Source organism: Chiloscyllium punctatum, chromosome 16 (assembly GCF_047496795.1).
Source record: "Chiloscyllium punctatum isolate Juve2018m chromosome 16, sChiPun1.3, whole genome shotgun sequence".
Lineage (NCBI taxonomy): Eukaryota > Metazoa > Chordata > Chondrichthyes > Orectolobiformes > Hemiscylliidae > Chiloscyllium > Chiloscyllium punctatum.
The window spans coordinates 95,613,282-95,685,370 of record NC_092754.1 but is presented as its reverse complement, the minus strand read 5'-3'; the positions used below and the strand labels follow the sequence as shown (position 1 = coordinate 95,685,370).

The 72,089-nt window shown below is 45.3% G+C and overlaps 2 long non-coding RNA genes across 2 annotated transcripts; one reads left to right on the top strand and one right to left on the bottom strand.

Moving 5' to 3' along the window:
• Positions 1–12,791: 12,791 nt before the first annotated feature.
• LOC140487234 (uncharacterized) lies at positions 12,792–45,271 on the bottom strand. Its single transcript, XR_011962818.1, has 6 exons — positions 45,107–45,271; positions 44,037–44,152; positions 37,817–38,030; positions 23,085–23,219; positions 19,090–19,243; positions 12,792–16,176 (listed from the first exon to the last, which is right to left on the bottom strand). It is a non-coding gene; the product is annotated as an uncharacterized lncRNA (long non-coding RNA).
• A 532-nt stretch (positions 45,272–45,803) lies between these two features.
• Positions 45,804–60,725, top strand: LOC140487233 (uncharacterized). The gene is made up of 3 exons (XR_011962817.1): positions 45,804–45,917; positions 56,568–56,661; positions 60,139–60,725. It is a non-coding gene; the product is annotated as an uncharacterized lncRNA (long non-coding RNA).
• The last annotated feature ends 11,364 nt before the right edge of the window (positions 60,726–72,089 follow it).

Sequence of the window (72,089 nt, the reverse complement as noted above, 5' to 3'; positions counted from 1 at the left end):
AGAAGGTTAGTAGAGACAACCCTGGTCATGACAGATCAGTGAGCCTTACTTCAGTTGTTTGTAAAGTGTTGTAAAAGATTATAATAGATAGGATTTATAATCATCTGGAAAAGAATAATTTGATTATGGATAGTCAGCACGGTTTTGTGAAGGTTAGGTCATGCCTCAGAAACCGTATTGAGTTCTTTGAGAAGGTGACCAAACAGGTAGATGAGGGTAAACTGGTTGATGTGCTGTATATGGATTTCAGTAAGGCGTTCGATAAGCTTCCCCACTGAAGGCTACTCGATAAAATGTGGAGGAATCGGATTGTGGGAGATATAGCAGTTTGGATCAGTAATTGGCTTGCTGAAAGAAGACAGAGGGTGGTGTTTGATGGGAAATGTTCATCCTGGGGTCCAGTTACTACTGGTGTGCTGCAAGGGTCGGTGTTGGGTCCGCTGCTGTTCATCATTTTTATAAACGACCTGGATGATGGAGTAGAGGGTGGGTTAGTAAATTTTCTGAGGATACTGAGGTCGATGGAGTTGCGGATAGTGACGAAGGATGTTGTAGGTTACAGAGAGACATAGATAAGCTGCAGAGCTGGGCTGAGTGGTGGAAAATGGAGTTTAATGCCGACAAGTGTGAGGTGATTCACTTTGGTCAGAGTAACTGGAATGCAAATTACTGGGTTAACGGAAAGACTCTTTGTAGTGTAGATGAGCAGAGAGATCTCGGTGTCCACGTACACAGATCCTTGAAAGTTGCCACCAAGGTTGACTGTGTTGTTAAAAAGGCATACAGTGTTTTAGCTTTTATTAATAGAGGGATCGAGATCCGGAACCATGAGGTCATGCTACAGCTGTACAAAACTCTAGTCCAGCTGCACTTGGAATATTGTGTACATTTCTGGTCACTGCATTATAAGAAGGATGTGGAAGCTTTGGAAAGGGTGCAGAGGAGATTTACTAGGATGTTGCCTGTTGTGGAGGGAATGTCTTACGAGGAAAGGCTGAGGGGTTTGAGGCTGTTTTCGTTGGAGAGAAGAAGGCTGAGAGGTGACTTAATAGAGATATATAAGATAATCAGAGGGTTAGATAGGGTGGACAGGGAGAGCATTTTTCCAAGAATGGTGACGGCGAGCATGAGGGGGCATAGCTTTAACTTGAGGGGTGATGGATATAGGACATATGTCAGAGGTAGTTTCTTTACTCAGAGAGTTGTAAGGGTATGGAATGCATTGCCTGCGATGGTAGTAGATTTGTCAACTTGAAGGTAATTTAAGTCGTCATAGGACAAGCATATGGACATACATGGAATAGTGTAGGTTAGATGGGCATCAGATTGGTATGACAGGTCAGCGCAACATTGAGGGCCGAAGGGCCTGCACTGCGCTATAATGTTTTATATTCTATGAACACCCTGCCTACTGGCGCAAAAACGCAAATGCATACACAACCCTCCACCACCACACTGTCTACTGCCAGTAAGCACATAGACACAGAAACACAGACACTATACCCTCCACCACCACCCTGTCTCCTGCCATTAAGCAGATATATACACAAACACACACACAGCCCTCGACCAACACCCTGTTTCCTGCCGTTAATCAGATATACACAGAAACACACACACATGCAGAACGCTCCACCGTCACCCTGTTTCCTGCAATTAATCATATATACACAGAAACAGACACACATACAACCCTCCATCAACACCAGCCTGCCTCCTGGCAATTGAGCAGATAAATACAGAAAAACATACAATCCCTTTACCATCACCCTAACACCAGCATTAAACAGACAGACTCAGAAAAAAAAACACATAGACAACCCTTCACCAACACTCTTTCTCCTGCCATTTAACAGATATACACAGAAACACAAACACACAAAATCCTCCACCACCACCCTGTCTCCTAGAAGTAATCACTTAGACACAGAAACACAGACATCTACCCTCTATCACCATCCTGTCTCCTGCCATTAATTAGATATACGCAGAAACACACACACACGTTCACAATATTCCATGAACAACGTTCCTCCTGCCATTAAGCAGATATATGCAGGAACACACAGACAACCGTCCATGACCACCCTGTCTCCTGCCATTGAACAGATATACACAGAAACACACACACAACCCTCCACCACCACCCTGTTCTCCTGCCATTGAGCAGATATACACAGAAATATGCACGCATAACCCTCTACCACCACCCTGTCTCCAGTCCTTAAATAGATATACACATAACCACACACACACCCCTCCACGATAACCCTATCTCCTGCCATTAAACAGAGATATACAGAAACACACACACACAACACTCCACCACCACCCTATTCTCCTTCAATTGAGCAGATATGCACAGAAATACACACACAACCTTCGGCCACAACCAGTCTGTCTCCTGTCATTAAACAGATATGTACAGAAAACACACACAACCCTGCACCACCACCCGATCACCGACTATTAATCAGACATACACAGACAACTCTCCATCAACACTGTTTCCAGGCATTAAACAGGTATATACAGAATTGGCTAGCTGACAGAAAGCAGAGAGTGGCTGTGGATGGAGAGTATTCTGCCAGGACGACAGTATTAATTGGGGTCTCGCAGGGTTATGTACTCTGCTCTTTCTATTTTTTACATATGACTTGGATGAGGAGGTTGAGGTGTGGGTTAGTAAATTTGCAGATGACACAAAGTTTGGAGGTGTCGTTGATGGTATAGAGGGCTATGCAGGCTGCAGCGCGACATAGAATGCAGAGCTGTGCTGAGAAATGGCAGATTGAGTTCAACCTGGATAAATGCGAAGTGATGCATTTTGGAAGGTGGAACTCGAATGCTGAATATAGGATTAAAGACAGGATTCTTGGCAGTGTGAAGGAACAAAGGGATCTTGGTGTGCAAGTACATATATTCCTCAAAGTTGCCACACAAGTGGATAGGGTTGTGAAGAAAGCATATGGTGTTTTGGCTTTCATTAACAGGGGGATAGAGTTTAAGAGCCGTGAGGTTTTGCTGCAGTTCTACAAGTCCCTGGTGAGGCAATACTTGGAATATTATGTCCAGTTCTGGTCGCCCTACTATAGGACGGATACAGAGGCTTGGGAGAGGGTGCAAAGAAGGTTACCAGGATGCTGCTTGGACTGGAGGGCTTGCTTTATGAAGAATGGTTGAATAGGCTCGGACGTTTCTCTCTGGAGAGAAGGAGGAAGAGAGGAGACCAGACAGAGGTGTACAAAATAATGAGAGGAACAGATAGAGTCAATGTTTTGAGGATTTTCTTCAGGGCAGGAATGATTGGTACTAGAACTCATAGCTTGAAAATATTAGGAAGAAGGTATAAAGGAGAGGTCAGAGGTAGTTTTTTTTTTACACAGAGAGTTGTGAACGCATGGAATGCGTTATCACTGGTCATGGTGGGAGCAGAGTCATTGGGGGCATTCAAGCGACTGCAGGACATGCACATGCATAGCAGTGAGTTGAGGGGTGCGTAGGTTGCCACTATATTTTACATTAGGATTAAATCTCGGCACAACATTGTGTGTGAAAGGGCCTGTTCTGTGCTGTACTTTCTATGTTCTGTGTTCTCTGGCAAGTGTGAGTCGACCTCTGACAAAACAATGCCAACTTCAAAAGATGTTTAAAGACATCATTGAGTGCAAAATTGTCAGCACTATAAGTATGTTTTGGTCATTGTTGATTTTTTTTCCTTGATGGGTAGAAGCTTACCCCACTTCCAAAGCTCCTGCTAAAATTGTTGTAAATATTTTACTCAAGGTGATTATTACCTGCTTTGGCATTTGCTTTTGTCTACGTTCTGACAATGCCCCCCATTATATTGGCAATATTAATGAGGAATTATGTTCTCATTTTGGGATCCACCACCAACTTCATTGTGCTTATTGCCCACAGGTTGCAGGGCTCGTGGAGCATGGTGCCCAGAGTCTGAAAACTAAACTTATCAAATGGACTTATGAGACAGGTCTTTCCTGGGTTAGGGTGGAGCCTCTGGTATTGTTCCAGAGGAACTCCTGTGGGGAAAACTCGCTTGTCCGCAGCTGAAATCATCCGAGGTCGAGCTGTCCTCTCGCCTTGGGATGATGCTTTCTCCCCTATTCCATTCAAACACATGACTGAGGATATGTCCTCCTGTGTTCTTTCTTTGACCAAAGCTTTGGGACATCTTCACTCTAAGGTCTGTGCTGCTCCCCTCCCTCAACAATACCCCAACTGTTGAATATCCCAACTCTTTTATTCTCATCATGATTTGGACAGGCTGCAGCCTCCAATCTCAGTGGCAAGGGCCCTTCCAGGTTCTCCTCACCAGCCTGATTGCTGTAAAGGTCGCCAGGCATTCCACGTGGGTTCACCGTCATCATTCCAAGGCCATTAGATGAGCCCCTTCTGGGGAGGGGTGGGGGGGGGGGGGTGGTAGGGTGGATTGTGGAAGTGGTGATGATGGAGATGAGGACAATGGGGAATTGGAAGATGAAACGGAATCAGTTGGTAACAAAGCAAACTACTATGGTATAGCTGCATGCTTCGAATCGTAATTCTTCTTCTGTTTTATGTACCCTAATCTTTAATGCAGAACGGCCATTATGATGAAGATTGAACTTAGCCTGTTATGTGGACTCGTTGTCGCCGGCATTAGTGCTGAAGAAGGGGCTTTTTACCTGTGTGATCCTGAGCAACCAGAAATTGTGTACTGTTTAAGTTGAAAATATGTCCTTATGTGCCTGAGAAACTGATTCCTTCGATGCATGGAATGTTACCAAGAATGACTGGCGTAATGGTCAACTGCACCAAGAAGATTGGACAGTTCATTTACAGAACAAGTCTCAATGGTCTTTATCCTGTCAAGTGTTTTGTGCCAGTTTGATTTCAGTTGTCCTTTCGGTGTTCCTCGAAAGTGTTGCCTTTACTCAAGGAGGCCTAAATCAGCACGTCGCAAAAGAGAAAGGGGGAGATGTCGCCTTTCACTAACAATTTGCTTTTGCAAAGTCATCATAAAATATTCAGCCAGCATGAAGTGGTGCGTTACATCCTCACATCAGCAAAGGACTTTTTTCCCCCTCCAGAATCCCAACTACGGAGTATGGAATACCTGTTAGGCACTTATTGGATATAATCTTTCCTTTGATTATTACTTATCCCCACCTGCTAGCCTGTGGAATTCCTATAATAAGTCCGGGGAAGACTATCCAATTTGTTACAACTGTACAGGATGGGGATGCACTTAAATGAATGTGACTGTTTATTCCATGGGCCTTGGTCCAATGTTCCAACTGCTATTGCTTCTGTGTGGAGCCTCGCATCTCATGCATATGCCTACTGGAGGAGTGTGTCTCTGTTATTGTGGATATTCAGGCTCTTTGTGGTGTTTAATGACACACACCTTACTATGAGACCCCTGATGGCACCTCCATATTCTCAGTTTTGGGATGGAAGGAACCAGTCTGGGACAATAATCACATATCTTACTGAAAAACCCACCACTTTTTATTGAACAGCTTTCACCCTAAGTCCCCAGTGCGACCACATTTTGTAGCTACCCATATTTTCAGGGTAGTCACAAAGAGGAGCCTGATTCATATTGGGAATCTCCCTCCATTATCTAAACTAAACCCGGATATTATTTTTGTCAGCCAAGACAAAGTTACTGTCTTCATTGCTCTTAATGAAATAGGTAATCCCTGTGCTGTAGCTGTAGGGACAGTTTTCATAACTACTGTCCCTTGCCCAACTACCTGGGAATAGGTCTGGGGTTTCCCTACTAAACGTTCACTTTGACCTGTATTCTGCGCGCATTGGAGGGGTGGTATGGCTTTGGGTAACGGTAAAGCCCAGTTTCTGGCTTACACATTTCTCAGTACCTTTTCCCGAGGAGGATCTGCAGGAATTATTAGCCATCAAAATTGAAACTATCTTATTTGTGGTCTAACTCGCTTGGGCAAGGAGACAGTTTGGACTTAGCAGGAGGTAAGGACATGCTCTTAGAATTACATCTATCTCCTCAGCAAAACCGGTGTGCCCTCGATTAACTAAACGGCAGAGAGGGTCGGGCTTGTTCCATAGTAAAGGGCAAGCGTATGATGAGGATTACTGACCTCATAGAGATCATTACCAAGCAGGTAGATAGCATCTGCACCTTCGACAATCAAATGATAGAAACCACTGCATGGCGAGATGATATGGGCTTCTTTATCCACGAGTGTCCCCTGAGAGCAATATGGTGTGGGATGGTATAGCCCAGAGTGTTCCCTTGACAGTGACATGGTGTGGGCTGGTGTAAGCCGGAGTGTCACTGTGTCACTGACTTAAATGGAGTGTCATTGAGTCATAGAGTGATCGAGCATGGGAACTGGCCCTTTGACCCAAACTGGTCTGTGCTGACCATGCTGCCCACTCAACTAATTCCAATTGCCCACACTTGAACCATATCGCTCTCAACCCTTCCCATCTATGTTTCAATTCATTTTTATATGTTGCTATTGTACCTGCCTCAACCACTTTTTCTGACAGCTCATTCCATTTCAAAAACACCTCCGAGTTATCTGTATTTAATTGCAGTTGCCAATCCTCAGCTCACTTCCCCATCAGATTAAAATCCCTCTATTATTTCTTATAACATTCATTGCTATCAATGATACCTCCTAATTTTGTATCATCCATAAATGTAGTAGCCTTCTTGGGAGTACTTGGAGTAAGTTTGTGCAGTTTTGGGCCCCATATCACAGACCAGATGCACTGGCCTTGGAACTTGTTCAGAGGGGTTTCACGAGGATCGTCCCAGGAATGAAAAGCTTGACATATGAGGAAACTTTGAGGACTCTGGATCTTTACTCAATGGATTTTAGAAGGATGAGGGGAGATCTAATTGAAATATACCGAATACTGAATAGTCTGGACAGAATAGATGTTGTGAAGATGTTTCCATTGGTAGAATAGACTAGGACCCGAGGGCACAGCCTTAGTGTAAAAGGAACAGCTTTTAGAACGGAGATAAAGAGAAACTTCTTCAGCCAGAGAGTGGGGAATCCATGGAATTCAATGCCACAGAAGACTGTGGAAGCTAGCTTACTGAGTATATATAAGACTGAGATGGACAGGCTCTTCATTGTCAAGGGGATCAAGGATTATGGCGAGAAAGCAGAAGAATGGGGTTAAGAAACTTACCAGCCATGACTGAATAGTGGAGCAGACTCGATGGGCTGAATATTTCAATTTCTGCTCCTATGTCTATGGCCCCCATCATGCCTTGAATATTCACATCCAGGTAATTTATGTAAATAACAAATAATAAAGGTCTCAGCACCGACACCTGTTGCACACCATTAGTTATAGCCCTCCAGTCTGAGAAACAATCTTCAACCATCACCCTCTGCTTCCTACCATCGAGCCAATTGTGACTCCAATTAGATAGCTCTCTCTGGATCCCATGTCACCTAAACTCACTGACTAACCTGCCCTATGGGACCTTGTCAATCGTCTTACTAAAGTCTGTATATAGATAAGCCATTGTCCTACCCTGATCTATTATCGTGGTTATCTCTTTGAAACAATTTAAATGATTTGTCAGACATGATTTCCCGCACACAAATCCATGCTGACTATTTCTAATCAGACCTTGAATTTCCAAATGTTGATTCATCCTGTCTCTTATTATCATCTCCAACAACTTGCCTATCACTGAGGTTACGCTCACTGATGAAGAGTTCTTTGGCTTGTCTTTGCTACCTTCCTTAAACAATGGAACCACTCGAGTGGCAAACGGTGAAGCAAAAATCTGTGCAAGAGCCCCTGCAATTTCTTCCCTAGCCTCCCATAACATCCGAGGACGGACATGTTCTTGCCCAGGGGATTTATTCACCTGATTGTGCTTTAAGGTAGCAAATACATCCACTCTGGTCATACATGTGCATGCCAAAACATTCCCACTTGTTTTCCTTATTTCCTTAGTATGCATCATTTGCTCCTGAGTAAACATGGAGGAGAAATATTCATTAACCAATTCCCCCCACCTCCTGGTGATTCCACACAAGGACAGCCATGCTCATCAGTCAGGGGACCTATTCCATCCTGAGTCACGCTTCTACTCTTAATATGGCTGGAGAACCTCTTGGGATAATCTTTCACCTTTTCTGAGAGATCAATGTCATGTCCTTTTTTGGGGGCTTCTAATTTCCCTCTTAAGGGTGCTTCTACACTTTGTGTAGTCATCTAAGGATTGACTTAAGCCCGATATCTTAAACCCAATGTATGCCTTCTTTATTGTCCTTACCAGATCCTCAATATCCCTCGCCATTCAAGGATCAGGTTCCCCCTCAACCACCATCTATCTAATCAAAATAATCCTAATTTGTTCAATCTCTCTTCATGGCTGGCACCCTACATACTAGGCAACATCCTGGTGAACCTCCTCTACACCCTCTTGAAAGCATCCACATCCTTTTGCTAGTGTGGCGACCAGATTGTATGCAGTATTCCAAATGTGGCTGAACTAAAGTCTTATAAAACTGTAACACGACCTGAAAACTCTTATATTCAATACCCGGTCCAATGAAGGAAACCATGCCGTACACCTTCTTCACCACTCTACTGATCTGCCTTGCCACCTTCAGGGAACAATGGACCTGAACACCTAGATGTCTCTGTACCTCAATTTTCCCCAATACTTTTCTATTTATTGTATAGTTCGCTTTTGGATTGGATCGTACAAATGCATCGCCTCATATTTGTCCAGATTGAACTCCACCTATCATTTCTCTGCCCATCTCCCCAATTTATCGATATTCTGCTGTATTCTCGGACAGTCCCCTTCACTGTCTGCTACTCCACCAATTTTAGTGTCACCTGAAAACTTGGTAATGAAACAAGCTACATCTTCCTCCAAATCATTATGTATACCACAAAAAACAATGTCCCAGCAAGGGCCCCTGTGGGACACCACTGGTCATAGATCTCCATTTTGATCAGCTCCCTTCCATTATTACTCTCTGTCTCCTGTTGCCTAACCAGTTCTCTATCCATCTAGCTACAACACCCATGCAACTTCACCTTATTCATCAGCTTACCATGGGGAAATTTATCGAATGCCTTACTAAAGTCCATCTGTATGACATCTATATCCCTTCCCTCATCAATCAACTTTGTCACCTCTTCAAACAGTTCTATTAAGTTTGTAAGCCATTACCTTCCCTGCAGAAAACCATGCTACCTAGCACTGAGAAGTCATTTTATTCCAAATAGTTATATATCCTATCCCTCAGTATCTTCTCTAGTAGCTTCCCTACCACTGGCGTCAGGCTCACACGTCTGTAATTTCCTGGATTATTCTTTAAACAAGTAGACACCATTAACAATTCTCCATTCCCCAGGGACCTCCCCCCGTGTTCAAGGAAGCTGCAACAACATCTGTTAAAGCCTCAGCTATTTCCTCTCTCACTTCCCTCAGTAACCTTAGGAAGATCCCATCCAGATCTGGGGACTTGTCCTTCTTGATGTCATTTGGAAATCACAACACTTCCTCCCTCCTTACGCAGACTTGACCAAGAGTAATCAAAGATCTATCACTAACCTCAACATCCACCAAGCCCCTCTCCTTGGTGAATACCAATGCAAAGTACTCATTAAGAATCTCTCCCGATTTCTCTGCCTCCAAGCATATCTTTCCTGCTTTGTCCTTGAGTGGGCCCTTTCTCTAGCTACCCTCTTGCTCGTTATATATGACCAAAAAGCTTTAAGGTTTTCCTTAATCTTGCTCACTAAGGATATCTCATGACCCCTTTTCGCCCTCTTAATTCCTCACTTCAGATTGGTCCTACATTCACAATTTTCTTCCAAGGCTTCCTATGTCTTCATTCACCTAGATATTATGCGCACATTCTATTTCCATTTAGCTAGTCTCACAATATCACTTGTCATCTATGGTTTCCTAACCTTGCCATTTCTATCCATAATTTTCACAGGAACATATATCTCCTGAACACTAATTAACCTCTATTCAAAAGCCTTCCACATATCAAATGCGGATTTCCCTTCAAACAGCTTTTCCCAATACTCGTTCCCCAGCACTTGCCGAATTTTGCTATAGATGGCCTTCCCCCAGTTCAGCACTCTTCCTTTAGGACCACTCTCGTCTTTCTCCATGACTATTGTAAAACTAAAGGAATTGTGATCATTATTCCCAAAGTAATCCACCACTGTAACTTCCAACACCCTGCGCGGGCTCAGTTCCCAACACCAGGTCTGGCATGGCCGCTTCCCGAGTTGAATTATTTCTACACTGCTCTAGAAAATGCTCCTGGACGGTCCATACAAATTCTGCTCTATCTAGACCTCTAACGCTAAGTGAATCCCAGTCAATGTTGGGAAAATTAAAACCTCCTATCACCACCATCCTGTTGCTCCCACATCTTTCTGTGATCTATATACATATTTGTACCTCGATCAGTGTTGGGAAGCGTGAAGTACAATCCCAGCATTTTTACTGCACCCTTTCTATTCCTGAGCTCTGCCCATATTGTCTCACTGCTCGAATCTTCCATGGTGCACTCCTTCAGCTCAGCTGTGATATCTTCTTTGACCAGTGATGTTTGTCATCCACCCCTTTTACCTTGCTCTCTCCAATGCCTGAAACATTAATGTCCTGGGATATTTAGTTGCCAATCACGCCATTCCTTAAACAAAGTCTCAGTAACATCTTTAACATTATATTCCCAGGTACTATTCCAAGCCCTAAGTTCATCTGCCTTACCTATTATACTTCTTGCATTAAAATTACAAGTCCCTCTGTGTTCATCCTCTGCTTCCTGCCTCCTCTTCCCCTCAGTCATGCTGATTTCATTATCTAGTTACTTAAGCTTTAGTTACTACCTCCTTACTGTTCACCAAACAGATTGTTTCCTGATCCCCTGCCACATTAGTTTAAACCCTTCCCAACAGCGTTAGCAATGCATTCCATCGAACATTGGCTCCACATTGTAGATGTAGATCATCTACCAGATGTAGACTATCCAATTTGTAATAGTCCCACCTCCCCCAGAACTGGTCCCAATATCCCAAAAATTGGAACCCCTCCCTCCTGCACCATCTCTTAAGCAACACATTCTTCCTGATTATTCGATCATTCCTATGCTGGCTAGTACTTAACACTGGTAGCAATCCTGAGATTACTACCTCCGAGGTCCTACTTTGTTAAGTTGGTTCCTAACTTCGTAAATCTTTCTTGTAGGACCTCAAGCCGACAGCACATTAATGTGGGGAGAGATCATTCAGGCACATAAAGTATGCTATGTTAGACTGATGAGTGGACTCTGTAACTCCAAATAATGATGATCTTGTTCATGTTGATCATGTTTTTATGAATGTCCTGCGCATTGTAACCTGCACGCTTTACTCTGTCCAAGTTTATTTTTCACCCTATGATCTGTGCGTCCTTGCTTACTGTCATCTGCCTGTACTGCTCACAAATAAAGCTTTCACTGGACTTAGGCACATGTGACAATAAATCTAATAAATTAATTAATTCTCACGCTAACAGTGTCTCTTTTAGAAATATGTGATAGTCACTAACCCTCACGTTTTAGCGCAATCATCCTTCTTTGTCTCCTAGCACAACAGATTAAATATTCAGTTCCATCACTGTCTCCTCATGGAGTCATCATCTCATCTATTAGACTGCTAATACTTGCTTGAATTGTGCCTGTAGTAATGAGATCGTGCCTTACAAAGGAGATCATACCTATTCACAGTACCCCAAATACTCTCATCAAGGCCCTACAAATACTAGAAGATGGCTTTAGTTATGCACTTGAATCATTTTACAATGAAGGGCAGCATACAATATAAGATGCTCAATACTTACGGCCTTGGATGTGCGATTTTTGGTGACTCATGATCAAGGACATTCAGGTCCTTTTGAAAAACAACACTTCTCAACCTTGAACTATTTAATCAATACAAAATAAGATGCATGCTGTTTATTTCTCACATCCAAATCATTTCTATGCCTTGCGAATTGTTGTGGTTCAAACACCGAAACTTGCGATATCCCATGAGTAACTGCCTTCAGTCCATAAAAGTGCAAGCATTGCTTCCACTGACCAATTCTCAGTCCATGTGGTATATCCTGATCACCCCGTCTGTCACTCACCAATGTGCTCTAACTTCCTTTGCTCACTTGTTAGCAACAATGTAAAAACATATTCTGCAAATTCAAATACACCAATCCCACTGGTTCTCTCTTGTGGATGTATCAACCAACACAAACTCCACAGGTTTCTAAACGACGATTTTCGGTTTCTAAGTCTAGGCTGACTGTACCAAGTCACATCACGATTTCCCAAGTGTCGAGTTATAAAATTTCTCAAAAAAGGTTCTAATATTTTCCTCAGACCTAACATCAAGGTACCTTTTTTTTTGTTTTACCTCCCACGCCGGTTTTAAATATTTAGGATTACAATAACTACTTTCCAGTCTACAGGAACGAGAAATTCCAGAGTCTGAAGAAATTTGTAGGGTAATCAATACTTCTTTCTTGTCGTTACAACATTTAAAAGACATTTGGATAAGTACATGAATAGGAAAGGTTTGGACGGATTTGGGCCAACCGCGGGCAGGTGGGACTATGTTAGTTTGGAATTGGAATAGTCAGCATGGACTGGTTGGACCGAAGTGTCTGTTTCTGTCCTGTGTGACTCTCTAACTCATTCACTAGCTGTAATGCCACTTCCCTGAAAACCCGGATGGAACTCATTTGGTGCAGTAACTTGCCAACCTTCAATTCAATTAGTGTTTGAGTAAGTTCACTTTATTAATTCTAATCATGTTCTTATTTTCACCAGTCAATCTGTCCCATATTACATGTAGAAGATTTTCAGTACCTTCCATTATGGAGACAGGACGAAGTTATACCCTCAGCAGCAGGCAGAGATGGATTCCGTCACTGTGTGAATACATCGGAACACTGCAATTGGGAGATGATGGACGTGAAACCCACTCCTGCTCAGAAAGTTCCCGAATCAAGACAGTTCAATGAAACTGTCACTTCCTGGTCACTGACAGCACAGTCCTCTCCCTCGTGTGAGGTTATAGGTTATACTGAAACTCATTTTAGTATCAAACTGACTTCACACTTTGCACCTGGCATACGTACAGGTCGAGGTAAGAAAAAGGTTTGTGATCAAAATATGTGTAACGAGAAGAGTTGCCAGAAGAGAATTGTAATTGGAAAGGTGTGGATGATAGTTTATTCAGAAACAGTGTTGAGGCAGAAGTGAAGTCTTGGGATATTGTGAAAGTGTGAGTGGACAGGTGTTGTGGTAGATGGAATATTGAGATATAAATCAGCTCAGGATAAAATGGGGTAATTGTGGTTATGAACACTTTCGTTTCTCCTCAGATGCTTGTAAGCGAGGGATATGAAATTCATGGTATAGAAATGGAGATTGTGATTGAAAGCGAAGACAATGGTTTGGATATTTGCCAAAACAATGACATTCACAACGGGTTAGAGAATTAGTAAATGGGCAGAGATCGACTCACCAGGAACACCAACAATAGCGAGGATGGGATAGTAACCTGCCTGAATAGTCATCATTACACAGCATCAATCGAGATGTTGTTACTACACTGAAGTCTCCTCCACCACAACAACTTCCAATATAAAAACTGCTTCTGGGCACAACTGCCCCGAACATACACAAGAAATACGGATTTCCCTGGATTTTACTCTCACAGCTCTTGCCAGTTCATTCTTTATCGTTTACACAAGGCAATTCTATAATCTGTTTGTAAAGATGCAAACATCTTATTGCACAATTTGTATGCTTTTTCATTTTGAGATTTTTTGTAGCCTTAGCACAAAAGTAAGTGTTCTGTTTAAAATTGTCCTGTTTATTGGGATTCAAGGGTCAGACACAGTACGTATTTTTCATGGGTTAAGAAACAGAAAGAAATAGAATACACTGGCTGTGGAGATTGACGAGGAGTAAAGTGACATCCCCACCAGTCGCCAATGTCTTCTTGACAGACAGAATAAAATAAAATGCAGTGAAAGAAACAGAATATTTTCAGAAGAAGGAATGGCAAGTGACAATGTAAACAAAACAGAATCATTCAAATGGAAAGGCTGAACAGTGATTGGTGTGTGTGTGTCTGTGTCTGTGTTTGTGCGTGTGTGTGTGTGTCTGTGTCTGTGTCTGTGTGTGTGCGTGCGTCTGTGTGCGTGCGTGCGTCTGTGTGTGTGCGTGCGTCTGTGTGTCTGTGAAAGTCTGTGTGTGTGTCTGTGTGTGTATGTCTGTGTGTGTGTCTGTGTGTGTATGTCTGTGTGTGTGTCTGCGTCTGCGTGTGTGCGCGTCTGTGCGTGCGTGCGTCTGCGTGTGGTGTGTGTCTGCGAGTGTGTCTGCGTGTGTGTCTGCGTGTGTGTCTGCGTGTGTGTCTGCGTGTGTGTCTGCGTGTGTGTCTGCGTGTGTGTGTGTCTGTGTGCCTGTCTGTGTGCCTGTCTGTGTGCCTGTCTGTATCTGCGTGTGTGCGTGCGTGCAGATAGATAACATTGTTCATATGTGTGCAACATATTCAGAATGAACAAGAGAGACATACTTAACAAACACGATGCATGTGATGTACAAAATTTATAAAATATTAATATGTTATTTAATCTTCAGCCTAGATGTTATGTTCCCCTTCTCTCAACGTACCGTCTGCCTCCTGCCCCTTTCTGGCATTCCCTGATCTAATCTTTCATTCTTATCGAATGGATGTTATAAATTCCTGCTTCTGGTGTTCCAACTTGTTTCAGTTAATCGATTTTCTACCAGGAAACATACACTGGGTTCTTTCAACAGTTGGTGCCTGTCATATTGATGGAGATAAACGTTCTGGCATCAAATCCAGGATTTCAACAGATTAATCTGTTGCACAGATACTGTACAAAGGACCACAGCACACAGGAAATATCCAACCAAATACGGAAGCACATCTAATTCTATCAATCATGTAGACTTCCCTATTTTTACATCTCCATGTCAATATTCTCTCTCTCTGTCTCTATCTTTCCAACTAGTTAATAAATCCTCCAATCGTTCTTCGTGTCCCATGTCTCAAACCTCCCTCCTTCAGTATACATCTATTGCTCACTTTTGGATCAGATGGCTTATAATTGAGTAATGTAACTAAAAAGACATGAGGGTGGCGTTGGCCAGAGTTAGTTGGAAGAGGAACTGAGCACGGGAATATGGTGAAGCAGCAATGACAGGAGTTTCTGGAGATAATTCAGCAGCACGTCAGAAATCCATCCCAAGGAAGAAGATAGATATTCAGCGGAAGACAAGGGAGCAGTGCGTGATAACAAACTCTGGCACAGCATAAAAGTAAATGAAAATGCGCACAATGTGGTGAAAATTATTGGGAATCTAGATGATTACAAAGCCTGTAAATTCCATCACGAATAACTAAGAAGAGCAAATGGGAGGAGAGGGTGAAATGTGATATTACGCTTGTTAATCATGGAAAATAACATTCAAAGAGATTTTTAGATATATAACAAGGAAGAAAGGGAGTAAAGAACAAACAGAGGAATTTTGGAAAATCAAGCTTGAATAGTTATGGGAAGCAATGAAATGGCAGAGGAATTGAATACATTGCAACAATCTTCACGGTGGAAGACACCAGCAAAATGTCAGAACTTAAAGACAGTCAGATGGTAGAGGTGAGTATAGTGACCACCAGTAAGGAGAAGGAGCTGGGGAAGGTGAAGTTGGATCAATCAGCGAGACCAGTTGGAGAACACCCCGTAGTTCTAATGAGATGCCGAAGGTAATTGTGGAGGCATTGCTGGTGAGCTTTCAGGAAATTGTGGAGTGAGAGAGGACTGTTAAATGTAAGGAGAGAGGGACACAGAAGACAGGAAATTACAAATGGCTAGGCAAGTTGAAACTTTTGTACAGAAGGACTGAATGAATCTTTAGGTTTATGAATAGATGCGTGGAGTATACGAACAAGGAAGTTGTGAAGTATATTGGACGTGGTGTGATTAAGCTACAGCATAACAAGAGTTAAATTGACAATGCTATTGCGAACAGCAGACTTGAAAGTACAGTTAAAACAAAGGAAACCATTTCGAAGCAGACAGGAGCATTCGTGACAGAGACTGTTTCCTTGACCCTGTAGTGAGAATGTTGAGATAAGCTTGTCAGTAAACAGACTAAAATAAAATGTATAAAACGCACAATAAAATCGGTTGCTGCGGATATAGCAATACATATGAAGCTGAAAGAGCACAGCAGGTCAGACACCATCCTAGGAACAGGAAAGTCAACATTTCAGGCTGAAAGACTTCATCAAGATTGGGCCGGGGAAAGGGGAGCCGGGAAGTAAAAAGAGGGAGGGGCGTGGGGCTGAGGGAAGCGTAGATGGGATGACGATAGGGGATGCAAGTAGGGGGATAATGTGATTGGTCAGTGGGAAGAGGAAGATGGACAGCTTAGATCAGGTCAGGGAAGGGGAACATGGAATGAGGTTGTGGGTGGAGAGATTTTGAAGCCAGTGAAGTCAATATTGAGACCAGTGAACTGTAAGCTCTCAAGCTGAAAGATCAGGTTGTATTCCCTAGTGTCTATTTGTCCTCACTCTGACAGTGGAGGAGGTCAAGGATAGACCTGTCGCTGGATGAGCACAGTGGGGGTGGGGCGATGTGAGTGAGTAATTGAAATGAATGGCAACTGGAATGTAGGGTTGTTTAAAGCGTGCAGAGAGCAGAAGCTCCATGAATATGTCCCTGAATCTCCCTTTGGACTCCCTGATAGAGAGGAGACCACATCGGGAGTTGGAGACATGCTTGGTGGGGCAGGGTCGGGCTCCGTATGGAGCACCAGTGCTCTGAAGACAACAACCAACCCGACTTTCCAGTTACCTTCCATTTTGATTCTCCCTCCAACTCGTCCGGGGACACGCCCATCCTTAGCCTGTCCACTGTTAGAGGAACACCACCTAAGAGTTTACTTTTGGAGTTGATAGCCCAATGGCCTCAATATTGACAGGAGCAACATCAAAATCCCTCCACACGCAGCCTTATCCCATGTCCCTTCTCCCTGACCAGACCCATCTGTCCATGTTCTCACTCACATATCTGCTCCACCCTTCTCACTGACCAATCACAGTAACCTCATACCTGCATGTATACACCACCATCATGCCTACCCTTCGCCCTTCCATATCCCATCGCTCCATTTCTGGGCTCCCCTCCCGTTCGCCAGTCCTGACGAAAGGTCCAAGATCAAAATATTGCCTTTTTGCTCCTCTGATTCGGTCTGATCTGCTGTATCAATCCAGCTCCAAGTTTATTAACACTGGCCTCCCGCACCTTTACGACTTACTCTCTTCAAGTTGTGGAACTAGGTAGTCTACATATAAGAAGAAATACATTTGGACGTTTGAAAAGATCACTAACACTTGCCTCATTTCTTAACAACCCAACACATACCTTCCAGAAGAAGCAGCATTTCATTTGTACTCTTTCAATCCAGTCTCCTGTCATTGCTTCTCACAATGCAATCTCCTTTATATTGGGGAGACCAAACAGAGACTGCATTGAGGAACACTCCCACTCTGTCTGTAGGAATAACCCTGACCCTCTCATTGTTTCCCATTTCAATAACCTACCTTGCTCTCATGCTAACATTTCAGTCCTGGGCAGCTGCAATGTTCCAATGAAGCACAACCCAGGCTCGAGTAACACCTCACATTTCACTTTGGAACGTTACAACCTGTAGGAGTTAGTATTCAATTCCATAACTTCACAGCATGACGCCATTATGGCTGTTCTCAAATCTTCATACATTCCTTCTCTTGGTCTCCCAATGAAGTTGCCCTGTTTGTGAATCGTTTATCTTGCACTCAATTAAGGAACCCAACTCCCCCCCCTCTTTACATTCTAATGTATACTCATTTCCATAACTATCTTAAAACAAAGACAGTTGTGGTCACTGGAATCAAAGTGCTCTTCGACTGATACTTCAGTCACTTGGCCGACCACTTTTTCTGAGGGGAGGTCTCGTGTTGCATCAGCCTGAGTCGCATAGAGCCCTCTCCATCTTGATTTAGGAACCTTTCTTAGAAATATTTGACAAATTCCACACCGTATGGTCCTTTCACACTCTGGGTGACTGAGTCAATCCATGGGAAGTTAAAATATCCATCCAATACTATTCTATTATTTTTATAGGTACCTGCAATCTCACTATGCATTTTCTCCTCTCGTACCCGCTAGCTGTTAGGGGGTCTAGAACACCATCCCAGCAGACTGACCATCCTCTTTTTGTTTCTAACTTTTAAAAATATGGCCTCATTTGAGGACCGCTTAACAATATTGTCTCTTGGCACTGTTTTTACATTCTCCCTAATCAAAAGGACAACCCCCCCCCCCCCTCCCCTCACTTACTTGCCCTTCTGTCACGCCTGTAGCTTCTGTATCATGGAACACTGCACTGCCAGTCCTGCCCTTCTCTCAGCCATGTGTCTGTTATGGCTATAATATCCCAGTCCCCAGAGCTAATCCATGGTCTGAACCTGTCTGCCTTACCAGTCAGGCCTCGTGTGTTGAAATTAGTGCCCTTTAAACCAGAAGTCATTTCCAAAACTGTGCCCTGGATGGGAAACTTGCTCTCGATGGCTGATGTATTTTCCCCTGACTAGGTGATGGCCCCTCTCTTATTCAGCGTCTCAACTCCCTGCCAAACTAGTTTAAATCCTGCCGAGTAACACTAGCAAATCTCCTTCCAGGGATACTGGTGCCCCTCTGCTTCCAGTGCAAACCATCCCCCTGGTACAGGTCAACTTTACCCCAGAAGAGTTCCCAATGACCTAAGAACTGGAAACCCTGCCCCCTACACCAGCTCCTCGGACGATCTTTCTATTTCTAACCTCACTGGCGCGTGGACTGGGAGTAATCTGGAGATCATTATCCATTTTTAAACTTCTTACCTAACTCCCTGCACTCATTTCACAGGGGCCTATCCCTTTGTCTACCTCTATCATGTGGGACATTGTGTACAATGACCTCTGGCTGTTCACCCTCACCTTCAGAATGTTCAGTAACTGCTCAGAGTCATCTTTGACCCTGGTACGCGGGAGGCAGCACACCATCCTGGGGTCACTTCTGCAGCCACACAGTCTCCTGTCTGTCCCCCTCACAACTGAGTCTCCCATCAGGATTGCGATCATTAGAGAGGATCTGGCAAACAGAGACAAGGAGGAATTCCCTGCAATTGGGTGCATATTAGGAAAATGGAGTATTTTCAAGTGATATAGTGAGAATGCAGGGCCAGTGTGCTCCTTGAAGAGAGAATAGTAAAGGCAGCAAGTCCAGGGAATACTGATCAAGTGATATCGTGAATTCGATAAAGAAAGTACAGTGCAATAAAATCAGGTGAAGCCCTTCACAAGTATAGAGAGTGCAAGGGGGTTGTAGAAAATCAGAGAAAAACAATGGTCATGAAATATATTTGGCAGATACGATTGTGGAAAAGCTACAGGTACTTTATCAGCATCGTGAGAGTAAGAGGATTCCCAGCAAAAGAGGGAGGCCTGTGAGAAACCAAACGGACAATCTGTGCATGGAGCCAGAGGAAGTAGGCGAGGTCTTCAATGAATACTTCTCATCTGTATTCACACGGGAGAAACATATTGAAGCCGGGGATTTCAGTTGGGATATTGAGGTTCGAGAGTATGTTAAGATCAATAAGGATAACGTATTAAATAGTGTCACAGGCATAAAGTTTGTGAAATCCCCAGTACTCAATGAAATGTATCCCAGGATGCTAAGGTAAGGGAGGAGATTTCTGGGGCCCGGTCGATATATTTAATACTTCGCTGGCCACAGTTGAAGTGCCGAATGACTGGAGGATAGCTAATGTGGTTCCTTTATTCAAGAAGGGTAGCAGGGATAGGCCAGGTAATTACAGAGCAGATAGTCTGACACCAGTGGGAAAGAAATTGGTAACAATCCTGAGGGACAGGTTGAATCAATAACTGGAAAGGCAGGGACCGATTAGTGATAGTCAGCATGGATTTGGAAGATTAAGATAATGTCTGATGAAATCAGCTGAAATTTCTTTGAAATTACGATTGAAGATATTGATGAGGGCAGTGCAGATGTTGTGGTTTACATGGAATTCATTAAGGCCTTTGACAAGGATCCATGTTGAAGGCTGATCCAAAAAGGAAGAGCCCATGGGATCCAAGGCAAGTTGGCAAATTGAATCCAAAATTGTTGGAGGGTTGGTTTTCTGCTTGAAAGCCTTAGCCCAACGGGTGTACCACAGGGATCTGTGCAGGAACCATTGCTGTTCCTTAGGACATTAATCACTCGGATGTGAAAGCAGAAGGTATCATTAGTAGGGTTGCAGATGGCATGAAAGGTGGAGGTGCTGTCCACAGTTCGAGGGCTGGTCTCAGGCTGCAGTCTAAAGGTTGAGGCTGGGACAGAATTTCAAGAGAGTCAATTCAATTGACAAGCCAGGCATGAGCACAGCAGGCAATGAGGGAAAACGCATCAATTAATCTGCGTTTACTTTAATGTAAAAGGCCTGACAGTTTATATAGATGAACGCATGGCATGGATGGGAGCATGGGACAGGGATATCACAGGAATGACAGAAACAAAGCTGAGGGAAGGACAGGACAGGCAGCTCAATGTTCCCGGGACAGATGCTACAGGAAGGACAGAAGGGGAGGCAAGGGAATAGGGGGATTGGCGTTTTAGGTCAATGAAAACATCACTGCAGCACTTAGAGAAGATATTCCCGGGGATCGCCCAGTGAAGCTGTATTAGTGGAACTGAGAAGTATGGCTGGATGATCAGAAGCCAGAGACATAAACACCAATTAGCTTGATGTCAGTGGTGCGAATGTTGTTGGAAGCGATTCCGTGGGATAGGAGTTACATGCATTTGGAAAGGCTATGATTGATTAGAGACAGTCAGCATAGCTTTGTGCTTACAAAAGGGTGTCTCTCAAACTGGATAGAGTTTGCTGAAGAGGTGACCAAGGAGATGGATGAAGACAGAGCAGTTCATGTCGTCTATTCTGACTTCAGCAAGGCCTTAGACAGGGTTTAGCTTGGTGCACTGGTTAGTAAGGTTAGATCACATGGGATCAGTGAGAGCAAGCCAAACAAACACAAAATGGGCTGGACAGTAGGTGACACAGGGTAGCGGGAGAGGGTTGTTTTGCAGACTGGGGGCCTCGGACCACCGGAGTGCCATGAGGATCGGTGCAGGATCCACACATGTGTATTATTGACATAAATGAGAATATATGAATTTGTGTTAGTAAGTTTGTGGATAGTAAAATACGTGTTATAGTGAGCAATGAATATCGTTATCAAAGGTGATCTTAACCAACTGAGCCAGTGGGTCAAGAAATGAAAGATGAGAGTTGAATTCAGGTGTTGGATTTTGTTAAGATAAACTAGGGAGGACTAATACAATTAATGGCAGAGCTCTGGACAGTGTTGTCTAACAGAGAGACCAAGGGGTGCAGTTACGCTGTTCCTTGGAAGTGGCATCGCAGGTGGATAGGGCGGGGAAAGTGGATTAGGCACACTTGCCCTCATGGGTCAGAGCATTGAGTACCTCAGTTGGTACATCATGATATGCCTGCACAAGACATTGTTGGGTCTCCAGATGGAGTACTGTGTAGAATTCTGATCCTCCTGCTTCAGGAAGCATTTTCTGAAACTGCAAATGGAGCAAAGATTGACGAAGATGTTACTGATACTGGAGGGTTTGACAGAAACAGAGAGGCTGAAGAAGTTGAAAAGCAAAACAGGGCGATGAGATAACTTTGGCAGACAAGATTCTACAGCATACAAGTACAGAAAGGCAACTAGAGAGACAATAGGGGCCCTCAATGATCAAGTAGGCCATCCATGCTTGGAACCACAGGAGATGGGCATGACCCGAAATGAATATTCCATGTCAGAATGTACTGTGGACAAAGACTAGGAAACAAAGTGAGTGAAACAATGATGTCTTGAAAAGAGTCCCCATTATAGAAGAGGTGGTTCTGGAGGTCTTAGAACACAAAGGTTGAGAAAGCCCGAGGTCCTGAACAAGTGTATCCCACAACATTGTGGCAAAGTCGCAGCGGGGACCGTGGCAGAGATATTTGTATCATTATCCTTCGTATTTCCCTTGTGTGGACATGGCTGAGGGATGACCTTATAAAGGTTTGTAAAACCATGAGGGGTATACGTAATGTGAATAGTCAAGTTTCCACTTCAGGGTAGGGGAATCCATAACTAGAGGGCAGAAGTATGAGATGAGAGAGGAAATACTTAAAAGCGACCAGAGGAGAACATTTCCACACAGAGAATGGTGCATGTATGGAATGAGAGTCTGGGGAAGGGGTAGAGAAAAGTAAAATTACAACATGGAAAAGACATTTGGGCAGATACATGGAGAAGTGAAAATTTGAAGGGATATGGACCAAACACATGCAAATGCGACTTGTTCATGAATAGTGATCAGCATGGACTAGTTGGATGGAAGGATCCATTTCCATGCTGCATGCCTCTGTCTCTACTTATTGGAGGAGGAGACTATGGAGATAAGGCATGGTGTAGACACTGAAGAAAGTTGCAGAGATAGGGATAATAGTTTGGAATGCATTACATTTCAAATATGGGGAGGAACTATAGGGAAGGGAGGAGGTTACAGGGGCAGGAACTGTTATAGGAGTTACAAATTATTGAAGACACTGGTCCATGAGAATTGATATATGTACAATGTTGGAGGGGGAACAACGAACAGAACGATCCCAGGCAGCATTCCCACCGACTCATGAGAAGCCTTGCTTTCCCCTCTGTTGTCCTGGTGCTCTCTAAGACATCACAGGCCTGGATTGATAACTGTGACCTCCCGATACTGTCAGAGAACAACAAACTTACAGTATACGTGATGATTGAGCCTGGGGTCTGTCTGTACACTGCTCCCCCTCTAGCAATGTTAGCTGATGTTTGGAGCCCTGTCGCTGCTCTCTGCTCTCTGCTTTGTGCACGGTGAGTGATCTTACCTCAGGGCAGGATTTATTGAAGGCTCCAGATCTCCCTGCCCTTTCTCTCTCTGGCTGACCAACTATCTTCAATGTGGTGATGGATAGGACACCCAGCAGCTGGGAAATCTATTGAGTCAGGAACTTCCTGAGTACCTACAGGAGACAGAGAAATAGACAAAATGGGAAATTAGACTGATGCAGTGAGGGTTACACATGGAGAATAGTACTGCGTCCCATGGAGATCTGGAAAATCCCAATCTCCATCCCTGGCCTGTGCTACTGCGTCTCTCTGGAGTGCAGAATTCTGCTGGCTCAGGATCTGGAATAGCTACAAGAGCGAGAGACGCTGACAGAGACTGTAATTAGACCCACACAGTGAGGGGTACCACATGGAGAGAGACTGAGTAATATCACCAGTGTGGAGGAAGGTATCAGGATCAAACAATCATGAAGGAAAAACAGGTTTAGCTTCATGACACACTGGTATCAGTATTTAAGGATAAATAGCCAGTGAGCAGACAAAGTAATGGTCTAGTGATATTATTGCTAGAGCATGTATCCCAAATCTCAGCTAATGTGCAGGAGAGGCAGATTTGAACCACATCATCTGAAATGGTGGAATTTGAAATAAATTATTTAAAAAATAGTAATTGTCAATCTATAAATACCATTACTGATGTACAATAAATTCAAACACTTGTCGTTCAGATAAGGACATCTGCCCATCCTCACGTGGTCTGCACGACATACCCACAGCAAAATGTTTGCCTCTCAATGACGCTCTGAAATGGCTGAGCAAGTTACTCAGCTCGAGGGCAGCTAAGGCTGGGTAAGAAAGAATGGTCAGCCAGAGACACCCACATCCCATACCTGATTTAATAAATAATCCATTAGGATGGTCCCACTGGAACCGTGCTGGGAGCAGTGTCCTGGCCAATCATGTCAGTAGGTTTACGGACAGGGATTTAAACTGACAGAGAGGATGCTGGGACAGGGTTCAGGTGAAAAGAGCTTTCCAAATCCAAAGAGAAAAGGTGATGCATGTGAACACCATGGGGATGTGGCTGAAGAGAAGCAGAAAGGAACAGGAGGGGACAAAGTTTAACTAAAAATGTGCATCAGAGAATCAATTTGTGACAGGAAATTGTGGGAAAGAGTAATTTTTTTTTGGAATGGACAAAGTCTCTGCAACAAGGTCGACTGATTTGTGACACAGAGACAAAAGGGATTTAGACACCAGAGAGATGTGGTTACAGGGCGAACGAAAGCTGGAACATAAATATTCAATGGTTCACAACCTTACGGAAACTCAGGCAAAATGGGTAACACTAACAATAATGGATACCAAAGGCATTACAGAAGAAAGCATTTGACCTCAGATCATGAAGTAGAGTCAGTCTGAATGTAAATTCTGGCTACTACTTGCCAAGCACAGAAGCAGCAAAACAGTTTTAGGCCACTGAACAGCATTTCATTGCTCATCACTGCATTAAAGAGGAACTCATTGGAATTTTTAATAAAGGCACTGTGATAATTTAGTGAAACTTCAATATTCATATTATCTTGACAATCATACTGACAAGAGTGATATTCGAAGAAGAGATTGTGGAACTTTTTTCCAGTGTCTCTTTGAATAACACATTGTGCAACCGGCTAGGGACGTCACTATCTCAGAGCGACCGTTGTGTCATGAAACTTAATGAGTAATATCACCTGGGGAGATCCTCTGGGAAATTGTGTAAAGTGCAGTTTAAAGAAATACAGAGTTTTAAAATGAATCACAGAAAGGACAATCTACATCTGGAAAAAAAAACAGCCAATGATATGAGTTTGAGAGGCGAACTGAACAAGGTAAACTGGCTAAACAGACTGAAATATGTGTCTGCAAATGAACAGTGGAAAACATTTGAAGAAATAGTGTAAATCAATCAACAAAATGACATTCCACTGAAATAGAAAATCCTCAGCAAGAAATTCTCACCCATCCTCATTCAGGACAAAATGGATCATATCAGATTATGAGGCTTAGACGATTACCACAAAGTACTCAAAATCCTAAAATGAGAGAAAGTTTAAGCAGTAAGTGTTATAAGGATTGCAAAGGGTCTGCTACCGGGGGAGGGCAATGTGAAGAGGAATCTTTTTCAGGGTTTAATGACACGAGAGGAACGGGGAGAGGTGAAGGTGCTGGAGGTGGTGAGAGTGTTACAGGGAGTGGTCAGGGCCTGAACGGTGTTACAAAGCCAGTACGGATTGCTGCAGATGGAGGGGTTTGCAGAGGTAGGGAGGGATAGATGTATTTTTATTTATTCATTGATGGGATGAGGGTGATTGGACCAGCATTCTTTGCTCCATTGCTAATTACCCAGAGGGTAGCTCAGAGTCAGCCATATTGCTGTGGGTCTGGAGTCACATGTAGGCCAGACCAGGTTAGAATGTCAGATGCCCTTCCCTAAAGGAACTAAGTGAACCTGAGGAGATGTTGCCAAGTTGGAGGATTTGAGCTATAGGGAGAGACTGAAAAGACAGGGGCTGGTTTCCCTGGAGTGTCGGAGGCTGAGCGGTGACCTTATAGAGTTTTACAAAATTATGAGGGACAAAGACTTTTCCCTATGATTGGGGAGTCCAGAACTAGAGGGTATGGGTTTAGGGCGAGAGGGGAAAGATATAAAAGAGACTAAGGGGCAACCTTTTCACACAGAGGGTGGAACGTGTATGGAATGAAGTGGGAGAGGAAGTGGTGGAGGCTGGTACAATTGCAACATTTAAGAGGCATTTGGATGGATATATGAATAGGAAGGGCTTGGATGGATATGGGTTGGGTGCTGGCAGGTGGGATTAGATTGGGTTGGGATATCTAGTCGGCATAGATGGGTTGGACAGAATGGTCTTTTTGCATGCTGTACATCTCTATGATTCTATGACCTGATAAGGTCCTGGGGATTTATCCACCTTGATGCATTTCAAGACATCCAGCACCACCTCCTCTGTAATATAGACATTTTTCAAGTTGACACCATCTATTTCCCAACATTCTATATCTTCCATGTCCACCCCACTGTAAACACTGATGTAAAATACTTGTTTAGTATCTCCCCATCGTCTTCGGCTCCACGTGCAGGCTGCCTTGCTGATCTTCAAGGGGCCCTATTCACTCCCTAGTTACCATTTGTCCTTTATGTTTTTATAAAAACCCTTTGGATTCTCCTTAAAAATATTTGTCCAAGCTATTTCGTGCCCCCTTTTCGCCCTCCTGAATTCCTGCTTTAGTACACTTATATTGCCTTTATACTCTTCTCAGGATTCACACTCTCTCCAGAGATATGTTTACTCCTTTTTCTTCACTGAAACCTCAATTTCTCTCCTCATCCAAAATTTCGTACACCTATCAGCTTTTCCTTTCACCCTAACAGGAATACTGTACACCGTCTCTGGACTGCTGTTTTAATTTTTAAAGGTTTCCCAATTTCCAGTGATGAACGTTTCATTCTCTCAAAATGGAAACTCCCCAATTCCTGCATTTCATGAAACCGCCGATTGAAAATAATGAGAAAATAAAGAACTTTCAAAAGGAAGGCTTTGATGAGGCGAGCTCTGCTCAGTCACATAGATCTGGAGGTTACCACATGCACGGAGAGTGCTTTCTACCAGAGCAGCACCAGGTCAGTGTCAGGCACAAAGTCAGAATGGGCAAATAGATTCACATCTGAACTCACATCTCCCAGCCTGGGAACCTGAAGCTGTGTTCAGCCATTCTGGAGAGTTATGCAGATATCAGAAGTATTGCTGTGGCAAATAGAGGTTTCAGTAATTTTGAGATAAGATACTAATAAAGGAGGTTACAGAGGTAAGGAGAATTGTCTGGACTTGAAGAAGTTTCCCAGTTTACGAGTGTTGGAGAGATTGGAACAAGTTATCAAGATAGGGAGGGTTTAAGATTGAAGGATTCCGCTGAAAACATTTACAGGGAGAAAAGCAGGAATCTTGACAGTGTGGAGGAACAGAAGAATCTTGGGGTCCACGTCCATTGATCCCTCAATGATGGTACTCAACCTGATAGCCTTGCTCAGAAGGCATGTGGTGTGTTGACTTTTATTAGCAGGGGGATTGAATTCATGAGCTACGAGGTTATGCTGCAGATTTATCGATCCCTGGTTAGACAACACTTAGTATATTGAATTCAATTCTGGTTGCCTCATTATCAGAAAGATGTGGAAGCTTTAGAGAGGGTGCAGAGGAGATTTATCAGGATACTGCTTGGACTGGAGGGGAGATCTTATGAAGAAAGTCTGAGGGAGTTAGGGCTTTTCTCATTGGAATGAAAAAGGATGAGTGGTAACTTGATAGAGATGAACGGGATGATGAGAGGCTTAGATAGAGAGGATAACCAGATACTTTTCCCATTGCAATATTGGAAATGACGAGGTGGCATAAATTGAAGGTGATTGGAGGAAGATTTATAGGAGATGTCAGAGGTGGGTTCTTTACACATCGTGTAGCAGGTGCGTGGAATGCACTGCCAACAGTGGTAGCAGAGTCTGATACATTAGGGACATTTAAGCAATTCTTAGTTAGGCAAATGGATGATAGTAAAATGTAGGGTCTGTAGAATAAAAGTTCAGAACAACATTAAGGCTGAAGGGCAGGTGCTGTGCTGCACTGTTCTCTGTTCTAAATAGGGAGAGTTACAATGGCACAAAGAGGTTTCAGAAAGCTGGAGAGATGGGATCTGAATGAAGAGACACAAATAGGAAGGGTTGCTAGGGTTGTCGAAGGTAACAGAGACAGCAAAGGTTTGATCTGGAGCAGACGACCTAAACTGGGAAGGCTGTGGGGACTGGAGGTAGTTTCACAGGGATGGAGGACCATAGAGCCACAGGAGGTTACAGAGCTATAGGGCCTGCAGGAATTCATGGAGATGGGGAGGTTGGGAGGGATGAAGCAGTTTACAGGCACAAGATGTTGGTAGGATGGGGTGTTTCACACAGACAGGAGTGTTTTAGGTGAATCGAGCAGATTGTGGGAATCAAGATGGTTTTATAGCTTAGAAGAACACACAGAAATATGGAGGTCAGTCGTGACTGAGGATGTTTATAGTTATAGAAAGTCTTAGGTTCTGCAGGTTATTTAGACATGGAAGGTGTTGACATTTTACAAGGAGATAAGGACAGCCAGTTTGGTTGGAGACAGTTTCACAGATAGGGAAGCATTAGTAACCTCCTGCAGTTTAGTCAAAGTGAGAAAGTTTGTAGGGGAGGGTGGCATTTACATAGTTTGAGGTGTAAAAGCTGGAGAAGATTATGGAGATGAGTAGATGGATGGAGAGACTGGAGGAGCTTGCATTGACAGAGTGGGAGATAGCCACGGGAGGATGTTACACAGATAGTGGGTCTTATCGGAACTGGATCAGGAGAGTAACAGCCATTGGAGTGAGTTCTACAGATCATGACTGCAGCAAGGATCTGAGAGGATTGCAGGGTCCCCATAGATTGATCGTGTCTTTCGGGATGGAAGAAGATATGGATAGATTAAACCCAATGTATTTTGTTTTCTTTTTCCTGAACAGAGCCTCAATAACCCTCAGCAGACAGGAATCCCTAAACCTGCCAGCTTGTCCCTTCACCCTAACAGGGATATATTGGCCCTGGATTCTTAAGATCACACTTTTAAAATCCTCCCGTTGGCCAGTCATTCCTTTTCCTTCAAACAGACTCACCCAATCGATGGTAATAATAATGTGGAGGAGCCGGTGTTGGACTGGGGTGGACAATGTTAAAAATCACACAACACCAGGTTTATTCGGAGGCACGAGGTTTCAGAGCACTGCGTTTTCATCAGGTCGTTGTGGAGCACAATCATAAGGCTCAGAATTTATAACAACAGGATAGCAGTGTCATGGAATGTAATATCAAACACATTTAGTTTCAATGTGTTTGATATTACATTTTTCAGGTGTTTCAGGTTTAGGATGATCACCTACACCTGGTGCTTTGAACTAAAACTGTTGGACTGTAACCTGGTGTTCGCTGATTTTTAATTCACAAGATCCTGCTAATGGCCCCAAACCTGGCCCTGCTTCACTTTAAGGCCTTAATCTGTGGACTTGTCTGATCTTTTTCCAAAACTATGTTAAAACGAAGACAGTAGCGGTCACTGGACCCAAAGTGCTCTCCGACTGACTATTCAGTCACTTGCCTGACCTCGATTTCTGAGAGAGGTCCAGTGTTGCACCCGCCTGAGTAGAGTTAGGCCTTGTTGGAGCTACATCTTGATTTATGAAACTTTCTTAGACACGTTTGACAAATTGAACTCCGTATGGGCGTTTTACTCTGTGGGTGGCCCAGTCCATCCAGGGGAAGTTAAACTCGCCAACCAATACTACATAATTATTTCTATCGGTATCTGCAATCTCTCTACACCTCTGCTCCTCTAGTATTGTCTGTAAGCACTGTTGTCATCACCTCCCTTATCAAAAGGGCAACTCCCCCTCCTCACTCACTTGTCCTTCTATCAATCGCTTCTGCATCCTGGAACACTGAGCTGCCAGTCCTGCCCTTCTCTCAGCCATGTTTCTGTTATGACTATAATATCCCAGTCCCCAGAGCTAATCCATGCTCTGAGCTCGTCTGCCTTACCAGTCAGGCCTCGTGCATTGAAATAAATGCATGTTAAACCAGAAGACTTTTCCCTCCCTTGGCTGTGCGCCAGGATATCCAGAATAGGAAACTTGTTCTCGGTGGCTGATGCATTTTCCCCCGACTGGCCAATGGTACCTCTCTTACTCAGAGTCCCTGCCAACCTAGTTTAAACCCTCCCCGAGTAACAGTAACAAATCTCCCTCGCAGTGACCCTGGTGTTCCTCTGCATTAAGTAAAACCTCTTCCCACCTTGTACAGGTCACCTCTACCCCAGAAGAGATCACAATGATCCAAATATTACCCCTCCACCAGCTCCTCACCCACACATCTATCTAGCCTATCTTTCTATTTCAATCCTAATCGGGGCATGTGGCACTGGGAATAATCTGTAGATCACTTCCCATGAGGTCCTACTTTTTAACGTCTTACCTAACTCCTGCTACTCATTTCACAGGACCCCATCCCATTGCCTAAGTCTGTCATGTGGACTGATGAGCACAATAACCTCTGGCTATTCACCCTCCCCTTCAGAATGTTCAGTAACCGTACAGGGACATCACTGACTCTCGCACCCGGGAAGGCAGCATACCATCCTGGGGTCACTTCTGCAGCCACATAGTCTCCTGTCTGTCCCTCTCACAACTGAGTGTCCTATCAGTATCACTACCAATAGAGAGGATCTGGCAAACATATACTGGGAGGACTACCTGCAATTGGGTCTAAATTTGGAAAGTGGGAGTATGTTAAAGTGATGCAGTGAGAATTCAGGGCCAGTGTGTTCATGATGAGGGAATAGTAAAGGCAGAAAGTCCACCAATTACTGATCAAGCGATATCATGAGACTGATAAAGAAAATACAGTGCAAGAAAACCAGGTGAAGCCATCCAAAAGTATAGGGACTGGAAGGGGGTCCTTAAAACTGAGGGGAAAATAATGACCATAAAATCTCCTTGTCAGATACTATTCAAGAAAAATCACAAGGTATTTTATCAGTATAGTTAGAATAAGAGAATAAGGGGAAAGAGTGAGGCCTACGAGAAACCAAAGGGACAATCCGTGCATGTAGCCAGAGGAAGTAGGTGAGGTCTTCAATGAATACTTCCCATCTGTATTCACACAGGAGAAAGACTTCGTAGCTGGGGATTTCAGTTGTGATGGTAAGGCTCTAGAACATATTAAGATCGATAAAGGGGAGGTATTAAATGTTTTCACAGGCATAAAGGTGGAGAAATCCCCAGTGCCCAATAAAATGTATCCTAGACTGCTATGGGAGGTAAGGGAGGAGATTGCTGGGGCCCTGGTGGATATATTTAATACTTTGCTGGCCACAGGTGAAGTGTCAAATGACTGGAGGATATCTAATGTGGGTCCTTTGTTCAAGAATGGCAGCAGGGGTGGGGAGAGAGGAAGGACGGGTGGTGGTGGGTTTTGATTGCATGAAACATCACAGCAATACTTAGAGAGGACATTCCTGTGGGATCACCCACTGTGTTGGAGGAACTGTGAAATAAGAATGGGTCATCACTTTGATACGAGTGTACTGACCCTGAATAATCCATGGCAGACCGAGGAACAAGTATGACGGGAGATCTCAAATATCAATCATAATAAAAAGAATGTCATGGTCGGGGTTTTTAAACTTTCCAAATCTAGATTGGCATTGCCACTATTCAACGTTAGGAACGGAGAAAGTTCACAATTGCATTCCAGAAAACTCCCAAACAGTATGTAAATGGCCCAACTGGAGAAAGATGCAAAACCTGACCTCCCCTTGGGAAACAAGGTAGGGAAAGGCACTGAGGTATTAGTGGGGGAGCATTTAGCCAAAGTGAATCCAGTTCTATTAGTTTGAAAACAGCGATGGAAAAGGACAGGCCTGGTCAACAAGTTCAAGTTATGAAATGGGGTCAGCCCAATCTTTATCATATCAGCCAGGAACTTTCAAAAAGGGACTGGGGAGTCTATTTGCAGGGAAAGGGAAGTCTGGCAAGTGAGAGTATTTTTAAAGTGAGATAAATTGAGCAATCAGCACCGGCATGTTCCTTTTTGTGTGCTGGTCAATGCTGACAGCATTCAGAAACACTGGCTGTCTATTGAGGTCTGGTCAAGGAAAAGGGGCCACATGTCATCTATAGCCAGCTGGATCAAGGGAATCCCTGAGGAGAATAGGGGCTGCAGGAATATACTTTGGGTGGAAATCAGGAATGGAGTGAGTGTGACGGGGTCGGAGTGATGGTGATGGAGTTAGTGTCAGGGGGTCAAGGTGACAGCGATGGAACAAGTGACGGGTCTAAGGATGACGGAGGTGGAGTGAATGTGACGGAGTCATGGTGATATTGAAAGAGTGAGAGTGAGTGGGTCAGGGTGACAGTGATAGAGTAAGTGCGAGGGGTCAGGACGATGGGGATAGAGCGAGTGTGAGGGGTTCAGTGTGACGGTGATTGAGTGAGTGTGGTAGGGTCAGGGTGATGGTGATGTAGTGAGTATGAGGTTGCCAGGGCGACGGTGATGGTATGAGTGTGAGGGGGTCAGTGCGACGGAGATGGAGTGATTGTGCGGGGGGTCAGTGTGACAGAGATGGAGTGAGTCTGAGGGGGTCAGGTTGATAGTAATGGAGTGAGTGTGATGGGGTCAGGGTGACGGTAATGGAGTGATTGTGAGGGGATCAGGTTGACAGTGGTGGAGCGAGTATGAGGGGGTTAGGATGACGGAGATGGAATGAGTGTGAGAGTGTCAGGGTGATGGTGATGGAGTGTGTGTGAGTGGGTCAGGGCGACGGTGATGTAGTGGGTGTGAGGGGGACAGTGCGACGGTGATGGAGTGAGTGTGAGGGGGTCAGTGCGACGGTGATGGAGTGAGTGTGAGGGGGTCAGGGTGTCAGTGATGTAGTGGGTGTGAGGGGGACAGTGCGACGGTGATGGAGTGAGTGTGAGGGGGTCAGTGCGACGGTGATGGAGTGAGTGTGAGGGGGTCAGGGTGTCAGTGATGTAGTGGGTGTGAGGGGGTCAGTGCGACGGTGATGGAGTGAATGTGAGGGGGTCAGGGTGTCAGTGATGTAGTGGGTGTGAGGGGGACAGTGCGACGGTGATGGAGTGAGTGTGAGGGGGTCAGTGCGACGGTGATGGAGTGAGTGTGAGAGCTTCAGGGTTATGTTGATGGAATGAGTTTGAGGGGGTCAGGGTGATGGTGATGGATCGAGTCTCATGGGGTCAGGATGACGGAAATGGAGTGAGTGTGAGGGGGTCAGGGTGATGGTGATGGAGTGAGTGTGAGGGGGTCAGGGTGATGGTGATGGAGTGAGTGTGAGGGGGTCAGGGTGATGGTGATGGAGTGAGTGTGAGGGGGTCAGGGTGATGGTGATGGAGTGAGTGTGAGGGGGTCAGGGTGATGGTGATGGAGTGAGTGTGACGGGGTCAGGGTGATGGTGATGGAGTGAGTGTGAGGGGGTCAGGGTGATGGTGATGGAGTGAGTGTGAGGGGGTCAGGGTGATGGTGATGGAGTGAGTGTGAGGGGGTCAGGGTGATGGTGATGGAGTGAGTGTGAGGGGGTCAGGGTGATGGTGATGGAGTGAGTGTGACGGGGTCAGGGTGATGGTGATGGAGTGAGTGTGACGGGGTCAGGGTGATGGTGATGGAGTGAGTGTGAGGAAGTCTGGGTTACGGTGATGGAGTAAATGCGAGGAGGTCAGGGTGACGGTGATGGAGTGGGTGTGATGGGGTCAGGGATTTGGCGATGAAGTGAGTGTTTGGGGGTCAGGTTGACGGTGATGGAGTGAGTGTGAGGGTGTCATGCTGATGGTGATGGAGTGAGTGTGAGGAGGTCAGGTTGATAGTGATGGAGTGAGTGTGAGAGAGTGTAAGGGTGACGGTGATTGCGTGAGTGTGATGGGGTGAGAGCGACGGTAATGGATTAAGAATAAGTGTGAGGCGGTCAAGGTGGTGGTGATGGAGTGAGTGTGAGAGAGTGTAAGGGTGACGGTGATTGCGTGAGTGTGATGGGGTGAGAGCGACGGTAATGGATTAAGAATAAGTGTGAGGCGGTCAAGGTGGTGGTGATGGAGTGAGTGTGAGAGAGTGTAAGGGTGACGGTGATTGCGTGAGTGTGATGGGGTGAGAGCGACGGTAATGGATTAAGAATAAGTGTGAGGCGGTCAAGGTGGTGGTGATGGAGTGAGTGTGAGACAGTCAGGGTGACTGTGATGGAGTGAGTGTGAGAGAATGTAAGGGTGACGGTGATTGAGTGAGTGTGATGGAGTAAGGGCGACGCTAATGGATTAAGAATGAGAGGGTCAGTGTGTCGGTGATGGCAGGAGTGTGAGTGGGTCAATGTGACAGTGATGGAGTGAGTGTGAGGGGGTCAGGGTGATGGTGATGGAGTGAATGTGAGGGTGTCAGTGTCACGGTGATGGAGAGAGTGTGAGTGTGTCAGGGGAACCGTGATGGAGTGAGCATGACTGTGTCGGGGATGGTGATGGAGTGAGTGTGAGGGGGTCAGGGGGATGGTGACGGAGTGAGTGTGAGATGGTCAGGGTGATGACGATGGAGTGAGTGTGAGGGGGTTCAGTGTGATGGTGATGGAGTGAGTGTGAGGGTGTCAGGGTGACAGTGATGGAATGAATGTGAGGGGGTCAGGGTGACGGTGATGGGGTGAATGTGAGAAGGTCAATGTGACTGTGATGGAGCGAGTGTGAGGGGGTCATGGTGATGGACTGAGTGATGGAGAGAGTGTGAGGGGTCTGGGAGACTGTGATACAGTGAGTATGAGGGGTTCAATGTGAAGGTAATGGAGTGTGTGGGGTCAGGGTGACGGAGATGGAGTGAGTGAGAGGTGGTCTGCATGAGGGTGATGGAGTGAGTGTGAGGGGTCTGGGAGACTGTGATGGAGTGAGTGTGAGGGTGTCAGGATGACAGTAACGGATTGCGTGTGAGAGGGTGAGGGTGACGGTGATGGCGAGAGTGTGAGAATGTCAGGGTGAGGGTGATGGAGTGAGTGTGAGGGGGTCATGGTGACAGTAATGGAGTGAGTGTGAGGGGCATCAGGGTAACAGTCGTCGAGTGAGTGTGAGGGGGTCATGGTGATGGTGATGGAGTGAGTGTGATGGAATTACTGTGACGGTGATGGCGTGAGTGCGAGGGGTCAGTGTGACAGTGATGCAGTGAGTGTGAGGGGGTCAGTGTGACAGGGATGGAGCGAATGTGAGGGGGTCAAGTTGACAGAGATGGAGTGTGTGTGAGATGGTCAGGGTGACGGAGATGAATTGAGTGTGACGGGGTCAGGGTGACAGTGATGGAGTGAGTGTGAGCCCGTTTGGGGTGACAGTAATGGAGTGAGAGGGTCAGGGTGACAGTATTGGAGTGCGTGTGGGGCTTCAGGGTAACAGTGTTGGAGTGAGTGTGAGGGTGTCAGGGTGACGGTGATGGAGTACGTGTGAGGTGGGGAGGGTGATGGTGATGGAGTGAGTGTGAGAGGGTCCGGGTGATGGTGTTGGAGTGAGTGCGGGTTGATCAGGGAGACGGTGTTTCTGTGAGTGTGAGGGGGTCAGGGTGACCGTGATGGAGTGAGTGTGAGGGGGTCAGGGTGACAATGATTGTTTGAGTGTGATGGGGTCAGGGTGACGGTGATGGAGTGAGTGTGAGAGGATCAGTGTGATTGTGATGAAGTGAGTGTGAGGGGGTCAGGGTGACGTTGATGGAGGAGAGAGAGAGAAAGAGAGAGACAGAGAGAGAAGGTGCTGCATGCAGCAGTGAGAGTGGTGGAGCATGAGCCTGGTTCAGGGTTGGTGCTATAACAGATATACAGTGAGTGTGAGGGAGCAGAGAGAATACGGTGACCCTTATCCTGACAGGGCGGGGAAGGTTATTGATGTTTGTCCTGTGTTGCTGGACATCTCTTCAGGCAGCAGATACTGCACAGAGCTGGGTGTGGAGCTCAGAACATGCTCGGTGGCTCTGGTGGTGTGGCCCCCTCTGGGAAGAGAATGGTCCCCCTCTGTACTAGCCCATTCACCAGGACCTCCGTGCCCCTGTTGACAAACCGTGGTGTAATTGCCCCTTATCTGCCATGCTCAGGATAAACTGTGCAGGGCAGCTCCAAACTGAGAAAGCTCAACTCTGTGCCCTTTGGCGTTTTAAAGATGACAACAGTGCCAGGATCACGGAATATCCAGGGGTATCTGGACAATGGTGAATAGTTCCAGTCATGATGGGTGGGAGGATCGGGCTGGTATTGAATGAGAGTGACACCATGGGGTGGGGGGGGTGGGGGGGTTGTGAATGTGGTGAGTGCGTTAAGAAAGCACCAGGAAATAGCTCAGCCTCGTGCAGACTATCCCTCTGTCACACTCGGGAAAATCAAACAAAGATAAATTATTGTTAGAATCTGTCAATTAGTCACAGATTCTGCTGAAACCAATTCCAGTTGCAACTCACACTTACTCCATCACCATCACCCTGACACCCTCACACTCACTCCATCACCGTCACACTAACCCAATCACACTCACTCCATCACTGTCACACTAACCCAATCACACTCACTCCATCACCATCACCCTGACACCCTCACACTCACTCCATCACTGTCACACTAACCCAATCACACTCACTCCATCACCATCACCCTGACACCCTCACACTCACTCCATCACCGTCACACTAACCCAATCACACTCACTCCATCACCATCACCCTGACACCCTCACACTCACTCCATCACCGTCACACTAACCCAATCACACTCACTCCATCACCATCACCCTGACACCCTCACACTCACTCCATCACTGTCACACTAACCCAATCACACTCACTCCATCAGCATCACCCTGACCCCCTCACACTCACTCCATCACTGTCACCAAGACCCATAACACTCACTCCATCACAGTCACCCTGACCCCCTCCACATTCACTCCATCACTGTCACTCTGACCCCTCACACTCACTTCATTTCCATCATTCTGACACTCTCACACTCACCCCGTCACCATCACCATGACCCCGTCACACTCACTCCATCACCCTCACCCACACCCCCTCGCACTCAGTCCATCACCATCACGCTGACACTCACACTCATACATTCACCGTCACACTGATCCCCTCACACTCCCTCCATCATCGTCACACAGATCCACTCACACTCACTCCATCCCCGTCACCCTGACACACTCATACTCATTTCCTCACCGTCACCCTGACCCCCCTCTCACTCACTCCATCACCCTCACAGTAATTCCCTCACAGTCGCTCCCTCACCATCACCCTGACCCCCTCACACTCACTCCATCACCGTCACCACGATCCCTTCACACTCACTCCCTCACAAACTCACGCACTCGATCACCGCCACACTCAACCCCTCTCACTCGCTCCATCATCGCCAACCAGACCCCCTCACATTCACTCCATCGCCCTTACCCTGATCCCCTCACACTCACTCCATCAGCGGCACCCTCACAAACTCACACTCACTCAATCACCGCCACACTCAACCCCTCACACTCACTCCATCACCATCATCCTGACCTCCTGACACTCACTCCATCACCTTAACACTGATCCCCTCACACTCACTGCAAAACCGTCACTCAGTCAACCCCACACTGACTCCATCACCTTAACACTGATCCCCTCACACTCACTGCAAAACCGTCACTCAGTCAACCCCACACTGACTCCATCACCTTAACACTGATCCCCTCACACTCACTGCAAAACCGTCACTCAGTCAACCCCACACTGACTCCATCACCGTCACACTGGCCCTCTCACAGTCACTTCATCACCGTCGCCCTGACCCCCCACACTCACTCCATCACCGTCGCCCTGACCCCCTCACACTCACTCCATCACCGTCACACTGATTCCCTCACACTTACCACGTCACCATGAACTCCTCACACTCACTCCATTACTGTCACACTGATCAGCTCACACTCACTCCATCGCCGTCACCATGGCCCCCTTACACTCACTGCATCACTGTCTGCCTGACCCACTCACACTAATCCCATCATCGTCGCCCTGACCACCTCACCCTCATTCCATCACCGTCACAGTTATCCCCTCACACTCGCTCCATCACCATCACCCTGACCCCCTCACACTCACTCCATCACTATGACCTCTTCTTTGAGTCCTTGTGGTCGCAGTAGTCTGGCTGTCAGTTCCAAAATGTCCTTGATGTATGGTAGTGTGGCCAGTCCTTTGGGTCGTGGTATGTCTTCATTCCGTTGTCTTTCCCTGAGGCATCTGTGGATGAAATTGCGTGGAGTTTGACCCCAACCCGCAGCTCACCAATAGGATAAACAACACACTGAGAAACCTACAAAAAAAAAACGGACAGATAACCAGGTTTGACCGACAGAGAATGAAAACTGAAAGCAACAACACCCTCGGATTCCATGAACTACCCAGAGTGCACAAACCAGACATCCCTCTCAGATCCGTAGTATCAGTACCAGGGACACCATCACACAAACTGGCTAATGAACTACAGCAGAAACTGAAACACCTGATCAGCGGATCCAGACACTCTGTACAATCAACACAGGAATTCTTGGACATTATCAGAAATACACACATAGACAAGGAAGAAACTATGGTCTCATTCGATGTCACGGCACTGTTCACCTCTATTGACAAAACCCTAGCCAGAGAAACAATAACCAACCTGCTGGACACACAGAACAGACAACAGGACGTTGGAACTATCAACAAAGACGTCATACTCACACTACTGGACCTGTGCCTCACAACACACTTCACATTCAACAACCAAATAGGTGAACAAATCAACGGCACACCCACAGGCTCACCGATCTCTGGACTCATAGCAGAAGCGGTAATGCAAAGATTAGAACAAACAGTCTTACCGCAAATTCAACCCAAACTCTGGGTCAGATATGTAGATGCCACCTTTGTAATCATTAAAAACACGGAAATAGAGAACATACACCGGATCATCAACGCCACACTCACAGGAATCCGATTCACTAGAGAGGAAGAAAAGGACAAACAACTCCCATTCCTAGACGTGATGGTACAGAGAACACCGAACGGTGAATTCACCACAAAGGTATACAGGAAAGCCACACACACAGACCAAGTCCTGAACTACGAAAGCAACCACCCAAACACACACAAATGAAATTGCATCAGGACATTATTCAAAAGGGCCACAACACACCGCAGTACACCAGAATTGCAAAAAGAGGAAGAAGAACACCGATACAATGTATTCGCCATAAACGGATACCCCCACAATTTCATTAGGGATTGTCTGTATGGATTTGCTAGACAACTGTCCTCTGATATTGATCAGGGCAGTGCAGATGATGTGGTTTATATGGAGTTCATTAAGGTCTTTGATAAGGTCCCACACAGAAGGCTGGTCCAAAAGGGAAGATCCCATGGGATCCAAGGTAAGTTGGTAAATTGGCTCCACAATTGGTGGAGGGTTGGTTTTGTGATTGAAAGCCTTTGCCCAGCGAGTGTACCACAGGGATCTGTGCAGGAGCCATTGCTGTTCATTATGGACATTAATCACTCGGATGTGAAAGCAGAAGGTAAAATTAGTAGGTTTGCAGATAACCTGAAAGGTGAGGATGTTGTCCACAGTGAGGGGGATGGACTCAGGTTGCAGTCTGATATCGATCAGATGATAAAATAAGCAGAGTAATGTCAGATGGAGTTTACTTCTGATCACTGTGAGGTAATGCCCTGTGGGAAGTCTAATCTGTGAATGATATACATCATGAATGGTCGGTCCTCCTGGAGTACTGAGGAACACAGGGACATTGGTGAGCAAGTCCCTGGATGTCTGAAGGTGTCAGCACAGGTAGACAGGGTGGGAAATACACCTGAACTGGGAGCAGGAAGGGGACGCACATCCTGGTGGGGAACGTTGCTAGAGCTGCTCGAGAGGATTTAAACTCGTCTGGCAGGGCTGTGTGACCCCAAAGAGTCGTAAGGTCAGAAAGAAAGTTGAGGCTGGTACAAAGATTCAAGAGAGGAATATAAGTAGACAAGGCAGGCAAGAACCTGGCAGACAATTAGGGAAAACTGGTGGATTAAACTGCAGTTATTTCAATGCAAAGGGCCAGACAGATAAGGCAGATGAACCCAGAGCATGGATGGGAATATGGGATTGGGATCCCATAGATATTACAGAAACACAGCTGAGGGAGCAACAGGAGCAGCAGCTCAATGTTCCGGAGACAGATACTACAGGAAGGATAGAACAGGAGGCAAAACAGGAGGAGAGCTGGTGGGTTTGATTGGGGGAAACATCCCAGCAGTACCTCGAGGGAGGATTCATGTAGGATCGCCCAGTTAAACTATATTAGTGGAGCTGAGAAATAAAAATTGACCATTAGTTTTCTACGGTCGTACTACAGCGATAGGCAATGGGAGATGAAGGAGCAAATATGTCAGGAGATTTCAGATATCTCTTAGAATAATAGGGTTGTAATGATAGGGGATCTTAACCGTTCCAAACCTGGACTGGGATTGCTACTAAGTTAAACATTTGGATGGAAGGAATTTGTTAAGTGTGTTCCGAAAACTCCCAGTCATTATGTAAGTGGCCCAACTGGAGAATGGGGCTAAACCTGACCTCCCCTTGGGAAACAAGGTAGGGAACGGGACTGAGGTGTTAATAGGGGAGCACTTTGGAAAGTTACCAGAATTGTATTAGTTTGAAAATAGTGATGGAAACGGACAGGCCTGGTCCACAAGTTAAAAGTTATTCAATGGAGCAAGATAGTGTTAGACATGAATTTCTAAAGTAGATCTGGGGAGGCGATTTGCAGATAAAGGGAAGTCTGGCAAGTAGGAATATTTTAAAGCCAAGATAAAAGGAGCGTTCAGCGCCAGCGTGTTCCTGTTAGTGTGCAGCTCAATGCTGACTGAATTAGGAAACACTGGCTGAGTTTCGAGGCTGTGGTCAAGCAAAAAGGGGTCACATGTCAGATATAACTGGCTGACTCAAGGGAATCCCTTCAGGAGCATCGGGGCTGTAGAAATACACTTAGGATGGAAATCAGGAATGTAAAAAGGGGACACGAGATCGCTTTAGCAGAGAAAGTTAAGGAGAATCCAAAGAGACTCTACAAGTGTATTAAGAGCAAAAGAGCTCAGGACAAACCCGGTCACCTTAAATGATCAACGAAGGCAACAATGTGTGAAACTACAAGATCCGAAACAAATATTTCACTTTAGAACTTACTGTGGGTAAAGACTGGGGCGCTCAGGGAACTAAACAGTGTTTGGCCTGACCACTATTGGAATACTGTGTGCAATTCTGGTCTCAATGCCATCGGAAGGATGTCGTGGAACATGAAAGGGTTCAGAAGAAATGACCAAAGATGTTGCCAGGGTTGGAGGGTTTGTGCTTCAGGGAAAAGCCTAAATGGGCTGGGGCTGTTTTCACTTGAACATGGGAAGCTGAGGAGTTAACCGATAAAAGGTGTTTAAAATCATAATGGGCATCGACAGGGTCAATAGACAAGGTCATTTCCCCAGGCGAGGGAAACTTTTCAAAGGGGTCTAAAGGACAACGGTCTCCTGCAGAGTGGATGGAATAAGCTGCCAAAGCAAATAGTGGAGGCTGATAGAAATACATTTAAAAGGCATGTGGATGGGTGTATGAATAGCAAAGGTTTAGAGGGATATTGGCAAAATTGTGGCAAATGTGACGAGAAACGTCATGCAGGAGTTGGTCCGAAGGGCCTGTTTCTGTTCTGTACATCTCTATGACTCAATGTCTTGAAATGAGTCCACATTATAGAAAAGGAGGTGCTGGAGGTTTTAAAACACAAATGTAGATAAATCCCCAGGACCTGATCAAATGGATCTCAGGACATTGTGGAAAGCTGGTGAAGAAATTGTAGGGCCTCCAACAGAGATATTTGTCCCATAGAGAGCTGCATGTGATAGGCTGTTAGACTGGAGGGTGGCATTGTGGACAGTGAAGAAGGTTTTCTGAGATTACAAAGGGATCCTGATGAAATGTGTGAATGGCTGAAAAACTGTAGATGGAGTTCAGTCTGAATAAATGCGAGGTAATGCATTTGGTGCAACAAACACGTGCAGGGCTTATACAATTAATGGCAAGACCTTCAGTAGTGTTGTAGAACAGAGGGACCTCAGGGTTCAGCTACATAATTCTTTAAAGTTTGTAACACGGAGAGACAAGATAGTTTTAAAAAAGGTGCTTGCCTCACTTGCTTTCATTGCTCAGTCCTTTGGATATCGGAGTTGGGAAGGCACCTTGAGATTATACAGGCCATTGGTGAGTCCTCTTCTGGAATACTGTGTCCAGTTCTGGTCGCCCAGTTATAGGAAGGATATTATGAAGCTGGAAAGGGTTGGGAGGAGATTTACTGGGATGTGGCTGGGTACGAAAGGCTTCAGTATAAAGAAAGGCTGAATAGGTTGGTATTTTTCACTGAAACCTGAATGTTGACAGATGACCTCATAGAAGTTTATAAAATCATGAGGGGGATCGATAGAGTTAATGGGAGTTGTCTTTTCCCATGGACAGGGGAGTTTCAAGACAAGGCACAACATTTTTAAGTTTAGTGGAGAGACATTTTACAAAAAAAGACACGAGAGGCACATTGTAACACAGAGGGTGGGTTGTGTGTGAAATGAACTTCCCAAGGAAGGGGTGAACATGGGGACAATTACAATGTTTAAAAGACATTTGGATTAGTACAGGAATAGGAAAGGTTTGAAGGGATATGATCCAGGAACAGGCAGGTAGGGTGAGATCCGTTTTAGAGTATGGTTAGTGTTAACCGAACAGTGCGGTATGACTCTCTGACTATGATTACAATGTTGTGTCATCAATTAAGAAAGGCTGCAAGAGAAATCCAGGGAACTACAGACGGATGAGCGAGACATCAGGGTGGGTCAGTTGTTGGAGGTCATTCTGAGAGGTAGGCCTTACATGCATTTGGAAAGATAAGGTCTGATTACAGACAGCCAGCATGGCTTTGTGCATGCGAAAACACGTCTCACAAACTTGAATGGAGTTTGCTCAAGATGTGACCAAAAAGATAGACGAATGCAGAGCAACAGACGTTGTTTCTGGCTGGAGGCCTCTGACCAGCAGTGTGCTGTAAAGATTGGTGCTGGGACCACTGTTGTGCACCACTTACATAAATAATTTGAGTGAAAATACAGGAGTCCCTGTTCGTATGCTTATGGATACCAAGATTAGCGGAAGAGTGGGCAGGGAATATAGTTATCGAAGGGGATGGTAATCAACTGGGCCAAGGAATGAAAGATGGAGTTTAATTCAGGTGTTGGATTTAGTTAAGACAAACCAGGGAAGACTAACATGGGTAATGGTTGGACCCTGGACAGTGTTGTAGAAAAGGGAGAGACCAAGGGGTGCAGTTACATTGTTCCTTGGACTGGCATCACAGGCCGACAGGGTGTTGAAAGCGGCAATTGGCACACTTGTCTTCATTGGTCAGAGCATTGAGTACACGAGTTGGAGATATTGGTAACACTGTCGTCAATATTTCTCCTGGGCAGAGGAGGCCACGGGGTGACCTTATAAAGGTTTATGAAACCATGTAGGGTCTAAGTAAGGTGAATTGCCAAGGGTAGGTGAGTCCAAAGCTAGAGGCATAAACGTGAGGTGAGAGAGCAAGGATTTAAAGAGGGATCTGAGGGGCAACATTTTCCACAGAGGATGGTGCATAGACGGAATAGACTGCCAGGGGAAATGGTAAAAACAAGTACAATTACGACATGGAAAAGACACTCGGGCAGGTACATGGAGAGGAGAAGGTTTGAAAGGATATGAGCCAACACAGGCAAACGCAACTCATTCCATTTGGGAAACCTCGGCCGAAGAGTCATGCCGTACAGAAACAGACCCGATGTCTCCAGTTATTGGAGGAGGAGACTATCGAGACAAGGTATGTTGTAGAGACAGAAGCAAGTTACAGCGATACGGATGGTCATCTGGATTGGAGGTTTCAAATATGTGAAATAATTGGTGAGAGGGGAGGAGATGACCGAGATAGGAACTGTTATAGGAGTTAGAATGATTGAAGACACTGGTCCTCAATACAAGCCATATGCTTTCCCCTCAGTTGTTCTGATGCTCCCTAAGAAAGCACAGGCCTGGACTGATAACTGGGAACTCCCGATGCTGTCTCATTACAACAAAACTTGCAGCAGGCGTGGTGATTGAGCCTGGGGTGTATCTGTACTGTGCTCCCCCTCCAGCACTTTCCCCATGTCATGTCTTGTTAGCTGATGTTTGGATCCCCTTTATTACTTTCTGCTCTGTGCACTGGAATGATCTTACCTGGCAGCAGGATTTATTGAAGACTCCCAACCTCCCTGACTTTGTCTTTCTGGCTGACCAACCATCATCCAAACCAGCAGTTGGCAAGTCTATTGAGTCAGGAACTCCATGAGTACCTGTAGAAGACACAGAAATAGGCAGAATGGGAAATGAGACTAATGCTTTGAGGGTTACACATATAGAATGGCACTGACCCCACAGAGATCTGGAAAATCCCAGTCTCCATTCCTGACCTGTGCTGCCTCATCTCTCTGGAGTGGAGAATTCTGTTGGCTCATGATCTGGAGTAGCTTCAAGAGTGAGAGACGCTGACAGAGGCAGCAATTAGACCCTCACAGTGAGGGATACCACATGGAGAGGTACTGAGTCACATCACCAGAGTGCTGGGTCAAACAATTGTGCAGGAAGAAAGTGTTTTGATTCATGTTGCACTGGGATATACAAACTGTGAGCAGGCGAAGTGATGGCCTAGTGGCATTATTGTGTGACAATTTACCCAGAAACTCAGCAAGTGTTCTCTGGACACAGGTTCAAATCCCACCATTGCAAATGATTGAATGTGAATTAAATGCTTCAAAAAAGATGTAATTAAAAACCTGTAAGTGACTATTAACCAATTACTGATGTTAAGAAAAATCCATCGGGTGCATTCCTGTCTTTGGTGAAGTAATCTAAAGTGGGATTGGGATATCACAGGTATTACAGAAACAACAGCTGAGGGAGGGACAGGACAGGCAGCTCAATGTTCCAGGGGACAGATGCTGCAGGAAGGACAGAAGGGGAGCTGAGAGAGGAGGAGAGCTGCTGGTTCTGATGGAGTGAAACATCCCAGCAGGACTGAGAGAGGATATTCCTGCAGGATCGCCCAGTGAAGCTGTGTTCATGGAATTAATCAATAACAATGGGGCTTCCCTTTCCTCGGATTGTTCTACAGACCCCGAGAGCCCCGCCCACCTGCACCTTGACCTTCTCAAGATGGCGGCCCAGAGGCCCGCGCTCCCTCTTCCCTCAAACAAATGGCGGCCGTGACTCTGGGCCGCTTCCCTGATCAGAGACCGCCACCTCCTTACCCGGGCCTGGAGGGTCTGTTTCAGGTTTTTTTTAAGCTTTATCCGGGACTTGTGAATTCTCTCCGCTCCTTTCTCCCGGCGAGGCTCTAATCACCGCTCTCTGAAGCCGATCGCAGCCGCTGCCAAAGAAAACAGCTCCATATCTCTCTCTCTCTGTCTCTGTCCCGACCAATGTGACACTGCGCATGCTCTGCATAGATACCAAACCGCGCGTGCGCCAGAGATTATCAGTGAGCTCATAGCGAATATTCATACCTGCACAGACTGATGGGTAAAATATTATTCATTAACAATTGCTTTGTCGAGTTACAGTCATAGAGAGGTCTAGTATGTAAATAGATTGTCTGGTCCAAATCAACCATAACGGCCAGGTATGTAAATTACCAATCGTTCTGGGAGTTTGAAAAGAATTTTCTCACTCGATTTATGCAAATCGATTTGAAATATGTACGTTATCAGATTTACATTTCAACTACAGGATTTCTTAAAGTCTCACATTGATTTATGAGAGAGATTTAATGCTCCACTATATCATGACAATGATCAATCCTGCAAAATAGTTTGCTGTCTGACCAATCTTGAAGCGTTCACTCCCCGAGAATGCTTTGGCCCCTCTCCTCACTCACTCTGGTTGGAGGACCGGCCACTACTCGGTCCTTCTGTTCCGCCCCTTCCTCCCAATTGCAGAGTTGATTCGGGCGTGACTGAGCAGGCAAGGGACAAAGGAAGATCGAGTCGATGTTTTGTGACGTGGTGAAAATATTCCGAATCTTGGACCGAGAGGCCTGGGTTCAATTCACAGCTTGTGCAGGTGTGTGTAACAACAACTTTTAACAGGTTAATTAGGAAAAACAAGGGAAGTCAGGAACAGAGAGAAAACATGCATGCAATGTGGTGGGGCTCTCAATGCTCAGATGATTTGACTCTTTACCAAGCGTTTCAGGGTCCCAGTACAGACTGTTGCACTCCTCTTAGTGCACAGCCAGATACCACGATTGTGGGGCAAAATGTTGTGGTGGGATATAGAGGTGCTTTTCTGGAAGGCGTTCGGTTTTTGTGGTGAAAACAGTTGAGAAGGAGTGGGGTTTTGTATGGAGCTACCTGCCCCCTCCTGTTGCAGCATCTTATTATTGCCCTGACTCTACCTCGTACATGGAGAAAGTGAGGACTGCAGATGCTGGAGATCAGAGCTGAAAAATGTGTTGCTGGAAAAGCACAGCAGGTCAGGCAGCATTCTCTACCTCGTACATGTTTGGTAGAGATCAGTGACACTTCGTAAGCTCACAATACAAGATCCATCACTCTGTGTAAGACAGTAAAAATCTCTTGTAGCACAATAGCCAGAGAACAACACAGCGCAAAACAGGCCCTTCATTCCTTGATGTTGCGCCGACCTGTGAACTATTCCCAGCTCGTCCCCCTAAACTATCCCAAAATCACCCATGTGCTTATCTAAAGGGTTGTTTAAATCTCACTAATGTGGCTGTGTTAACTATATTAGTAGGTAGTGCATTCCACACCCTAACCAGTCTCTGAGTAAAGAACCTGCCTCTGACATCTGTCGTAAATCTATCACCACTCAATTTGTACTTATGCCCCCTCATACACTCTGATGTCATCTTCCTAGGAAAAAGACTTTCACTGTCTACCCTACTTAAGCCTCTGATCATCTTGCATGTCTCTATCAAATCCTCTCTTAGCCGCCTTCTTGCCAATGAGAACACGTTCAAATTGCTCAACCTTTCCTCATAAGACCTTCCCTCCAGACCACGCAACATCCTGGTAAATCTCCTCTGCACCTCTTCCAATGCTTCCACATCCTTCCAGAAATATGGGCACCAGAACTGCACACAATATTCCAAATATGGCCGCACCAGTGTTTTGATAATTGCAGCATGATATTGTGGTTCCAGAACTCAATCCATCTACGAATGAAACCTAACACACTGTATGCCATCTTAACTGTACACCTGGGGGGCAACTTTCAGGCATCTATGTACATGGACTCCCAACATCCCTCTGCACATCTACATGACCATGAATGTTTCCATTGACCCAGTACTCTGCCTTCCTGTTATTCTTCACAAAGTGCATCACCTCACATTTAGCTGCATTGAACTCCATTTGTCACCCTTCAGCCCAATTCTACAGTTTATCCAAGTCCCCCTGCAACTTGTAATATTCTTCCACACTGTCCACTACTCCACTGACTTTCGTGTCATCTGCAAATTTACCAATCCATCCAGCTATGCCTGCATCTAAGACTAGTATAAAAAATTACAAACAGCAGTGGTCCCAAAACAGATCCTTGTGGCACACCACTAATAACCGCACTGGAGGCTGATTATTTTCCATCATCCACCACTCGCTGCCTTCTTTCAGAAAGCCAGTTTCTAGTCCAAACTGCTAAAGCACACTCAATTCCAGTCGCTGCATTTTATCTAAGAGCCTACCATTTGGAACCTTATCAAAGGCTTTACTGAAGTCCATGTATACCACGTCAACTGCCCTACCCTCATCTATATGCTTGGTCAACATCTCAAAAATACTCAATGAAGTTTTTGAGACACGACCTGCCCTTGACGAAACCATATTGATGATCTGAAATCATATTGTTGTTTGCCAGATGATTACAAATATTGTCTCTTATAATCCTTTCCAAAACCTTTCCTACAACAGAAGTAAGGCTCATTGGTATATAATTACCTGGGTCATCTCGACTGTCCTTCTTGGTCAAGGGCACAACATTTGCAATCATCCAGTCCCCTGGTACTGAACCTGTAGGCAATGATGACTCCATATCAAAGCCGAAGTATTTGCTATCTTCTCCCTAGCTTCCCAGAAAATCCACAGATAAATCCCATCCAGCCCCTGGGAATTGTCTACTTTCAATCCTTCTCGAATTGATTACACCTGTTCGTAACTAACCTCGATCCTTTCTCATCTAACATCTTCTACCTCATTATTGTCTTCAATATTCTCATTTTCCTGAGTGAAAACCAATGAGAAATATTCGTTTAGCACCTCTCCAATTTCCACAGTGTCCACACTCAACTTCCCACTTCTGTCTTTGATTGGCCCTATTCCTACCCTATCCTTTATTCCTCACATACCTATAGAAAGCTTTAGGGTTCTCCTAAAGCTGTTGGGGGGGGACAGCCTTGCAGGTGTAAGCTGCAGTGAAGGGGTCTGTGGCTCTGAGATTCAGAAGGGAAAGGGGGAGAAGAGGAGAGCGCTAGTTATAGGGGACTCTCTAGTTAGAGGGACGGACAGGCGGTTCTGTGGACATGGGCGAGACTCTCGGATGGTTTGTTGCCTCCCGGGTGCTAGGGTCCGAGACGTCTCGGACCGTGTCTTCAGAATCCTTAAGGGGGAGGGTGTGCAGCCAGAAGTCGTGGTACACATTGGCACCAATGACATAGGTAGGAAGAGGGGTGGGGAGGTCATTCAAGAGCTCAAGGAGTTAGGCTGGAAGCTAAAAGCTAGGACAGACAGAGTCGTCATCTCTGGGTTGTTGCCGGTGCCACGTGACAGAGAGGCAAAGAATAGGGAGAGAGTGCAGTTGAACACGTGGCTGCAAGGATGGTGTAGGAGGGAGGGCTTCAGATATTTGGACAATTGGACTGCATTCTGGGGAAGGTGGGACCTGTATAAACAGGACGGGTTGCACCTGAACCAGAAGGGCACCAATATCCTGGGGGGTAGGTTTGCTAGCACTCTTCGGGGGGGGTTTAAACTAATTTGGCAGGGGGATGGGATCCGGACTTGTAGTCCAGCAAGTAAGCTAGCTGTGTGTCAGGATGTCCAAGACTGTAGGGAGGCTGTGGAGAAGGTAGCACTGACAGGGACTACTTGCGGACACAGAGATGGGCTCAAGTGCGTATACTTCAATGCAAGGAATCTCAGAAATAAGGTGGGTGAACTTAAGGCGTGGATCGGTACCTGGGACTACGATGTTGTGGCCATCACGGAAACATGGATAGATGAGGGACAGGAATGGCTGTTGGAGGTTCCTGGTTACAGATGTTTCAGTAAGATTAGGGAGGGTGGTAAAAAAGGAGGGGGGTGGCATTGCTAATTAGAAATGGTATAACGGCTGCAGAAAGGAAGTTTGAGGGGGATCTGCCTCTGGAGGTAGTATGGGCTGAAGTCAGAAATAGGAAAGGTGCAGTCACCTTGTTGGGTGTTTATTTTAGGCCCCCCAATAGCAGCAGAGATGTGGAGAAACAGATTGGGAAACAGATTTTGGAAAGGTGCAGAAGCCACAGGGTCGTAGTCATGGGCGACTTCAACTTCCCAAATATTGATTGGAAGCTCTTTAGATCAAGTAGATTGGATGGGGTGGTGTTTGTGCAGTGTGTCCAGGAAGCTTTTCTAACGCAGTATGTAGATTGTCCAACCAGAGGGGAGGCCATATTGGATTTGGTACTCGGTAACGAACCGGGACAAGTGGCGGGCTTGTTAGTGGGTGAACATTTTGGTGATGGCGACCACAATTCTGTGACTTTCACCTTGGTTATGGAGAGAGATAGGTGCGCACAACAAGGAAGTTTTTACAATTGGGGGAAGGGAAATTACGATGCTGTAAGACAGGATTTGAGGAGCATACGTTGGGAGCATAGGCTGTCAGGGAAGGATGTGGTGGAAATGTGGAACTTTTTCAAGGAGCAGATACGACGTGTCCTTGATATGTATGTACCGATCAGGCAGGAAAGAAATGGTCGTGTGAGCGAGCCTTGGTTGACGAGGGAGGTTGAATGTCTAGTAAAGAGGAAGAAGGAGGCTTACATAAGGTTGAGGAAACAAGGTTCAGACAGAGCAGTGGAGGGATACAGGATAGCCAGAAGGGACCTGAAGAAAGGGATTAGGAGAGCTAAGAGAGGGCATGAAAAATCCCTGGCGGATAGGATCAAGGATAACCCCAAGGCATTCTATGCGTACGTGAGAAACCTGAGAGTGACGAGAACGAGGGTAGGTCCGATCAAGGACAGTGGTGGGAGACTGTGTATTGAGTCGGAAGAGATAGGAGAGGTCTTGAACAAGTACTTCTCTTCAGTATTTACGAACGAGAGGGACCGTATTGTTGAAGAGGAGAATGTGAAACGGACTGATAAGCTAGAAGAGATACCTGTTAGGAAGGAAGATGTGTTGGACATTTTGAACAACTTGAGGATAGACAAGTCCCCCGGGCCTGACGGGATATATCCTAGGATTATGTGGGAAGCAAAAGAGGAAATTGCAGTACCGTTGGCAATGATCTTCTCGTCTTCACTGGCAATTGGGGTGGTACCAGGGGACTGGAGAGTAGCGAATGTTGTGCCCCTGTTCAAAAAAGGGAATAGGGATAACCCCGGGAATTACAGGCCAGTTAGTCTTACTTCTGTGGTAGGCAAAGTAATGGAAAGGGTACTGAGGGATAGGATTTACGAGTTTCTGGAAAGACACTGCTTGATTAGGGACAGCCAGCACGGATTTGTGAAGGGTAGATCTTGCCTTACAAGTCTTATTGAATTCTTCGAGGAGGTGACCAAGCATGTGGATGAGGGTAGAGCAGTGGATGTAGTGTACATTGATTTTAGTAAGGCATTTGATAAGGTTCCCCATGGTAGGCTTATGCGGAAAGTCAGGAGGCATGGGATAGAGGGAAATTTGGCCAATTGGATAGAAAACTGGCTAACCGGTCGAAGTCAGAGAGTGGTGGTAGATGGTAAATATTCAGCATGGAGTCCAGTTACAAGTGGAGTTCCGCAGGGATCAGTTCTGGGTCCTCTGCTGTTTGTAATTTTTATTAATGACTTAGATGAGGGAGTCAAAGGGTGGGTCAGTAAATTTGCAGATGATACAAAGATAGGTGGAGTTGTGGACAGTGAGGACGGCTGTTGTCGGCTGCAGAGGGACTTAGATATGATGCAGAGCTGGGCTGAGGAGTGGCAGATGGAGTTCAACCCTGCCAAGTGTGAGGTTGTCCATTTTGGAAGAACAAATAAGAATGCGGAATACAGGGTTAATGGTAGGGTTCTTGGTCAGGTGGAGGAACAGAGGGATCTTGGGGTCTATGTACATAGATCTTTGAAGGTTGCCACTCAGGTGGATAGAGTTTGTAAGAAGGCCTATGGAGTATTATCGTTCATTTGCAGAGGGATTGAATTCAAGAGTCGTGAGGTGATGTTGCAGCTGTACAGGACTTTGGTTAGGCCACATTTGGAGTACTGTGTGCAGTTCTGGTCGCCTCACTTTAGGAAAGATGTGGAAGCTTTGGAGAGGGTGCAGAGAAGATTTACCAGGATGTTGCCTGGAATGGAGAGTAGGTCGTACGAGGATAGGTTGAGAGTTCTCGGCCTTTTCTTGTTGGAACGGCGAAGGATGAGGGGTGACTTGATAGAGGTTTATAAGATGATCAGAGGAATAGATAGAGTAGACAGTCAGAAACTTTTTCCCCGGGTACAACAGAGTGTTACAAGGGGACATAAATTTAAGGTGAAGGGTGGAAGGTATAGGGGAGATGTCAGGGGTGGGTTCTTTACCCAGAGAGTGGTGGGGGCATGGAATGCGCTGCCCGTGGGAGTGGTAGAGTCAGATTCATTGGTGACCTTTAAGCGGCATTTGGATAGGTACATGGATGGGTGCTTAATCTAGGATAGAAGTTCGGCACAACATCGTGGGCCGAAGGGCCTGTTCTGTGCTGTATTGTTCTATGTTCTATGTTCTATGTTCCTTTATTCTATTCACTAAAGACTGCTCGTGTCCTCTCTTTGCTCTTCTTAACTCTCTTTAAATCCTTCCTAGCTGATTTGTAAGTCTCCATCGCCTCATCTGGACCATTTGGCTCATCAACACATAAGCCTCCTACTTCTTCTTAACAAGAGATGCAATTTCTTTGGTAAACCACGGTTTCCTTACCTTATCACTTCCTCCCTGCCTGACAGGGACATACCTATCAAGGACACGCAATATCTGTTCCTTAAACCAGCTCCACATTTCCATTGTCTGCTTCCACTGCATTTTGCTACCCCATTCTATGCATCCTAATTGTTGCTGAATTGCATTATAATTGCCACTGCCCCCATCGATAATTCTTCACCTGTGGCATGTACCTATCACTTTCCATCGCTAAACTAAACATAATTGAATTGTAATCACTCTCTCTAAAGTGCTCACCTACAACTAAATCAAACACCTAGTCCGGTTCATGACCAAGTGCCAGATCCAATGTGGCCTCCCCTCTTGTCGGCCCTTTGACATACTGTGTCAGGAAACCCTCCTGTACACATTGGACAAAAACTGATCCATCCGACATCCTAGAGTTATAGCATTTTGAGTCAATGTCAGGGAAGTTAAAGTCCCCCATAATGACCACCATGTTACTTTCACTCCTACCCAGTGTAATTTTGCTAATCCTCTCTTCCCCCTCCCTGGAACTCTGCAGCAGCCTATAAAAAAAATCCAAGCAGTGTGACCTCCCCTCTCCTGTTTCTAACCTCAGCGCACACTACTTCAGTAGAGAAGTCCTCATCAAAAGTTCTCTCAGCCACCGTTATACTATCCTTGACTAACATGACATGCATGGGCCCATTGCAGTGCTTCAAACTACATGAGGCAGCCATACTCTCTATGACAGACAGACTCAGTCCAGAACCTCCTCTGTCTTAAGACCTTATGCACTGCCTGCACTCCTCGATTTCCCCTTTGCACGTTCCCTTTCCAACCCACCCCACCTGCATCACTCCACAATTGGAGCTGCCAAGGATAGAAGTCTGTGGAATACCCTCCCTAACCTTCTCTATCCTCCCTTAAGATGTAATTTAAAATCATTCTCTTTAATCAATGTTTTGATCATCCATGAAGCACCTTAGGAGGTTTGCTATTGTGAAAGATTCCATACAATGCAAGCAGTTGTTTTTATTGCCATACATTTGGAGAAACAGGAATGATGCTTTCAAAATTCTAACAAGAAAGTCACTGATAGGCACAGTGTGTAGGCTAGATAATAACGTCACGTTGGGATGGACAATAAACAAAGAAATAACTAAAGCCTGTAAAAATGGCATGTCTATTATCATGGGTGATTTTAATCCAAATGTAGATTGGTCGAACCAGCTCAGTCAGGGTAGCCGTGAGGAGTTCATTAAGTGTATCCATGACAGTTTTTTTGAATAGTATGAAATGGAACTGACAAGGAGCAAGCTATCCAAGATCTGGCCCCCGTGCAATGAGACAGGAATAATTAATGACCTCAGTGTTAGGGATCCTCTTGGAAGAAGTGATTACTGTATGGTTGAAGTTAGAACACATATGGAGAGTGTAAAGATAAAATCTAATACCTTGGTCCTGTGCTTGAACATGGGGAACTAAAATAGAATGAGGGAGAACCTGGATAAAGTCGACTGGAAACAAAGATTTTATGGTGGGACAGTTGATGAGCAGTGAAAGATTTTCAAAGACATTTTAGGAAGTGCTCAGCAAAGGCATTTTCCAGTGAAAAGGAAGGACTGTAAGAAAAGGCCTTTGACAAAAGATAGGGAATTCTACACCAGTTAGTTTATTCTCTGTAGTGGGAAAGATGCTTGGGTCTATTATCAGGGAAGAAATAGCAGGGAATCTCGATAGAAATTGTCCCATTGGGCAGACAGAGCATGGATTCATGAAGGGCAGGTCATGCTTGACAAATCGTTTGGAATTCTATGAAGACATTTTGAGCAAGGTGGACAACGGGGACCCAGTGGATGCGGTGTGCTGGATTTCCAAAAGGCCTTCAACAAGGTGCTGTGCAAGAGGCTGTTGCATGATGTAAGGGTGCATGGGATAGAGTATTAGCATGGATAGAAGATTGGTTGATTAACAGGAAGCAAAGAGTGGGGATAAATAAGCCTTATTCTGGCTGGCAATCAATAACTAGTAGCGTGCCTCTAGGATCAGTGTTGGGACTGGAATTATTTAGAATTGATACAGATGATTTGTAGTTGGGGACCACATGTAGGGTGTCAAAGTTTGCATATGACACTAAGATGAGTAGCAGAACAAAGTGTGTGGAGGACTGTGAAACTTTGCAGAGGAACAGAGATACATTGAGTGAGTGGACAATGGTTTGGCAAGTGGAATATTATGTTCATAAATGTAAAGTCATACTCTCTGGTTGGACTAATATTAGTAAAAAGATTATTACTTGAATTTTTTAAAAAATGCATTATTTACTATGCAGAGGCACCTGAACATCCTTCGGTAGGAGGGTTGGTCACCAGGTACAACAATCAATTCAGAAGACAAATGGAATATTGTCCTTCATTGCTGAAGGGATTGTGTTTAAAAGCAAAGGTGGGCTATAGTGGGTGCTGGTGATCCCACACCTGGAGTACTGCATGTAGTTTTTTTATCTCCTTTCTTGCTCAAGGATGTACTGGCACTAGAGGGAGTGTAGAGGAGGTTAACTATGTTGACTCCGGAGGTGGGGGGGTTGGTTTAACAGAGACTGAGTAGATTGGGATTATATTCATTGGAATTAAGAAGAATGGAAAGATATAAAATAATGAATGGAATGGATAAAATAGAAGTTGAGAGGATGTTTCCACTGGCAGGTGAAGCTAGGACAAGAGTGCATTGCCTCAAGATTAGAGGCAGCAAATTTAGGATTGAATTGAGAAGGAACTTCTTGACCTCTATGGAATGCATTGCCCAGCGAAATAGTTGATGCTCGTTCAGTAAACGTTTTTAAAGCTAAGTTAGTTTTTTTTAAAAAAGAAAATTAATTAAGGAATACGGTAAGAATGTGGGTAAATGGTTCTGCATCCACAAAATGATCAGCCATAATCTTATTGAATGGTAGAGCAGGCTCGAAGGGCAGGACGGCCTTCTCCTTTTCCTAGATCTTTTGTTCTTATATTATGCATGCCTCCGTCACTCGTGACTTGGAGGTGCTGGTGTTGGATTAGGATGGACAAAATTAAAATTCACAGAACACCAGGTTATAGTTCAACAGGTTTATTTGGAAGCATTACTTTGCTGGTCCATAATCAGGTGGTTGTGTGATTTTTAACTTGTAACTGAGAAATAGCAACAAAAGCCACGAAGCAGTGCGCAAGCTCCAGCCAACAGTTGGTATTGTAGACAATGAAGAAGGTTATCTCAGAATACAGTGGAATATTGATCAGATGGGCCAATGGGCTCAGGAGTGGCAGATAGGATTCAGTTTAGACAGATTAGGTTAGGATATCTGGTTAACATCGACAGGTTGGACCGAAGAAGTGATTGATGTCAGCGGCGGACCAATGCCTAGGCAGGGGAGGAGCTGGAGGACCTGGCGGGGCAGTTGGTCCTCCGGCCAATCAGTGAATAAGGGCGGGACTAGACTATACCACGTGATCATCCTCGCGGCGGGTGCTCATTTTAGGGACATATGTGCGGAGTGCTGTTGGTAAGGAAAGAAATAAACAGCAGGAGGTGGGAGGGAAATGGTGTTGGTATGGTCTGAGAGGTTTTACAATCATTTGGTACACATCGGAAAATACAAATTTGAAACTTACAGTCCAGTTTTTGCAGCAAATGGGAAAATGCCTCGTTGAGTAATCGGTCCGAGTGAGCGCCGCCATCTTTATTCGGGGCAATGATTCACTGGACACGTGGGCGGCCGCTAGCTTTGTGGGGGGCAAAGTTCAGAGGGATGTATGTACAGCCTTCCCTGGTAAAAAGAGTCATAGGGCAGGATTTACACAGATCACATTCAAACCCAGAGAAATGGACTTTTTTCTGGATTTGTTTCATTATTCATTTAAATGATTTGGATATGAATAGAGGCCGTATAGTTAGTAAGTTTGCAGGTGACACCAAAATTGGAGGTATTGTGGACAATGAAGAAGGTTATCTCAGAGTACAGTGGGATATTGATCAGATGGGCCAATGGGCTGAGGAGTGGCAGATAGGATTTAATTTAAATAGATTAGGTTAGGATATCTGGTTGCCATAGGTTGGACCGAAGAAGTCTGTTTCTGTGCTAGACATCTTTGACTGTGGGATCATAAAAGTGAACTCTGCTCTGGTTCACCTCTGGGTTCTCTGATGTCTACTTGTTCATTATCTGGCTTCCTCAGTCTCTCATGGGTATATTTTTGCTCTGTATACTATTTTACTATTACTTTCACAGCTGTTTTGTAAATGAATTGTAAAATGTAGAGCTGGAAAAACACAGCAGACCAGGCAGCATCCGAGGAGCAGGAGGATCAACGTTTCGGGCATAAGCCCTTCTTCAGGAATGTAAATGAATTGTCCACTGCTGCCCGGCTCCTGACCATGTGCTGTTCCATTATCAGGTTATTTTTTCCACAATATCTTTGACAGTCAAGAATTCTTTTTTCCAATAAGCGAGTGCATTTTCCTTCAATTTCTGACAGTCAAATTCTGCACCATTTTCATTCCCTGTAATTCATATTGCACTCCCTGAAACATCAACTGTGTATTTCTCCTTCCACAGAAACCAGTGATCAATGCCAAAGCCTTGTTGCCTGTGAAGAGGGTGATGTTTGACTGCCTTGTACTGCTTCAGTTTGTATGGTGAAGGTGGTTGGGTAAGAGACATTACAGATTATTCACTCAGTGATATTGAAGAGTAGAAGATATCTGTACAAATCATCATGGTTTTAATTTCACAAAAATATTATTGAGAAGTTTTGACATAAGGCTACAGATGGAGAATATTGTGTCCAGTGACCAAAACAATTGCCAAATAAGCAGTTTTTCAAGAATGCCTTAAAGGAAGAAAGTAGATCTTGGAGAGTTAGAGTGGGGATTCCAGACCATGTTCCCTTGGAGTCTATAGAAACATTCACACAGGAGAACTCAAAAATAAACACATGATTGAGAGTCTGAATTAAAATGAGTTATTGTGATATGAAAGGGTGTGTGGTGCAGGGAGATAGGAATGATTACAGCCAGGAATTAATTCAAAGGTACGAAAGTAAATTGTTGTTGCTTATAAATCGGAGTCTTTTGATTGATCAGCAAGTTTTGGTACAAGTGAGCACTTCGGCAGTAGAGTTTTCAATATTCTTGAGATTATCGGGAGGGTGAATGTGGGATGCTGGCCAGGAGTGGGTTTAGACAATGAAATCTAGAGTCAACAAAAGGAATGAAGGAGAGTTTTAGCAAATGAGCTGAGACTGTGGTGAGGTCAGGTGATATCACTGAAGTCGAAATAGTGGTCTTGGAGGGGGTCTGGCCTGTCATCCTCACCTCATTCAGCTGTTTGTCAGTTTGTGAATCAAGTCTTTAACAAGCTCAAGAACTGAGTGGCCCTGGCAGAACCCAAACTGGGCATCGCTGAGCAGGTTGTTGCTGAGCAGTTGCTTGACAGCACTGTTGATGAGACCTTCCATCACCTCACTGCTGAGCGAGTGTGGACTGATGGAGGGGAATTGGCTGAGTTGGATCTGCCCTGTGTTTTTGTGTTGGAACATCCCTGAGCAATGTTCCACAAAGTCAGTAGGTGCCAGTGCTGGAGCAGTACTTGCCTTGGTGGGCAGCAGGTTCTGGAGCACAGCCAACAGTATTATTGCCAGAATATTGGCAGGGCCCATACATTTACACCACTTATCCATTTCTTGATCTGATTGGAAATGAGTTTTCAACCAAGTCGATTCATATCTGTGATGTGAGGGACCAATGGAGAAGGCTCATCCACTTGGCACTGCTGGCTGAAAATTGCTGCTAATGCTGTCCTCTTATCTGTTGCATGGATGTGTGAGACCCCTCCATCGGTAAGGGTGGGGATATCTGTGATGCTTCCTCCAGTGAGTTGTTTAATTGTCCATCACTATTCTTGACTAGGTGTGGCAGAACTCCGATCTAATCTGTTGGTTATGGGATCACTTAGTTCTATTTGGTGTTGCTTGTGCTGTTTGGCATGCAGGTTTGGTAGCTGCACCAGGTTGGCACTTCATTTTTAGGTCTGCCTTGTACTGTTCCTGACATGCCCTCCTGCATTCACCGTTGAACCAGGGTTGATTTCCCTGGCTTGATGTTAATGGTTGAGTGGGGGATATCAGGCCATGAGATTTCAGATTGGGCTGGAGTACAGTTCTGCTGCTGTTGTTGGCCCACAGTGAGGCAGAAGTTGCAGGGTCAAGAGGGCTGATTGTGTTGTTGTATTTTCCAGTGCATTGGTAGATGTAATGTGGTCCATCCAGTTTCATTCCTTTGTTGAGACTGTGCAGTGATTAATACAATGAGTGACTTGATGGGCCACTGTCTGGTTTCTTTCCCTCAAGGACATTGTCAATGGCAGAAAAACATCCCCAATGGTTCCATGGCAAACAGTAGATTCTTCATTCCAGTTATTTTTTTCTTGAATTCAGAGCCAACCTCTACCGAATTGGGATTCAAACCTGAACTTCAGTTGTATATTTTAATATTCTTGATAAATGATAAATATGACAGGTTTGTTCACTTATTTTTAGAATCACTATCACAGGTTTTGTTTATTGTTTTGGAGATAAAAACACTGTCCATTATCCTGTCTCCTCCATCCTCCCCTCCAACAACAAGAGTGAGGAGCACATCGAGTTTCTCTGTCCATAACATTGAGACAATCCAATCAGCTGCCTCTGTTTCTTTTCTCCCTCTCCACTAGCCCACCGAGCCAAACTGCCTCACAAGGGTGCTCCTCATTTTAGCCCTAAATTTGCATTTCCTAGAGTCACTTGTCAAGCCTTATTAGAGGTCATCTTGACCATTTACCCTAGTGTAGCGAAATCATGGACATTCCAAATCTCTGTCTCATCCTCCTGCTTGTCACCACCCTCCCCCCCCCCCACCTTTGCAATTCACAGATGTTGTTCCATGATCTATCTGTCTTTTCTGGTTATGTCTTTCTCTCCCGTTCTGCTAAAACCTAATATATGACCTCACCATCATTGGAAAATCCTGCTCCATCTCCACTCTCCCTTTCCTTTCTGAGTTCATTGTATTTGGTGTCCCTCCAGGATCTGTCCTTGGTCCGTCCTGTTTCTCACCTACATACTGCCAGGAGGTAACATCGTCCTAAAGCACCGTGTTAGGTTTCACATCTACACTGACAGTGCCCAGCTCTCCCTCCCCATCATCCCTCTCCATTACTCCACCATTACTCAGTTATCAAACTGTGAACCACGCTTCGATTAGCTGCAATTCACTCCAATGCAACACTGTAATTGTTAAACCCATTGCCTTCAGTTGCTATTCCAAATTCATTTCCCTTACTGCTGTGTCCCTCCCTCTCACTGGGAAGTGTCTGAGGCAGAACTACATTCTTCACAATATTGCTCTCATATCTGACCCCAAGGTGACCTTCTGATCAGACATCTACACAATCACAAACACCAGGAATTCCAATCCCTAAGATGTTGCTTGTCTCCTTCTCACCCCAGCTCCATTGCTACTGAAACCCTAACCTGTGTCGGTGTTGCCTTGAACTTGACAAATCTGAAACAGAACCCTTGATTCCGCGACTGACCCAGAATCTGGTTCAAGACTCACCCGTAATGGGACACATCGTCTCCATATTTACCCTGTCAAACCTTGACAGAATCCTGTATGTTTCAAAGAGATCTCCTCTCAAGTCCAGTGAGTATATTCCCAACTTGTTCAGCCTTTGCTTACAGGATAATCCCTATAAAACAGGGATCATCCCAATGGATCTTCTCTGAAATGCCTCCAATAAACTGCTCTATTTCATTAACTAAAGTGACCAAATCTGTTCAGCTTACTCCAGATGTGGTCTCACTCGCCATTTGTTTAGTTGCCCTAAGGTATATACTCCACATTCTTATATTGCAAACTCTTTGAAATAAGGGACAGCATTCCATTCCCCTTTCCTGATTCCATGCTGTAACTGTGTGCTAGCTTTCTGTGTTTCCTGCTCATTTTCCCTCAGTCCCTTTGTGGTGCAGCTTTCTACAGTTTATCCCAAGTTATAGTCTATTTGCCAACTTGTTGCCCAGGTTTCCTGTGAATATCTCTCTGTAAACAGTTTATAACCTTTTGGAACTTTCCTGTTATGCCTTTTCTAGGAGATTTCCCCCCCTCATTATTCGAAACCTGCACTGTGAGCACTGGGCAGTGGGAAGCATGCACAGTTGCTATCTTCCAGGGATACTCTGTTTCATGACTGGGAGGAGGTTGCTGCCCATTGGTCAGAATGGAGACAACTTGCCCATCGAGCTGCATGAGCCTTTCACACCCCATGTCTTATTGAGGAGGCACAGCGGCAGCACGGAAGGAAAGAAAAGGAAGCAAATCCTGCTCTCCATATCTCACTGAATCTTGGGATATTCTGTCCCATGTTCAGTCACATGAAGTCCAAGGTGGAAACTCCGAGAAACCCACATAGATTTGCCCTTGAAGTGCCTGCTAACCTCCACCAGGGGTAATGTGTACAGTCCTCTTGGGCCAGGAGGAGGCGATTGTATGAGTTTCAAACTTGGGCTGACAGTGACGGATTTTATAAACTTGTATTACAGGCAGATATTCAGATGGTAATCTCAGTCATTGTAACGCCAAACTCTGACAGAATTACTCAATACATCAGGCCCTGGATATTCGTATTGTGTTCCAGATCAATACCATTTGCTGAATAAAAGTTCTCCTTTGAATCAAACCATCCTCTCAATAGATCTTCCCAAATCTTCAACATGTGTCCTGTAATCCTTGTATAATGAGCTGATGGGTGTAAGGTTTATTATTATAATGTGTAACTTTTATAAACCGCTTTGTCACAGCTCCCCAAATTTCCTTTGCTACAAGGAGAATACTCTCAGTTTTTCCAAACCGCTGATTCCCCAATGTCCTGTTTGCTCTCTATAAGGTACACATCAGGATTGTGTTGGAACATTCTCCACTTGCCTGCATTAGTGCACGCCCCCCCCCCCCCCCCCAACAATATTAAAGAAAGTGAACATCCTCCAGGATAAAGTACTGTACCTGAGTGGTTTCCCATCCACCACCTTCAGCATTCTCTTTCCCCACCCTCGAGGCACAGTGGCATCACTGTGTAAAAGATCAAGTCAGCATTGTCCTACCCGACCATAGGACTGCTCTCTCATTAGAGAGAGATGTCTAGTAGTGGTTAACCTGAATATTACCACAGCACAGTCAAGGGGAGAGGTTGAAAAGGAGAGTCCGTTAATTGCGGATGGTTATTCTTGATGTGTATTAGCAACACACATGTCACGTGAACAATTAATGTTAAAAAAGCCCCACAAATTCTGCAACTAAAATCCCCCATTCCTTGAACCATCCTGGTAAATCTCCTGTGCCCCCTCTCAGGGACCCTGCCATCCTTCACAATGTGTGGGCGATCTGTGGTTCGCACAGACCCAGCTGTTCTGAACCCTGTGGGGGGTAGCATAGAGCAACAGTTGCACTAAACCTCACTGTCTGGAAGTGAGTGAGAGACAGAAATCCTGAAGGCATTTAAAATCTATTTAGGAACACACTTGCAAGGCCAAGGCTGACAGGTCTATGGGCTCTGTGCTGGAAAATGGGATTCAAATAGTTTGCTGGGAGATTTCTTTACAGCATAAACCCAATGGACCACAATGTAGACCACAGACGCGTAATGTAGGAATATGACAAGCCACAATAGAAACCAGGTCAGAGAAGGTGATATTAGAATAAATGATACGTGATTGATTAATGTTTTTTGGAGGAAAATGTGACAGAGGTTAAGCGGGACGTTGTGGAGCTCTGGGTGCAGGAATCTAAAATAAAAATGGGTTATCCTGAAGGCTGGAATTAAAGAAAGGCACATCACAGAGATTTGTGAGGGTGGACAAGATTAGAGATAGTGAGGGTGTTGAGACTGGAGGAGATTAGAGATTGGAGGATGTTGCAGAGATGGAGATGTCTTTGATGTAGAGATAGTGATAGTTCTGAGGCTAGAGAGGAATTATAGAGATAAGGATGGGTTGTTAGTTTTCCCAACACTACCTCTTTACTGATAATGATTGTTTCTCTGTCCTCATCTGCCATTGCCTCCATAGGCCTGCGACAATGAGAGTACACAGACAGTATGTTCCTGTTAAGGCCAAGGCTGGGAGGCGTCGAGAATGCTGCATGACCTGAGAAATTGAGGCTCTGGTCAAGAAAATGAAGGAAGGATATGGCAGGTACAGACCCCACTGTGTTTGTGTGAATCCCTAGAGGACTATAAGGGCAGTAGGAGTATACTCGTGGGAAACCAGGAGGCGAAAAAGGGGACATGAGATAGCTTTGGGAAGAAGGTTTAAGGAGAATCCAAGAGATTCTACAAATACACTAAAGACAAAAGAATAACTAGGCAGAGAATAGTGACCCTCAAAGATCAACAAGACTGCCTATGGAACAACAGGAGGTGGGAGAGTTTCTGTAAGTATTTCATGTCAGTTTTTACTGAAAGGGGATATAGAAGTTAGAGAAGTTGGAGAAATAAATAGTGATAACTTGGCAAGTGTACATATTACAGAGGAGGAGGTACTGGATGTCTTAAAATGCATAAAGATGGATAAATCCCTGGAATCTGATCAGGTGTATCCCAGAACTTTGTGGGTAATTAGAGAAGCTTTTGCTGGGCCCCTCGCTGCGATATTTGTATCATCGATCGCCACAGGTGAGGTGCTGGAGGATTGGTGCCATTATTTGAGAAAGGTGGTAAGGAAAAGCCAGGGAACTATAGACCGGTGAGCCTGAAGTCAGTGGCACAGAAGTTGTTGGAAGGGATTCTTAGGGACAGGATTTACATGTCATTGGAAAAGCAAGAAAATATTAGGGAGAGTCAGCATGGCTTTGTGCATTGAAATCAGTAACTTGGACTTGAGAAAGACACAAGGTTTCACATAAAACACTGGTTAGCAGGTTCAATACCATAGAATTCTGGCGGAACTAGCTGTTTGGATACGGAATTGGCTGGAAGGTCAAAGAGTCATAGATGGACAGCACAGAAACAGAGACCCGTCGGTCCAACCAGTACATGCTGATCAGATATCCCAACGCAATCTAGTCCCCCCTGTCAGCACCCGGCCCATGTCCTTCCTATTCATATACACATGAAGATGCCTTTTAAATGTTGCAATCATAATGGCCTCCACCACTTCCTCTGGCAGCTCATTCCATACACGTACCACCCTCTGTGTGAAAACGTTGCCTCTCAAGTCTCTTTAAAGTCTTTCCCCTCATACCATAAACCTATGCCCTCTTGTGCTGGGATCCCCCATGCCTGGGAAAAGACTTTGTCTATTTATCCTATACATGCACCTCATGTTTTTATAAAGATCGATAAGATCACCTCTCAGCCTCCGACGCTGCAGGGAATACAGCCCCAATCTATTCAACCCCCAGCCGAGCTCAAATCCTTCAACCCTGGCAAAGTTCTTGTAAATCTTTTCTGAACCCTTTCAAGTTTCACAACATCCTTCCAATAGGAGGGAGACCAGATTTGTACACAACGTTCCAAAAGTGGCCTAACCAATGTCCTGTGCAGCCACAACATGACCTCACAACTCCTGTACTCAATACTTTGTCCGATAAAGGAAAGCATACCAAATGCCGCCTTCACTATCCTATCTACCTGCACTCCAAGGTCTCTTTGTTCAGTAACACTCACCAGGTCCTTACCATTAAGTGTATAAGTCCTGCTAAGATTTGAGTTTCCAAAATGCCAATCCTCAGCCCATTCACCCATCTGATCAAGATCCCACTGTCCACTACACCTCCAGTTTTGGTGTCATCTCACTAACTATACCTCCGATGTTCACATCCAAGTCATTGATATAAATGATGAAAGGTAGTGGATCCAGCAGTGATCCTTGTAACAGTCCACTAGTCACAGGCCTCCAGTCTGAAGAGCCAGTTCTGTATCCAAATGGTTAGTTCTCCCTGTATGCCATGAGCTCTAACCTTGCTGAGAAGTCAGTGTCATAGTGGAGGGTGCCTTTTGGACTGGAAGCCTGTAATGAGCAGTATGCTGTCAGGCTGGGTGCTGGGTCCACAGCTCTTTGCCATTTATATAAATGATTTCTATGTGAATATAGGAGCTATGGTTAGTAGGTTTACAATAGACACCAAAATTGGAGGTGCAGTGGACAGCAAAGTTACCCGAGAGTACAATGAGACTCCAATTAAATGGGCTGAGGAGTGGGAGATGCAGTTTAATTTAAATAAATATGAGGTTCTGCATTTTGGTAAAGCAAATCAAGGCAGGACTTCTACACTTAATGGAAAGGTCCTGGTGAGTGTAGCTGAACAAAGAGATCTTGGAGTGCAGGTTCATAGTTCCTTGAAAGTGGAGTCATTGATAGGCAGGGTACTGAAGAAAGTGTTTGGTGTACTTGCCTTTATTGGTCAGTGCATTGAGTACAGGAGTTGTGACGTCATTTTGCGGCTGTACAGGACATTCATTCAGCCACTTCTGCAATTCTGTTTTCAGTCCTGGTCTCCCTGCTATCGGAATGATATTGTTAAACTTGAAAGGATTTAGAAATAATGCAAAGACATTGCCAGGGTTGAGGGATTGAGCTATAGGGAGAGGCTGAATAGACTGAGGCTGTTTTCACTGGAGAATCAGATGCTGAGAGGTGACCATAGAGGTTGATAAAATCGTGAGGGACATGGAGAGAGTAAACAGCCAGGGTCTTATTCCTGTTGAGGTGAGTCCAAAACTAGAAAGCACAGGCATGAGGGAAAAGACTGAAAAGGGATATTAGGGGTAAAGTTTCAAGCTGAACATGGTACGTGTATGGAATGAGCTGCCAGAGAAAGTGTGGAGGCTGGTACAGTTACAACATTTAAAAGGCATCTCATTGGATATGTGATTGGGAAAGGTTTAGAAGGCTATGGGCCAAGGGCTGGCATGGGGGACAAGATTAATTTAGGATATCTGGTCAGCATGGACAAGTTGGACTGAAGGGTCTGTTTCTGTGCTGTACATCTCTATGACACTAATAAATTAAAATTTAGATTTAGCAGAAGGTCAGACAATTCTCCTTGGAGCTGAGAAGGTTAAGCAGTGATTTTGACCAGGAGTTGATTTGTTTCCAGGGTATTTCATTTAAAGAGAGACAGAGTGAGAAATTTTTAACGTCACAATTTTTAGTAACTATTTTCAGGTAACTGGCAAATAATGCAGGTTAAAAATGTGAAGATTATTTTACTCACTAAGTTCTGAGCATCTGGAACAGTTTGACCAACAGCTGGATGCAGATTCAGTAGTTATTGTCAAAACAAATTTGAAATTTAACTTTTTTAAGGAAGGATTTGGAGGGCTATGTCCAAATGGGAGGTGAGTTGGGATAGATTGGCACCATCTCCAGAGGGAGAGAGTACAGCCCCAATGGGCTGAATAGCCCCCAGCCCCTGTCCTCTGTGATACTGACGCATTCACTGTGAATGATGAAGCTCATCACAGGGCAGAGCCGTAGAGATGTACACCATGAAAATAAACCCTTTGGTTAAACTGGGCAATGCTGACCAGATATCCCAACCTAATCTTGTCCCATTTGCCAACACTTGGCACATATCACTCTACACCCTTCCTATTCATATACCCATCCAGATGCCAAATGGTTTAATTGTACCAACATCCTCCACTTCCCGACAGAAAATTCCATACACGCACCAACCTCAGTGGGGGAAAAAAATTGCCCCTCAGATCCATTTTAAATTCTTCCCCTCTCATCTTAAACCTATGCCTTCTCATTCTGGACTCCCCGACCCCAGGGAAATGACCTTGTCTATTTATCCTACCCAGGCCCCTCATGGTTTTATAAACCTCTATGAGGTCACCCCTCAGCCTTTGATGCACCTGGGAGGATCCCACCACTCAGGTCACAATGGGGCCTGGCTGATTGACACAGCTTCAGACCAGTAGGAGAGTTGGCGTGACCCTCCAGCCAATGGGAGTGAATGAGGGGTGGGTTCAGCAGGCCAACACATGACCATCAGCTTTGCAGACGCAGTGTCACTGTGACGGGGGACTGAATGTGAAGGAGTGGGAGAGACAGCAGATACTGGGAGAGAGATGGAGTTAGTGTGGACTGGGAAGGTTGAAAAACACTATTTCCAACTGCTGGACCTGAATTAGATACTCCGGGTAAATTAGAACCACAAGAACTGTGGATGCTGTAAATCACACACAACCAGAAGGTACTGGAAAAGCTCAACAGATCTGGCAGCATCTGTGAAAAGAAATCAGTTCGCATTTTTGATCCAGTGACGCTTCCTCAGGAGCTGATGTTACTGAGAAAAAAATGTCCGTTTTTATACAGAAGGTAGGGGTTAAGGAGTAAATGATAGGTGGGGATAGAGTCCAAAGAGAGAGATAGGAGCAGTTGGACAAAGGAGTGGATAATGATCTGACGGGGGGGAGGGTGAATAGCTGTTTATGGGGACTGTTAGTGGCTAACCATAGGTAATGTGTAATGACAGGCTACATAATAACAAGGCCTGGTATGTGGGGTAGGGGGCAAAGACACTAGGACGTGGGAGAGTTCAGGACTTAAAATTATTGAATTTGATGTTGAAGCCAGAGGGTTGCAGGGTCCCCAAGTGGGAGATTAGGTGTTGTTCTTCCAGCTTGTGTTAAAGTGTGGCGCTGGAAAAGCACAACAGGTCAGGCAGCATCCAAGGAGCAGGAGAATTGACATATTGGGCATGTCAGCATTTCATCAGAAATGTGGGTGGTGGAATATGGCTGAGAGATAAATAGGGAGGGGTGTTTGGGGTTGGGGGAAGGGAGCTAGGGAGGCAATAGGTGGTTGTAAATGGAGGGTAGAATGGACAATTGGAAAGGAAGATGGGCAGGTGGGACTGTTCAAGAGGGTTTTGCCGAGTTGGAGGGTTGAATCTGAGATAAGTTGGGGGAGAGGAGATGAGGAAACCTTGATGCCGTGTGGTTGAAAGTTCCCAAGGTGGAAGATGAGGTGTTCTTCCTCCAGGTGTCGGGTGGCTCGGATTTGTGGGATGGAGGACTTGCATGTCCTTGGCAGCATGGTGGCGGAGGGGCTGGGGGGTAGCCGAAATGGTCAGCTACAGAGCGGTGGGGTTGGCTGGTGTATGTGTCCCAGAAATGTTCCCTGAAATACTCCACAATTTGGCTTCCTGAGAGCAAGGGACACAATAGGTGAGGTGTTTGGGTGGGCAGGGAATTCTCTGCTGGATGTGGGAGGATCCAGTGGTGCCTTGGATGGAGGTGAGGGGAAGGTGTGGGCACAGGTTTTCCACCTCCTGCAGTGGCAAGCGAAGGTGCCTGGAGTGGAGGGTGGGTTGGTGGGGAGTGTGGATCTAACGTGGAAGTCACAGAAGGTATGATCTCTGTGGAATGGTGAAAGGGGTGGGGAGGGAAATATATCTCAGGGGGTTGGATCTGATGGTGGAAAGAGCAGAGGATGATGCGTTGTATCTGGGTGGAAGGTGAGGATGGTGGGATTCCATCTTTGTTGCATTTGGAGGGGTGGGGTTCAAGGGCAGTGGTGTGGGAAGTGGAGGAGATACACTGGAGGGCATTGTACACCACATGTGCGGGGACATTTGCAGTCTTTGAAATAGGAAGCCATTTGGTATGTTCTGAAGTGTTCTTCCAGCTTGCATCAAACTTCACTGGAACACTGCAGTAAGCATGAGACAGTGATGTTGGACAGGGAACAGTCTTGTGTGTTAAAGAGCAGGCAACTGGAAGCTCAAGGTCTTTTTTGCAGGCACAATGTAGATCATCAGCCGCCACTTCCACCACCGCCACTGAGATGCTAGAAGATTCTTGTCTCCTCCATTAACAGCTTTCCAACTTCCCACTCCTTTATCTTTCCAAATGTTCCTGTGTCTCTTTGGGCTCTGTCTCCACCTATTAGTTACTCTTTAACCCCTATCTCCTGTAGCCCAAAGATCTGTAGGTTCGGTGAATTGGCCCAGCTAAGGTTCCCGTAGTGTTCAGGGATGTGCATTAGTTCGGGGGAAATGGAGAGTAATAAGAGTGGGAGAATGGGTCTGGGTGGGATAAACTTCGGAGGGTGAGTGTGGAATTGTTGGGCCAAAGGGCCTGTTTCCTGAAGGGATTCTAATTTTCCCAGCTGTCATCGGTTCTGAGGAAGGGTCACTGGACCCGTGATGACCCATGGTGTGTGCAGGAGGCGGAAAGGGGAAAGGGGAAAATGGCAGCAGAAACCGGATGAAATGTATCAGTGTAGACTGGGAGGGTTTAGGTACACTCTGTGCAGGTAGTTAGTCTGAATTAGAAACTCTTGGTCCCATGTTTGCAGCAAAGGGGAAGATGGCTTGGGCCTCAGGCAGTGAGAGGACCTGGGTTATGGCCACCATCTTTATTTGGGGCAAGGTACAGCAAGGAGCATGAACGTGTCCTCTTCCCGGGTGGGGGCGGGGTGATTTGAAGAGGAGCATTTACACATCAAACACATACCAAGAGAAGTGTTTACCTTCACTATTCATCTTGCACTGACTGTGAGCTTTGTTTTGTGAATTCAGTTTATAGGATATTAATTCAGAATAATTGAGACTGGGATCTCATTAAACAAGTTTCTACAGTCAGTGGAGTCATCAGGATCTGAATATCATTGGTATTTAACTGTGGAACGAGAAAAGTTTGTCTGTTCTGTCTGTGGGAAAATATCTTCAATATTTTTGTCAAACCAAAAGCAGAAAGATGTTCAAGTTCATGGTTGGATAACCCTTGGGGTATGTGTTCAATTCTTGGCCCTGCAGCTGTGGAAGGGGGTATTGGCCTGAGAGAGAGCACAGATTTATCCAAATTACACCTCGTCTTTTTGCAGGAACTGTCAGATTTTGTCTTAATCATCCACTTTATGATGTTAATCTGTAAACTCCCTACTTCCAATTCTCTGCAAATTTCTCATTGAAATTCCTTGTGGACTCAAATTCCAGCACCATTTCAGGTGGAACGTTCCAGATTCTGACAACTGTCTGTTCATTCAGAAACTGCTGAAGTCCATTATGACTCTGGGGTTACAAAGGGCTGAATTGAAAGATGCAATGCTGGTCCTGAGCTCCCATTGAGATGCATTGGAACAGTACAGGAGGCTGAGGGCAGTGTAGGTGTGACCAGACAATGAAAATGACAGGGCTGCACTGTGAGTGCTGCTTGGCTCAATGAGAGTGTTTTGGAGTTGGATGTAAATAGTGAGGTGAGACAGGGAGAAGGTGAAGCTGAAACTCAGTTTTAGTTCAGGCCTTTCAGAAATTCACAGTCCCAATGGGAACAGCCAATTTGTCAGTGATACCTGTGGAGTATTTAAGTTTTTAAAGTATGACATATCAGCTTAAGTAAAGATTTTTTTTGGTATTATAATGGACATGTTTGAAGTGAAGGAAGGTTACTCACTCATTTAAATTCTCTTAATGGGAATAACTAGATGAATGTAGAGAGACGTTATGACTGGAGCCCTCAGACCCATGGTGTGCTCCTCTTGCACAATGTGGGAAATAAGGGCCGCTTCCAATGTCCCTGACGGCTATTTGTGCAGCAAGGGTTCCCATCTGCAGCTACTGGGAAACTGCCTTTCAGAGCTGGAGCTGAGAGTGGACTCACTGTGGAGCATCTGCAATACTGAGAATATTATGAACAGCACGTTTAGTGAGTTAGTCACACTGCAGGCGAGGGTTACACAGGCAGAAAGGGAATGGGTGACCATCAGATCTAGTAAAAGGCTCAGGAAGTGAGTACAGGAGTCCCCCGTTGTTATCCCCTTCTCATACAGATACTGTATACAGCTTGGGATTCTGTAAGGGTGGGAATGGGTGGGGTGGCTTCTTGGGAAATCAGCATCAGCCAGGTTCATGACACCACAGAGAGCTCTGCTGATCAGAACAAGAGGAATGAGAGTGGCCGGGCTATAATGACAGGGGATTCAATAATCAGGGGTACAGCCAGGCACTTCTGTGCCCACAGACATGAATCCAGGATGGTATGTAATCTCCCTGGTGCCAAGATCCATGATATCATGGAGTGGCTGCAGGACATTCTGGAGCTGGAGGGTAAACAGCCCGTGGTCGTGCAACACACAGATACCAACGATATCGCTAAACAGAGGGATGAGGGCCTGAAAGCTGGACATAGGGAGAGCAGAGATGCATTAAAATGTAGCTCCTGAAATGTAATAATGTCAGACTTACTCCCAGTGCCATGTGCTAATGAGAGCAGGAATGAGAAGGTAGATCAGCTGGATGTGTGGCTGGGGAAATGGTGTACCAGAGAAGGGTTTTGATTCTTCAGGCACTGGGACTGTTTCTGGGTGGGACCTGTATCAGCCTGACCGGTTACCCCTGGGCAGAGCTGAGACAAATCCGGTGGGGGCTTTTGCCAGTTCCATTGGTGAGTTTGTAACTAGTCTGGCAGGGGGATGGGAACGAAAGTGTAGGCTTAGATGGGTCAGATTCAGGACAGGGAATGGGAGGTAGAATATTAATGATGTAGTTAGCGGCTCAGAAAGCCACAGGAAAGGAGGATTAAACGAAGATTGAGTCCCTCTTCAGCCATCAGTCCTGACATCCCAGGAAGGTGAGTCAACAAAATCTGGAGCTGTGTACATGTCGATGACTCTGTGCTTCAGCAAAATGCTGGAAATCTGCAAAAAAAACAAAGCGCTGGAGATCCTCAGCGGGTCTGTCAGCATCTGAAATGGTGACAGATGCAGGAAACATTGCAGCCTTAAAGAAGTGTTTAGATGATCACACCAAGCACTACAATATCGGTTACACGCTGAGTGCCACAACATGGGACTAGCATAAATAGGTGCTTGATGACCAGCATGAATACGATGGGGCTGGAAAGTTGACGTTTTGGGTCAGGGCTATTTATCAAGACTGACAAAGGGTCCCGACCCAAAACGTCAACCTTCCTGTTCCTCTGATGCTGCCTGACCTGCTGCACCTCCCCAGGTCCACATTGTACAGACTCTGACTTCCAGCATCTGCAGTCCTTAACTATCTTCACATCCCAGGACTCATCTGGTGATCCTCCTTTACACTCTCTCAATAACCAGGAGAGCCTTCCTTGGGAAGGGGGAACAAAGGTGTATACAGTACTCCAGGTGTGGTCTCACCAAGGCCCTTCCAGAAAGGGATCCCTGTCCCCATCTTATCCATACTGGTCATCAAGCACACATGCCTGGTGTGATCATCTAAACACTTCTTCAAGGCTGCAATGTTTCCTGCATCTGTCACCATTTCAGATGCTGCCAGACCTGCTGAGGATCTCCAGCACTTTCTGTTTTCTCTGTTATAGAGTATTCAAAGGGGGGATTTGCAGTTGAGAAATTCAAATTGAACTTCATGTTACTTGATCCGTGCCGATCTGAATATCATTGGCCTTTTCATCTGGAAGGAAAGGTGTGTATTCTGTCCGTGGGCGAATATTTCAAATGTCAGTGTGACTGGAAAAGTACTGAGACAGTGAAGTCCATGTTAGTGTGGGGACTTGGTTTTTGAAAGTCTAAAAAATCATGGCACATTTCCCTGGAAGTCAAGCCACAGATTGGTTTTGTCTGAGGACAATTAGCCATGAAACCAGAAAGACCAAAGGATTCCTGCATCATGGAAAAAGCTATGAAAATGGGATTGTTGTAACGGAGTGAATTATGTAATCCATTGGTGTTGTCACATCGGTTCCAGCGCCGTAGGGAAACACGGGAAATGTGATGAATGCAGTGTAGGTTTCAGTTATTCAACTGGAAAGGTGAAGAAGAAATTTACAAGGATGATGCCAGGTCTCAGGGGTTTGAGTTACAGGGAGAGGTTGGACAAGTGAGGACTTTTTTGTTTAGAGCAGAGGGCACTGTGGGGGAATATTTTATAGAAGTGTATAAGACCATGAGAGGCATGGGTAAGGTGAATGAACTCGGTCTTTTTCCCAGGGACTCAAGGATTGGAGGGCATCAGGTTAAAGTTAGAGGAGAAAGAATACATGGGAAACTGAGGGGCAACTGTTCTACACAAAGGTGGTATGTATATGGAATGAGCTGCC